A 72089-nucleotide genomic window follows, 5' to 3' on the forward strand; every position below is an offset into this window, starting at 1 on the left:
GCTCTCTGTCTCGTGGGGATCAGCCTCCCGCGTCTTCTCCAACATCGGCAGATCTTTGCCTACTTCTCCTTGGTCCATCATGAAACTGGCGAATACTAGGAGACCACTGAAAGGAAAAACAAATCGCAATGACAATGAAACAAAAAAGAGAGTGAGGATCGATTACTGCTTTGCAAAAGTTTTTTTTTCTGAACGAAAATATACCAACATCACGGATCCGCTTACCTTCCCTTGGTTGTGAGAGAAGAACAGTGGCAGACGCAAGTGTTGGCTTTCTTGAAGACGGTGAGGGGGAAGGGGATTCAGCGAGGAGTGAAATGATGGTTGCTTCGTCTATCAAACTTAGACTGCGGGGAGGTGGGGTTTTGTGATACGACGGCTCGTTACTGCCGTGCTATGACCGGGGTGACTCTCCGCCTGCATACTGCCTTCTAATTTGGTGGATGGCATTTGGGCCTGCGCGCTGCATGGCCTGCATGTTGCTGAACAAAAGTAAAACGACATTCAGTAGAGGGAGACGTTTCGATGACCTCGGAGGAGCCAGAAGCGGTAGTGTATCCATTGTACTAGTAGTAATTGTTTTTCTGGGTAGCTGTCGAGTGTCTCCACTGTACTGCTAGTAGTAATTGTTTCTCTGGGTCCAAGACAAAACAGCCCATTCACCCTAGTAAATAATAAAATCAATTCAAAAGCCCATATATTTACATAGTGAGAAGCGCTACCCACACCCAGCACACCCGCCCCGCCCCCCAAAAAACCTGGGTGCTCTTCTTCCTCCTCACTCCCACCCACCTCACATGATCTCGCTCCACTCATACCCCAAACTCCTCACCTCACTCCTACAGAAAACCCCAGCTCCCCTTCTTCTTCACTCGCACTACAACTAGGCTCGTCAATCGTTACTCTGCTCAAATCCGTGAGCTCTACGCGACGCCCTCGAGGAAAATGGAGTCGGTTGACCTCAGCCCCAAGAAGATGAGGCTCCCGCTAGTGGCGACACCGGTTGTAGATCCCGCACCTGGCAGCGCGGGGAGAAGCGGCGAGCCCGCCCTCACCGGATCCCAGGAACCCGTAGAATCTCAGGTGGACTGCATCAGCGATCTCCCGAATGCCATCCTTGGGGAGATCATCTCACTTCTCCCCACCAAGGATTGTTGCCGCACCCATGTCCTCTCAATTCGGTGGCGCCCACTATGGCGCGACGTGCCCCTTAATCTCGACTGTCGTCAGCTATCTCTCTTTAATGATTTTGAACTCCTAGAGCCATCATCTCCTCCCACCAGGGCTCCGTTCAAAGCCTCTGCATCCTGTCATGGTACCTGAGCAAGCATACCATGCCCTACATGATGGACGCCTAGCTGAAATCCTCTGAATTCACAGAACTACAACTGCTTGAGTTCTACTATTCCCTAGGAAATCACCTAACAGATACCGAACGCCATGTACAAGTGCCCTCAACACCGATGTCCATCTCGCGGTTTTCCTCCTCTCTCCACACCGCCGCCTTTGCGTTGTGCTACCTACCAGACAATCTGGTACTAAACCTTCAACTCCCATTTCTCAAAAATCTTTCACTTGTGCGGGTTCATATATCGGAGGCCTCATTGGACAGCATCATCCACTCGAGTTGTCCTGCCCTAGAGTGCTTGGTGCTTGTTTTCACAGTTAGAATCAGTTTTCTCCAAATAAAGTCACCTATGTAAGAATTGGAATTTCTTTTGTCGGAAGGCATCTCATCATCCAAGATGCCCCTTCACTTCAAAGGTTGATCCTTAATTCTAGTTATTCACCGTCGCAAATAACCGTCGTCTCTGCGCCTAAACTGGAGACCTTGAGTGTAATACATGATCTCTCTGCTCATTTCAAGATGGTGTTTGGCTCCACGGTTCTTCAGGTACTGTATATTATCATCTACACTTGTAACCATAAGCTGCATTTTAAATTTCTGCGCATAAGTTATATATCATCTTGGAGTACACATTTTGTACTAACATTATGTTCTATGCTCAATGAAGAGTTTCTCCATGGATAGCCTATCAATGGTCATGGATTCTGTCAAGATCTTATATATCCAATTGAATAGTTTTGATCTGAACAAGATTATTGGCTTGCTGCAATGCTTTCCATGTCTGGAGAAGTTGTATATAAAGGTGATAATTTCACGCACATTGGAAGCCCGCATATAGTGTACTAGAATTAACCGTTCAGCTATTGCTCTTTCGACACTCTTTTTTTAGACCTTAACTGTTTTCAATCTTCATGTCTATTTAGGCAACAGGACGGGGTAAGAAATTTATAACCAATCGGTGGATTCGTAAGCACCAAGATTTTCTCACTTCTCATGACATTCGATTGAAGACAATAACGCTGGAACGATATGTAGCCAACCATGCAAACACTAGATTTGTCACATTCTTCCTGCTGAATGCAAGGTTACTATTGTCCATCACGCTTAAGTTTATCAGCAACATGGTTTTGACGGATCGGTATGTCGAAGAGCAAAAAAAGGAGTTTCAGGTGGACAAAAGAGCTTCTGAACGTGTGGGGCTTCTATTTACAACATCTTGTGGCCATAATCCACTAAATTTTATGACCCAGTATGTTCATTATATGGACCTGACCGATCCATTTGACTGTGACAGCCGAAACAGTGCTCGAGTTAGATGTTGTTGCTCTTTTCAATCTGGGTTTTGTCTAAACTTGATGAACAATTAACTCTCGTGCTTTTGTACAGTTTGTAAGCTACAGTTAGATGTTGTTGCCCTTTTCAACTCGGCTGTGACTGTCATATTATCTTTGAAACAAGGAAAAATGGCTTGCCATTTGTTTAATTAAGAGTGAAATATTGTAAAAAATAACAACCAAGGGAACATCACTCTCGCCGGCTGCTTGAGCTCACTGTGCATTACAGAACCCAAGTGATTAGCCCCCACCAGCACCCACAAACTTATTTTGAACTAGCACACCAAATGGGCTGTAAATTTTCATAAGAAAGGCTGCATGACTGTGACAGATTTGGATTCGAAATTTGGGACCCACGAGGAAAAAGCCTATCGAAGGTGGTGTCGAGCTACTAGCTAGTCAACAAACGATTCTGCCTACCAGCCGTTCAATTGACATCCAACATCTGTCGTGTATCTTCTATATCTTGTCTTTGTCCTCCAGCCGCCCAAAGCAAACCACCCCATCGGTTCCGCCTGCTCCCACCTCCCACGGCTGGCTGCGCCTCCGCCACCCTACCGTACCGTCCAACGTTGGCCAGCCCATCCCTCTATTCCCCCACACATCCTGTTATTCTCCGTCGACGTCAAACCCAACACGCACGCGAACCAGTCAACCCTCGTACTACCCTCCGCCTGCGACTGGACCGGCGCATCTTCCACGGCTCCTGTTTGTTCCGTTCGAGGCCTCGCCGTCATCCTCTGCCTTGGTTCGCTCGCCGTGTGCGGTGCGCCGCCCTCTTGCATTATCAGCGTCGTCAACAACCGAGAGGAACAAGGAGATGACTGTACATGGGGAGGATGACAGTAGGGACCCACCAGGGTCATGGCAGTACACAAGCAAGTGCCTCGTTATTACAAGCCCAAAAAAGGTTCCTCCTAATGGTTGGACATTTGGGGCCCACGCCATTGTCAACGTAGTCAATAAACGAGAGAATTACACAACGAGCGGCTGACACCAGGGACTCAGTAGGTCGTGCAGTTGTTATTTACTTTTTTTAGGAACAAGCAGTTGTTATTTATACTAGTTTTAGAGACGAATCAGGGTAACAACAGGGCTGTGCGGGGGCTGTGGCCCGTCTAGTCAGGGTTTTATTTATGTTTACCACATCATGAGCCTAGTTGTGTTTTTTCCTTGCTGAAAATGGCTAGCCTAGTTCTATTTTTTAAGAAATACCGAACCGAGGCATACTTGCTTTGTCAGCCCTGCTGGGCTGCAAATCTATCAAGATGAGGAGAGTTTCATTCGGCTTGCCTAGAAAATGGGCTATCAATAATGAGAAATGGGATGTACATTTTTCAAACACATCAAACTGGGAATTAGTTTCATTTTTTTTCATTTCAAGATTTTAAATTCCATTGATTTTTATGCATGGAAAATTATTTGGATTTTATATTTATATAAATTTATTTTTCAAATTACTTTGAATGTGACTCTAAATTTTGGGATTAAAAATAGTTGACCGCACCAAAATATGCAAAATTTCATATAATTTTTAACCGTGGCCACAATATGGGCTGTAATGCTAACAATAAGAATATGGGCTCTGCTACATCTTGAGCATGTGTTAGTTTTCCCTTGAAGAGGAAAGGGTGATGCAACAAAGTAGCATAAGTATTTCCCTCAGTTTTTGAGAACCAAGGTATCAATCCAGTAGGAGACTACACACAAGTCACCTAGTACATACACAAACAATCAAGAACCTTGCAATCAACGTGATAAAGGGGTTGTCAATCCCTTCACGCCTACTTGCAAAAGTGAGATCTGATAAAGATAATAAGATAAATATTTTTGGTATTTTTGTTGTATAGATTGGAAAGTTAAGATTGCAAAATAAACAGTAAACTAGAATTGTAGATTGGAAACGTATATGATGTAAAGTAGACCCGGGGGCCATAGGTTTCACTAGTGGCTTCTCTCAAGATAGCTTATATTACGGTGGGTGAACAAATTACTGCCGAGCAATTGATAGAAAAGCGCATAGTTGTGAGAATATCTAGGCATGATCATGAACATATGCATCACGTTCGTGTCAAGTAGACCGAAACGATTCTGCATCTACTACTATTACTCCACACATCGACCGCTATCCAGCATGCATCTAAGTATTAAGTTCATAAGAACAGAGTAACGCATTAGGCAAGATGACATGATGTAGAGGGATAAACTCAAGCAATATGATATAAACCCCATCTTTTTATCCTCGATGGCAACAATACAGTACGTGCCTTGCTGCCCCTGCTGTCACTGGGAACGGACACCGCAAGATTGAACCCAAAGCTAAGCACTTCTCCCATTGGAAGAAAGATCAATCTAGTAGGCCAAACCAAACTGATAATTCGAAGAGACTTGCAAAGATATTAAATCATGCATATAAGAATTCAGAGAAGAATCAAATATTGTACATAGATAATCTTGATCATAAACCCACAATTCATCAGATCTCAACAAACACACCGCAAAAATAATTACATCGAATAGATCTCCAAGAAGATCGAGGAGAACTTTGTATTGAGATCCAAAGAGAGAAAAGAAGCCATCTAGCTAATAATATGGACCCTAAGGTCTATGGTAAACTACTCACACATCATCAGAGAGGCTATGGTGTTGATGTAGAAGCCCTTCGTGATCGAATCCCCCTCCGGCGGAGTGCCGGAAAAGGCCCCAAGATGGGATCTCACGGGTACAGAAGGTTGCGGTGGTGGAAAAGTGGTTTCATGGCTCCCTCCGATGTTTTCAGGGTATAAGAGTATATATAGGCGAAAGAAGTAGGTCGCTGGAGCTACGAGGGGCCCACGAGGGTGGGGGCGCGCCTACCCCCCCCGGCACGCCTTCCTACCTCGTGGCCGCCCTGTTGCTTCCTTGACGTCCACTCCAAGTCTCCTGGATTGTGTTTGTTCCAAAAAAGATCCTCGCGAAGGTTTCGTTCCGTTTGGACTCCGTTTGATATTCCTTTCTGTGAAACACTGAAATAGGCAAAAAAACAGCAATTTGCACTGGGCCTTCGGTTAATAGGTTAGTCCCAAAAATAATATAAAAAGGTATATTAAAGCCCATTAAACATCCAAAACAGATAATATAATAGCATGGAACAATAAAAAATTATCGATACGTTGGAGACGTATCAAGCATCCCCAAGCTTAATTCCTGCTCGTCCTCGAGTAAGTAAATGATAAAAATAGATTTTTTTGATGTGGAATGCTACCTAACATAATTTTCAATGTAATTTTCTTTATTGTGGCATGAATGTTCAGATCCGAAAGATTCAAGACAAAAGTTTAATATTGACATAAAAATAATAATACCTCAAGCATACTAACTAAGCAATTATGTCTTCTCAAAATAACATGGCCAAAGAAAGCTTATCCCTACAAAATCATATAGTTTGGCTATCCTTCATTGTCGTCACACAAAAATGCTCTCATCATGCACAACCCCGATGACAAGCCAAACAATTGTTTCATACTTTAGTATTCTCAAACTTTTTTCAACTTTCACGCAATACATGAGCGTGAGCCATGGACATAGCACTATGGGTGGAATAGAATATAATGATGGGGGTTGTGTGGAGAAGACAAAAAAGGAGAAAGTCTCACATTGACGCGGCTAATCAACGGGCTATGGAGATGCCCATCAATTGATGTCAATGCAAGGAGTAGGGATTTCCATGCAACGGATGCACTAGAGCTATAAATGTATGAAAGCTCAACAAAAGAAACTAAGTGGGTGTGCATCCAACTTGCTTGCTCACGAAGACCTAGGGCATTTGAGGAAGCCCATTGTTGGAATATACAAGCCAAGTTCTGTAATGAAAATTTTCCACTAGTATATGAAAGTGACAATATAAGAGACTCTCTATCATGAAGATCATGGTGCTACTTTGAAGCACAAGTGTGGAAAAAGGATAGCAGCATTATCCCTTTTATTTCTCTTTTTTTGGTCTTTCTTTTCTTTTTCTTTTTTTATTTGGCATTTTTCTCTCTTTTTTGGGACAATGCTCTATTAATCATGATCATCACACTTCTATTTATTTACAAGTCAAAGATTACAACTCGATACTAGAACAAAGTATGACTCTATATGAATGCCTCCGGCGGTGTACCTGGATGGGCAATGAAACAAGAGTGACATGTATTAAAATATGCATGGTGGCTTTGCCACAAATACGATGTCAACTACATGATCATGCAAGGCAATGTGACAATGATGAAGCGTGTCATAATAAACGGAACGGTGGAAAGTTGCATGGCAATATATCTCGGAATGGCTATGGAAATGCCATAATAGGTAGGTATGGTGGCTGTTTTGAGGAAGATATAAGGAGGTTTATGTGTGATAGAGAGTATCATATCACGGGGGTTGGATGCACTGGCGAAGTTTGCACCAACTCTCAAGGTGAGAAAGGGCAATGCACAGTACCGAAGAGGCTAGCAATGATGGAAAGGTGAGAGTGCGTATAATCCATGGACTCAACATTAGTCATAAAGAACTCACATACTTATTACAAAAATCTACAAGTCATCAAAAACCAAGCACTACGCACATGCTCCAAGGGGATGGATTGGTAGGAAAAGACCATCGCTCGTCCCCGACCGCCACTCATAAGGAGGACAGTCAAAGAAACACCACATGCTTCAAATTTGTCACACAACGTTTACCATACGTGCATGCTACGGGACTTGCAAACTCCAACACAAGTATTTCTCAAATTCACAATTACTCAACTAGCATGACTCTAATATTACCATATTCATATCTCAAAACAATCATCAAGTATCAAACTTCTCATAGTATTCAATGCACTCTATATGGAAGTTTTTATTATACCCATCTTGGATGACTATCATATTAAGACTAATTTTATAGCCAAAGAAAATTACCATGATGTTATAAGGGACTCTCAAAATAATATAAGTGAAGCATGAGAGATCAATAATTTCTATAAAATAAAACCACCACCGTGCTCTCAAAGATATAAGTGAAGCACTAGAGCAAAATTATCTAGCTCAAAAGATATAAGTGAAGCACATAGAGTATTCTAATAATCCCGATTCATGTGTGTCTCTCCAAAAGGTGTGTACAGCAAGGATGATTGTGGTAAACAAAAAATCTAAGACTCAAATCATACAAGACGCTCCAAGCAAAACACATATCATGTGGTGAATAAAAATATAGCCTCAAGTAAATTTACCGATAGACGAAGACGAAAGAGGGGATGCCTTCCGGGGCATCCCCAAGCTTAGGCTTTTGGTTGTCCTTAAATTTTACCTTGTGTTGCCTTGGGCATCCCCAAGCTTAGGCTCTTGCCAGTCCTTATTCCAAAGTCCATCAAATCTTTACCAAAAAACTTGAAAACTTCACAACACAAAATTCAACAGAAAATCTCATGAGCTCCGTTAGTATAAGAAAAAAAACCACAACTTTAAGATACTGTAATGAACTTATTATTTATTTATATTGGTGTTAAACCTACTGTATTCCAACTTCTCTATGGTTCATACCCCCCGATACTAGCCATAGATTCATTAAAATAAGCAAACAACACACGAAAAACAGAATCTGACAAAAACAGAACACTCTGTAGCAATATGATATGTTCGAATACTTCTGGAACTCCAAAAATTCTGAAAAACTAGGAAAACCTGGATAATTTGTATATTGATCTACTGCAAAAATAATTTGTATTTTATCACCTTCTGGTGAATTTTAACAATTATTTTCGTGAGCGCAAAGTTTCTGTCTTTTTCGGCAAGATCAAACAACTATCACCCAAGAAGATCCTATTGGTTCTACTTGGCACAAACACTAATTAAAACATAAAAACACATCTAAACAGAGGCTAGATGAATTATTTGTTACTAAAAAGGAACAAAAAGCAAGGGAAAAAATAAAATCGGGTTGCCTCCCAACAAGCGCTATCGTTTAACGCCCCTAGCTAGGCATAGAAACAAGAATAGATCTAGGTATTGTCATCTTTGGTATGCAATTCTTCAATTGAACACTTATAAGCCTTAGGATTTTCCTTGTTTTTATTAATGATCAAACTCCTAGGCAAGAAATCAAGAAATTCATTTGTAGCAAAAGGTTCCTTAATGATAGCGAAAAAGTTGGGGTGAACACTTATTGATTTGAGATCCGCATTTTCCTTACTAGAAGATTCACCTTTATTTTTAGGAACATACATAAATTTGGCAACTTTAGTAGTAGAAGGATTTGAAGTGTTTCTCACGGCAGAAAAGGCAGACCCTAAGTTGGTAATAATATCCTCAAGTTTATGCATTCTCGTGGAATCTTGATCTATCTTTTCATTAACTATGGGTTCTTTTTCTCGAAAAAAATTTAGAGTAACTCCTACTTTAGATCCATATTGGGTAATTTGGTTGTGGATCTTTTTATCCAAGTTCTCAATCAACTCTACAGTGGCAACTTTATTTTCGATAATTTCAAGCCTTTGCATCACATGTTCCAAAGTTAAGATAGTTCCATTAACCAAAAGAGGTGCCCGACCAAACAAATCTATCATAGCATTATAAGAATCAAAAGTATGGCTACCGAAGAAATTTCCTCCGGTAATGGTGTCAAGAATATATCTGTTCCAAGGAGTGATGCCTACCTAAAAATTGCAAAGAAGAACGGAAGTAGATTGCTTCCTAGTGGATCTATTCTGAGCATTGCAAATTCTATACCAAGCATCTTTTAGATTTTCTCCCTCCCTTTGTTTAAAATTAAGAACTTCATGATCGGGAGTACTAACAATGATAGAAGGAATGGCCATAACGGCAAAACAAACGAACTAACACACGGACACACAAGAAACAAGCGGATGGAAAAAGGGCAAATAAAACGGCAAGGGTGAAGTGGGGGAGAGGAAAACGAGAGGCAAATGGCAAATAGTGTAATGCGAGGGAGAAGAGTTTGTGATGGGTACTTGGTATGTCTTGACTTGTGCGTAGATCTCCCCGGCAACGGCGCTAGAAATGGCTAGTTGACGGGAGATCAAATCTTGACTTGACTTGGCGCAAATCTCCCCGGCAACGGCGCCAGAAATCCTTCTTGCTACCTCTTGAGCATGCGTTGGTTTTCCCTTGAAGAGGAAAGGGTGATGCAGCAAAGTAGCGTAAATATTTCCCTCAGTTTTTGAGAACCAAGGTATCAATCCAGTAGGAGACTACATGCAAGTCGCCTAGTACATGCACAAACAATCAAGAACCTAGCAACCAACGCGATAAAGGGGTTGTCAATCCCTTCATGGCCACTTGCAAAAGTGAGATCTGATAAAGATAATAAGATAAATATTTTGGTATTTTTTTGTATAGATTGGAAAGTAAAGATTGCAAAATAAATAGTAAACTAGAATTGTAGATTGGAAACTTATATGATGTAAAGAAGACCCGGGGCCATAGGTTTCACTAGTGGCTTCTCTCAAGATAGCGTATATTACGGTGGGTGAACAAATTACTACCGAGCAATTGATAGAAAAGCGCATAGTTATGAGAATATCTAGGCATGATCATGAACATAGGCATCACGTCTGTGTCAAGTAGACCGAAACGATTCTGCATCTACTACTATTACTCCACACATCGACTGCTATCCAGCATGCATCTAGAGTATTAAGTTCATAAGAACAGAGTAACGCATTAGGCAAGATGACATGATGTAGAGGGATAAAGTCAAGCAATATGATATAAACCCCAACTTTTTATCCTCGATGGCAACAATACAATACGTGTCGTTTCCCTTTCTGTCGCTGGGATCGAGCACCGCAAGATTGAACCCAAAGCTAAGCACTTCTCCCATTGCAAGAAAGATCAATCTAGTAGGCCAAACCAAACTGATAATTCGAAGAGACTTGCTAAGGTATTAAATCATGCATAGATAATCTTGATCATAAACCCACAATTCATCGGATCTCGACAAACACACCGCAAAAAGAATTACATCGAATAGATCTCCTAGAAGATCGAGGAGAACTTTGTATTGAGATCCAAAGAGAGAGAAGAAGCCATCTAGCTAATAACTATGGACCCGAAGGTCTGTGGTAAACTACTCACACATCATCGGACAGGCTATGGTGTTGATGTAGAAGCCCTCCGTGATCGAATCCCCCTCCGGCGGAGCGCCAGAAAAGGCCCCAAGATGGGATCTTACAAGTACAGAAGGTTGCGGTGGTGGAAAAGTGGTTTCATTGCTCCCTCTGATGTTTTCAGGGTATAAGAGTATATATATGCGAAAGAAGTAGGTCGGTGGAGCTGCGAGGGGCCCACGAGGGTGGGGGGCGCGCCTACCCCTTGGGCGCGCCCACCTACCTCATGGCCACATCGTTGCTTCCTTGACGTCCACTCCAAGTCTCCTAGATTGCGTTTGTTCCAAGAAAGATCCTCGCGAAGGTTTCATTCCGTTTGGACTCCGTTTGATATTCCTTTTCTGCGAAACACTGACATAGGCAAAAAATAGCAATTTGCACTGGGCCTTCGGTTAATAGGTTAGTCCCAAAAATAATATAAAAAGGTATATTAAAGCCCATTAAACATCCAAAACAGATAATATAATAGCATGGAACAATCAAAAATTATAGATACGTTGGAGACGTATCAGGATCCAAAACAATCCTTAAAAATTAACAAATGGGCTGTAAATTATTATTAATAATGGCAGATGAGTTGTATGCTGTTTTCCACACATTTGAGGTTGACTTGTGCGCCTACTATAGGTTGACGCCTATGCTTTCCTAAAAAAAGGTTGATGCAGACGGAACGCCGTGTCAACTTAGTCAGCACACGAGAGTAGTGATTGTTGGATGTCCATCCAATGGCCGTTATGCTTCTTCAATCTCTGCTCTTCCTGCTCCAGCCGCTCAAACAAGCGCCAGCGGGACTGCCTGCTCCCTCCTCCCGCGGCCAGCTGTGCTGCCACACAGGCCTCACCGCCCCACCGTACTCCCATTGCTGGCCTAGCCATCCCTCTACTCACCCACACTTGCTATTATTCTCCGGCGACGGCAGACTAACCAGTAAACCCTCGTACTCCCCTCCGCGTGGGAAACAACTGCCGAGTCTTCCCTGGCTCCGTGGCGTTCCCTTCCTAGGCCTCACCGTCCTCCACCGCCCTGGTGCTCTCAACACAGCGTGGTCAACGTGGTTAACGAACGACATCCATCAGAAGTGGACTGTATGTGGAGAGGCTGACAGCTGGGTCCACGGCCGCACGCAAGGAAATGCCTTCTTATTTACGCGCAAAATAATGATTTACCCACCTGACAGCTGGGACCCACCGGAAGGTCCTCTGTATTTCACGAAAAAATGTTCCCCCCGCTGACAGCTCAGACCCACCAGCTATACCTTCGCGCGCAAGGAAGTGCCTCCTTATTACGCACAAAAAAATGAATACTCCCCCGCTAGCTGCGACCCACCATAGTGCGAGGCTGACTTGTGGGCCTAATAAGTTGACGCGGACGAAGGGCTTTGTCAACTTAGTCAATATGAACGATTCTAGCTCTAGTGACCGTACGATGTCCATCCAACGACCGTAGTGCTTCTTCAACCTCTGGTCTTCTTGATCCAACCGCCCAAACCAGAGCCGGTCGTGCCGCCTGCTCCTGCCTCCCGTGGCCGGCTCTGCTGCCGTGCTGGCCTGACCGCCCTGCCCTAGTCCAACCTCTGGCCAGGCCATCCCTCTACTCACCCATAACCCATGTTATTCTGCGGCGACGGCAGCCTCACACCGCAGCCGAACCCGTCAACCCTCGTACTCCACTCTGCGTGGGTATCCACTGTCGCGTCTTCCCCGGCTCTGCGTCATCCCCTTCCTAGGCCTCGTCGTCGTCCACCGCCTTGTTGCTCTCGGTGCGGTGTCGTCAATGTGGTCAAGGAACGACTTCCATCGTAAGAGTACTGTACATGGAGAGGCTGACAGCTAGGTCCACGGCCGCAGCAAGGAAGTGTCTCCTTATTACGCGCAAAATAATGATTCCTCCACCTGACAGCAGGGACCCGCCAGACGGGCCACCGTATTTCGTGAAAAAACATTTCCCCCCTGACTGCTGGGACCCACCAGCTACATCTTTGCACGCAAGGAAGTGTGTCCATATTATGGGCAAAAAATATGATTCTCCCCCTGACAGCCGGGACCCACCAGCTATATCTTCACACGCAAGGAAGTGCCTCCTTACCTCCCTTATAGCTGGGACCCACCCGGTCGAATTGTACCTAGGGTTGTCTGTCTGGTCATGAACGTGTATGTACATACTGGTCGATTGGTCTGTCTGCAGGTTGCAGCGATGAACCATGGCCGAGTAAGGAAGGGCACACGTCGTAGTAGAGGCATGGACGTAGCATGTCACGCAGTCCCGTCTATATCGTGTACACGTACGTACAGCCAGGGTGCAAGAAAGTAAATACAGCCATGTACGTACATACGGGCGGGGTCTGGAATGCCTACTCGCACATACGTACGGCCAGGGCTCGTGTACATGGAGAGGCAGCGGAGAGCAGTGTCAGCGTCCTGTTCATAGGCAGCCAACCGGCTAGATCGGAATGAAGAAACTGCGTCGTGTTCATCGGGAGGCAACGGAATGTGTCATGTTCATCGGGAGCCAAACAGCTTGGATGGAACAGCCAAAACGAGGCCTGGCACACCGAAGAACGGAGGAAACGACCTTCTGTTCGACCCCCTATGGTCGAAACGGGATCCTGTTCACCCGGAGGGGTCTGGTGTACCGCAAAACGGTGGAAACGAACTTCTCTTTGACCTCCTACGGTCAAAACGGGGTCTTGTTGATCAGGAGGGGTGTGGCGTACCGCAAAATAGAAGAAACAGACTTCTCTTCAACCTCCTACGGTCGAAACGGGGTCCTGTTCATCGGGAGGGGTGTGGCGTACCGCAAAACAAGACTCCACGGGCTACTGTTCATCCACCGTCTACTGCCTCGCTCCAGCCTCCACAGGCTAATGTTCATCCACCGTTGACTTACTCCAGCCTCCACCTGCGACTGTTCATCCACGGAGTCCCCCTCCTGCCTCCACCTGCTACTATTCATCCAAGGGCTCATTTTCATCCAGCCTCCACCGGCTGCTGTTCAACCAGCCCTCCACGGGGTCCTATTCATCCAGCCTCCACTGGCTACTGTTCAACCAACCTTCCACGGGGTGCTGTTCATCCACCCCCAACCGGCTCGATCGTCATCCTATTCATCCAATGGCAACGACCTCTCCTACCACGGGGTCCTGTTCATCCAACCCCCACCGAGAACTGTTCATCCAACCCCCAACAATGTTCACTGTTCATCAAGAGGTAGCAGGTTCGATCGGCTTTAGTTAGCAGCAGTAGCGAAGGAATCGCTCGGGTTCAGTTAACAGCCAAGGGATCGATCGCTCGGGTTCAGTAACGTAGCTAGTGCAACCGCTCGAGTTCAGTAAGAGAACGCCTCGCTCGGGTTAAGTTAGAGCCCAACGCCTCGCACACATGCGCATACATGTACGAGAGAAACGCGGAAAACCTCTGTGCATCACTCGTCCCCGACCAGCCACCGTAACCGGGAACTCCCGATATTTTCCTACCCCTCGCTTCTACCATGCTTTTTTCCGTCATGGACGGCCCAAAGAATGTCATGCGATTGCTTCTCCGGCCCGCCTAGGACGAAAAGCGCTGTCATGATTTTTTGTCATAGAAGTAGGAGCCCACCACATCTATGATGATACTGGGTTTTGTCACAATTATCATCATAGAAGTGTGATAAGCATAACAGAAAAAAAATTGTTCGGCCCAAAATGTCACGGATGTGTCCTTTTTTGTAGTGCACATTATGGGCATTCCGCTTCTTCAACACCATCGGCAGTCAAAATGATTTACACTTGTATGTTCACCTTTACCGCCTCTAAATATTGTGGTTCATCATAGTTAATTGCTGTCTAATCCTATAATTACTGAACATATTGTACTGACAATTTTATTTATGGATTCACTGTTGAACCATTGTGCTGAGAATTTGAATTCTACGTTTCATATTTCAAAATTTCCAATTCGAATAATAAATTACAGGAAAAAATAAAATTATACAGGAGCGAATAAAATAATGTGCACACGGTTAGAAAGAAAACAACGTGTGCGATGAAAAATAGAGAACATATGGTTCTTTGACGTGAAATCTTTGCCATACCCGACGGACGCACACACAGTTTCATCTCATATACGGCAAACGTTCAAACCAGTGTGCGTGTGTGATAGGAATAGCAATCGCACATAGTTATGAAAACGGACACGTTGGCGTTAGTAGAGGCACCGCACACATTTTACTTTCTTGAAATATGTGCGATAACGTACCTATCGCAAACATATCAGTAGATTAAATGTTGATGTTCACCTTTTTCATACGACTATAGCGGCGTAATCGCTTGGGATGTCTCTCATATCAGAAATGTAACGTCAAGATGTAACATGTCAGACTGGGGCGGCTTCTCATACATTTATTCTATGGCGACCGTCAGTAGCCGCTCGCCTATACCCGACGGTTTCGAGGTCGTGCGGGGAGGAAAGGGGTTAAAAACCGTTTGTAGAGCACCTTACAGTACCAGTGCAGGCTTGTGGGCCTCGTGGCACCTCTTGACGTAATTCTAGCTCTATAAATTCCCAAATATTACCAATACATCAGAGAGCCACCCAAAATACTTTTCTGCCGCCGCAAGTTTCATTTCTTCGGAGATCCCATCTGGAGACCTTTTCCGGTGCTCTACCGGTGGGGGAATCAATCATGGAGGGCCTCTACATCAACCTTGCTGCCCTTCTGATGATGGGTGAGTAGTTTACCACAGACTTACAGGTCCATAGCTAGTAGCTAGATGGCTTCTTCTCTCTCTTTGATCTTCAATACAATGTTATCTTCGATGTTCCTGGAGATCTATTCGACGTAATCCTTTTTTGCAATGTGTTTGTTGGGATCCGATGAATTGTGGGTTTATGATCAAATTTTTCATCAATATTATTTGAGTTTTTTCTGAATTCTTATATGCATGATTGTTATAGCTTTGTATTCCTCTCCGATTGGTTTTTTTGGTTTGGCCAATTAGATTGATTTATCTTGCAATGGGAGAGGTGCTTTGTGATGGGTTCGATCTTGTGGTGCTCAATCCCAGTGACAAAAAGGGACATGACACATATTTGTATTGTTGCCATTAAGGATAAAAAGATGGGGTTTATTCATATTGATTGGGTTTACTTTGTCTACATCATGTCATGTTGCTTAAGGCGTTACTCCGTTCTTTATGAACTTAATATTATAGATGCATGCTGGATAGTGGTCGATGCGTGGAGTAATAGTAGTAGATATAGGCAGGAGTTGGTCTACTTGTCTCGGACGTGATGCCTATATACATGATCATTGCCTTGAATATTTTTATAACTATGCGCTTTTCTATCAATTGCCCAACAGTAATTTGTTCACCAACCATATGATATGTTCAGGAGAGAAGCATCTAGTGAAAACTTTGCCCCCGGGTCTATCTTTATCATATATTAAAATCCAAAAATACCTTGCTGCAATTTATCTACCGGTATCTTATTTTGTATTTTTGTATCTATCTGTCACTACGTGATTTGATCCTTACAAATTAACCTCCAGGGGATTGACAACCCGTTGTTTGTGTTGGGTGCAAGTATTTGTTTTTTTGTGTGTAGGTGTTATTCATGAGGTCTTGCGTGGTTCTCGTACTGGATTGATAACCTTTTTTCTTAATTGTGGGAAATACTTATCTCTATTGTACTGCATCATCCTCACCTCTTCGAGGAATTCCCAATGCAACTCACAAGTAGGAGGAAGAATTTTTGGCGCCGTTGCCAGGGAGACATCATCAAAACCTATCAAGTACCAACGCATAAACCTTCAGCTCCTTGCATTTACTTTCATTTTTCATTTGCCTTTTTGCTTGTCTACTTGCTTTGTCACAATGATTGAAGAAAATACAAAGTTGTGTGACTTTTCCAATACTAATAATAATGATTTTATTAGTACTCCAATTGCTCCGGCCGCCACTAGTGCGGAGTCGTGTGATATTAATGCCGCTTTGCTAAACCTTGTTATGAAAGAACAATTTTCTGGTAGTCTTAATGAAGATGTTGCATCCCATCTTAACACTTCCATTGAATTGTGTGATATGCAAAAGAAAAAAAAATGTGGATAATGATATTGCCAAATTGAAATTATTTCCGTTCTCACTACTAGATCATGCTAAAACTTGGTTTTCATCCTTGCCACGAAATGGTATTGATTCTTGGGATAAGTGTAAGGATGCTTTTATTGCCAAGTATTTTCCTCCCACGAAAATTATTTCTCCTAGAAATCAAATTATGAATTTTAAGCAACTTGAGCATGAATATGTTGCCCAATCTTGGAAGCAGATGAAATTAATGATCAGAAATTGCCCCACTCATGGTTTAAGTTTATGGATGATCATACAAAAGTTTTATGTGGGATTTAACTTTTTTCAGAGAAATCCTTTAGATTCCGATGGGGGTGGTACCTTATGGAAATCACAATAGGAGAAGTTACAAAATTGCTTGATAATATTATGGCAAAATTATTCACAATGGCATACTGAAAGAAATTCTACTACTAAAAAGGTCAATTCTGTTGAAGAAATTAATACTTTTAGTGATAAAGTGGACGCGCTTATGAAAATGGTTCCTAGTAAGACTGCTCATATTGATCCTAATGATGTGCCATTGTCTACTTTGATTGAGCTAAATAATGATCCCTTGGATGTGATTTTTGTCTCGCGAAACTAGTTCAATAGTAATGCTTATAGAGGTTATTTTAATCCTAGGAAAACTTCCTGGAAATTCCTCTAATAATTGTGGAAATTCATATGGTAATTCTGATGGAAATATGCCCTAGAGGCAATGATAAAATGGTTATTATTATATTTCCCTAATCATGATAAAGGTTTATTATTCATGCTAGAATTGTATTGATCGAAAACCTAAATACATGTGTGAATACATAAACAAATACCGTGTCCCTAGTAAGCCTCTACTAGACTAGCTCGTTGATCAAAGATGGTTAAGGTTTTCTAACCATAGACATGTGTTGTCATTTGATAACAGGATCGCATCATTATGGCAATTCCTATAGTTGTAGAAGCAATAGTTGGCGAGACGACCCCAACGCAACGATGGAGATCAAGGTATCGAGCCGGTGATGATGGAGATCATGACGATGCTTTGGAGATGGAGATCAAAAGCACAAGATGATGATGGCCATATCATGTCACATATTTTGATTGCATGTGATGTTTATCCTTTATGCATCTTATTTTGCTTAGAACGGTGGTAGCATTATAAGATGATCCCTTCGGTAAATTTCAACATAAAAGTGTTCTCCCCAAATGCACCGTTGCCAAAGTTCGTCGTTTCGAAGCACCACATGATGATCGGGTGTGATAGACGCTACATTCACATACAATGGGTGTAAGACAGTTTTGCACATGCAGAATACTTGGGTTAAACTTGACAAGACTAGCATGTACAGACATGGTCTCGGAACACTGGAGACCGAAAGGTCGAACGTGAGTCATATAGTAGATATGATCAACATAGAGATGTTCACCATTGATGACTACCCCATCTCACATGATGATCAGACATGGGTTAGTTGATTTGTATCATGTATCACTTACATAACTTGAGCGATGTTTATTTAAGTGGGAGTTCATTAGTCATTTGATTAATGAACTTAAATTTATCATGAACTCAGTCTTATAGCTTTGCATATCTATGTTGTAGATCAATAGCTCGTGATTTAGCTCCCCTATTTTTGATATTTTCCTAGACAAAACTAAGTTGAAATATGATAATAGCAATGGTGTGGATAGGCTCCGTGATCTGAGGATTATCCTCATTGCTGCACAGAAGAATTGTGTCCTTGATGCACCGCTATGTGACAGAGCTGCTGCAGGAGCTGATGCAGACTTTATGAACGTTTGGCAAAGCTCGATCTGATGACTACTTGATAGTTTAGTGTGCCATGCTTTACGGCTTTGAATCTGATGACTACTTGATAGTTTAGCTTGATCTGATGGGCTCCAAAGACGTTTTGAACGCCATGGAACATATGAGATGTTCCAAGAGCTGAAATTGGTATTTTAGGCTCATGCCTGTCTTGAGAGGTATGAGACCTCTGACAAGTACTTTGCCTCCAAGATGGAATAGAATAGCTCAGCAGTGAGCATGTGCTCAAAATGTCTGGGGTACTACAATCGCTTGAATCAAGTGGAAGTTAATCTTCTAGATAAGATAGTGATTGACATAGTTCTCCAGTCACTATCACCGAGCCGCTAGAGCTTCGTGATGAACTATAATATGTAAGGAATGACTCAAACAATTTCCGAGCTCTTCGCGATACTAAAATCGGCGGTGGTAGAAATCAAGAAAGAGCATCAAGTGTTGATGGTCAATAAGACCACTAGTTTCAAGAAAAAAGGCAAGGGAAAGAAAGGGAACTTCAAGAAGAATGGCAAGCAAGTTGCCACTCCCATGAAGAAGCCCAAAGCTGGACCCAAGCCTGAAACTGAGTGCTTCTACTACAAAGGAAATGGTCACTGGAAGCGAAACTGCCCCAAATACTTGGTGGATAAGAAGGATGGCAATGTGAACAAAAGGTATATTTGATATACATGTTATTGGTTTGTACCTTAGTAGTGTTCATAGTAGCCCCTTGCTATTTGATACCGGTTCAGTAGCTAAGATTAGTAACTCGAAATAGGAGTTGTAGAATGAACATAGACTAGTTAAAGGCAAGGTGACGATGTGTGTTGGAAGTAATTCCAAGGTTGATACGATCACCATCGCACACTCCCTTAACCTTCGGGATTAGTGTTGAACCTAAATAAATGTTATTCAGTGTTTGCGTTAAGCATGAATAAGATTAGATCATGTTTATTGCAAATACGGTTATTCATTTCAGTCAGTGAATAATTGTTGTTCAGCTTACATGAATAAAACCTTCTATGGTCATACACCCAATGTAAATGGTTTATTGAATCTCGATCGTGGTGATACACATATTCATAATATTGATGCTAAAAGATGCAAAGTTGATAATGATAGTGCAACATGCCTGTGGCACTGCCGTCTATGTCATATTGGTGTAAAGCGCTTGAAGAAACTCCATATGGATGGACTTTTGGAATCACTTGATTATGAATCATTTGATACTTGCGAACCATGCCTCATGGGCAAGATGACTAAAACTCGGAACAATTGAGCGAGCTAATGGCCTATTGGAAATAATACATACCGATGTATGTGGTCCGATGAGTGTTGAGGCACACGGCGAGTATCACTATTTTCTGACCTTCACAGATGATTTGAGTAGGTATGGGTATATCTAGTTGATGAAACACAAGTCTGAAACATTTCAAAAGTTCAAAGAATTTTAGAGTGAAGTGCAGAATCATCGTAACAAGAAAACAAAGTTTCTACGATCTGATCGCGGAGGTGAATATTTGAGTTACGAGTTTGGCCTTCATTTAAAACAATGTGGAATTGTTTCACAACTGACGCCACCTGCAACACCACAGCGTAATGGTGTGTCCGAACATCGTAACCATACTTTATTAGATATGGTGCGTTCTATGATGTCTCTTACCGATTTACCACTATCGTTTTGGGGTTATGCATTAGAGACACCCGCATTCACGTTAAATAGGGCACCATCTAAATACGTTGAGACGACGCCGTATGAACTATGGTTTGGTAAGAAACCTAAGCTATCATTTCTTAAAGTTTGGGGTTGCGACACTTATGTCAAAAGACTTCAGGCTGATAAGCTCGAACCCAAATCGGAGATGCGTCCTCATAGGATACCCTAAGGAAACAATTGGGTGCACCTTCTACCACAGATCCAAAGGCAAAATCTTTGTTGCCAAGAATGGAACCTTTCTAGAGAAGGAGTTTCTCTCGAAAGAAGTGAGTGGGAGGAAAGTAGAACTTGATGAGGTAATTATACCTTCTCTCAAATTGGAAAGAAGCACATCAGAGAAATCCGTTCCCGTGATGCCTACACCAACTAGAGAGGAAGCTAATGATGATGATCATGAAACTTCAGATCAAGTTACAAATTGACATCGTAGCTCGAACAGAGCATGTTACGCACCAGAGTGGTATGGTAATCCTATCCTGGAAGTATTAGACCATGGCGAACCTATGAACTATGAAGAAGCTATGATGAGCCCAGAGTCCGATAAATGGCTTGAGGCCATGAAATCTGAGATAGGGTCCATGTATGAGAACAAAGTGTGGACTTTGGTGGACTTGCTCGATGATCGACAAGCCATTGAGAATAAATGGATCTTCAAGAAGAAGACACACGCTGATGGTAATGTCACTATCTACAAGGCCCGACTTGTCGCGAAAGATTTTCGACAAGTTCAAGGGGTTGACTATGATGAGACTTTCTCACCCGTAGCGATGCTTAAGTCAGTTCGAATCATGTTAGCAATTGCCGCATTTTATAATTATGAAATCTGGCAAATGGACGTCAAAACTGCATTCCTTAATGGATTTCTTAAAGAAGAGTTGTATATGATCCAACCAGAAGGTTTTGTCGATCTTAAAGGTGCTAACAAAGTGTGCAAGCTCCAGCGATCCATCCATGGACTAGTGCAAGCATCTCGGAGTTGGAATATACGCTTTGATGAGGTGATCAAAGCATATGGTTTTATACATACTTACGGTGAAGCCTGTATTTACAAGAAAGTGAGTGGGAGCTCTGTAGCATTTCTGATATTATATGTGGATGACATATTGTTGATTGGAAATGATATAGAATTTCTGGATAGCATAAAAGGATACTTGAATAAGATTTTTTTTAATGAAAGACCTCGGTGAAGCTGCTTATATATTGGGCATCAAGATCTATAGGGACAGATCAAGACACTTTATAGGACTTTTGCAAAGCACATACCTTGACAAAGTTTTGAAGAAGTTCAAAATGGATCAGTCAAAGAAAGGGTTCTTGCCTGTGTTGCAAGGTGTGATGTTGAGTAAGATTCAAAACCCGACCATGTCAGAAGATAGAAAGAGAGTGAAAGTCATTCCCTATGCCTCAGCCATAGGTTCTATAAAGTATGATATGCTGTGAGCCAGACCTGTTGTGTGCCTTGCCATGTGTTTGGCAAGGGGATACAATAGTGATCCAAGAGTTGACCCCTGGACAGCAGTCAAAATTATCCTTAAGTGCCTTCAAGAGGACCAAGGAAATGTTTCTCGATTATGGAGGTGATAAAGAGTTCGTCGTAAAGGGTTACGTCGATGCATGCTTAGACACCGATCCAGATGATTTTGAGTCTCAATCTGGATACGTATTGAACGTGGGAGCAATTAGCTAGAGTAGCTCCATGCAGAGCATTGTAGACATAAAAATTTGCAAAATACGCACGGACCTGAATGTTACAGGCCCATTGACTAAAACTCTCTCACAAGAAAAACATGATCACACCTTAGTACTCTTTGGGTGTTAGTCACATGGCGATGTGAATTATGAGTGTTAATCACATGGCAATGTGAACTAGATTATTGAATCTAGTGCAAGTGCGAGACTGGTGGAAATATGCCCTAGAGGCAATAATAAAATGGTTATTATTATATTTCCCTAATCATGATAAAGGTTTATTATTCATGCTAGAATTGTATTGATCGGAAACTTAAATACATGTGTGAATACAACCAAATACCGTGTCCCTAGTAAGCCTCTACTAGACTAGCTCGTAGATCAAAGATGGTTAAGGTTTCCTAGCAATAGACATGTGTTGTCATTTGATAACAGGATCACATCATTAGGAGAATGATGTGATGGACAAGACCCATCCGTTAGCTTAGCATATTGATCGTTCAGTTCATTGCTATTTGCTTTCTTAATGTCAAACACATATTCCTTCGACTATGAGATTATGCAACTCCCAGATACCGGAGGAATACCTTGTGTGCTATCAAACATCACAACGTAACTGGGTGGTCATAAAGATTCTCTACAAGTATCTCCGAAGGTGTTTGTTGAGTTGGCATAGATCGAGATTAGGATTTGTCACCCCGAGTATCGAAGATGTATCTCTGGGCCCTCTCGGTAATACACATCATAAGAAGCCTTGCAAGCAAAGTGAGTAATGAGTTAGTTACAAGATGATGTATTATGGAACGAGTAAAGAGACTTGCCGGTAACGAGATTGAACTAGGTATGAAGATACCGACGATCGAATCTCGGGCAAGTAACATACCGATGGACAAAGGGAATTACGTATGTTGTCATAAGCTTCGGCCGATAAAGATCTTCGTAGAATATGTAGGAGCCAGTATGGGCATCGAGGTTCCGCTATTGGTTATTGAACGGAGAGGTGTCTCGATCATGTCTACATAGTTCTCGAACCCGTAGGGTCCGCACGCTTAACGTTCGTTGACGATAAAGTGTTATATGAGTAATATGATTTGGTGACCGAATGTTGTTTGAAGTCCCGGGTGAGATTACGGACATGATGAGGAGTCTCGAAATGGTCGATAGGTAAAGATTGATTTATAGGATGATGGTATTCGTGAAGGAACTATGCCCTAGAGGCAATAATAAAGTTGTTATTTATATTTCCTTATATCATGATAAATGTCTATTATTCATGCTAGAATTGTAATAACCAGAAACTTGATACATGTGTGAATACATAGACAAAACAAAGTGTCCCTAGTATGCCTCTACTAGACTAGCTCGTTAATCAAAGATGGTTAAGTTTCCTGACCATAGACATGTGTTGTCATTTGATGAACGGGATCACATCATTAGAGAATAATGTGATGGACAAGACCCATCTGTTAGCTTAGCATAATGATCGTATAGTTTTATTGCTAATGCTTTCATCATGACTTATACATGTTCCTCTGACTATGAGATTATGCAACTCCCGAATACCGGAGGAACACCTTGTGTGCTATCAAACGTCACAACGTAACTGGGTGATTATAAAGATGCTCTATAGGTGTCTCCTATGGTGTTTGTTGAGTTGGCATAGATCGAGATTAGGATTTGTCACTCCGGGTATCGGAGAGGTACTCTGGGCCCACTCGATAATGATCATCACTATAAGCCTTGCAAGCAATGTGACTAATGAGTTAGTTACGGGATGGTGCATTACAGAACGAGTAAAGAGACTTGCCGGTAACGAGATTGAACTAGGTATGATGATACCGACGATCGAATCTCGGCCCAGTAACATACCGATGACAAAGGGAACAACGTATGTTGTTATGCGGTTTGACCGATAAAGATCTTCGTAGAATATGTAGGAGCTAATATGAGCATCCAGGTTCCGCTATTGGTTATTGACTGGAGATATGTCTCGGTGATGTCTACATAGTTCTCGAACCCGTAGGGTCCACACGCTTAACGTTCGATGACGATTTGTATTATATGAGTTATGTGATTTGGTGACCGAATGTTGTTCGGAGTCCCAGATGAGATCATGGACATGACAAGGAGTCCCGAAATGGTCGAGAGGTGAAGATTCATATATAGGACAATAGTATTCGGACACCGGAAGTATTCTGCGGGTACCGGGTACGTATCGGGTCACTAGAAGGGGTTTCGGGCACCCCCCCCCCCCCCCCCGGCAAAGATATCGGCCTTATTGGGCCTAGGGTGGGACAGACCAGCCCCTTGTGGGCCGGGGCGCCCCCATATGGGCTGATCTAAGTGGAGAAAGGAAAAGGGGAGGAGGAAAGGAAATAGAGGGAATAGGATTCCCCCTTCCTTTCCCCTCTCCCCTCTTTTCTTCCCCCCTCCGAATAGGAATAGGAAAGGGGGAAGGCCGACTTGGGAGGCGCCCAAGTAGGATTCCTCCTACTTGGGGCGCCCCCTCGGCTGCCTCTCCTCCCCTCCAACCTATATATATGAAGGGGGGCACCGCTAGAACACACAACAAACATTAGCCGTGTGCGGCGCCCCCCTCCACAGTTTACGCCTATGGTCATATTCACGTAGTGCTTAGGCGAAGCCCCGCCCGGATCACTTCACCATCACCGCCACCATGCTGTCGTGCTGACGGAACTCTCCCTCGACACTTTGCTGGATCAAGAGTTCAAGGGACGTCATCGAGCTGAACGCGTGCAGAACTCGGAGGTGCCGTACGTTCGGTGCTTGATCGGGTGGATCGCGAAGACGTTCGACTACATCAACCGCGTTAAGCTAACGCTTCCGCTTTTGGTCTACGAGGGTACGTGGAGACACTCTCCCGTCTCGTTGCTATGCTTCTCCAAGATAGATCTTGCGTGATCGTAGGTAATTTTTTTGAAATACTACGTTCCCCTAGAGTGGCATCCGAGCCAGTTCTATGCGTAGATGTTATATGCATGAGTAGAACACAAAGAGTTGTGGGCGATAATAGTCATACTGCTTACCAGCATGCCATACTTTGATTCGGCGGTATTGTTGGATGAAGCGGCTCAGACCGACATTACATGTACGCTTACACGAGACTGGTTCTACCAACGTGCTTCACACACAGGTGGCTAGTGGGTGTCTGTTTCTCCAACTTTAGTTGAATCGAGTGTGACTACACCCGGTCCTTGTTGAAGGTTAAAACAGCAAACTTGACGAAAAATCGTTGTGGTTTTGATGCGTAGGTAAGAACGGTTCTTGCTAGAAGCCCATAGCAGCCACGTAAAACTTGCAACAACAAAGTAGAGGACGTCTAACTTGTTTTTGCAGGGCTTGCTGTGATGTGATATGGTCAAGACGTGATGTTATATAATTTGTTGTATGAGATGATCATGTTTTGTAACAGTTATCGGCAATTGGCAGGAGCCATATGGTTGTCGCTTTATTGTATGAAATGCAATCGCCATGTAATTGCTTTACTTTATCACTAAGCGATAGCGATAGTCATAGAAGCAATAGTTGGCGAGACGACAATGATGCTTCGATGGAGATCAAGGTGTCAAGCCGGTGACGATGGTGATCATGACGGTGCTTTGGAGATGAAGATCAAAGGCACAAGATGATGATGGCCATATCATATCACTTATTTGATTGCATGTGATGTTTATCTTTTATGCATCTTATTTTGCTTAGTTCGGCGGTAGCATTATAAGATGATCTCTCACTAAATTTCAAGGTACAAGTGTTCTCACTGAGTATGCACCGTTGCGACAGTTCGTCGTGCCGAGACACCAGGTGATGATCGGGTGTGATAAGCTCTACGTTCACATACAACGGGTGCAAGCCAGTTTTGCACACACAGAATACTCGGGTTAAACTTTACGAGCCTAGCATATGCAGATATGGCCTCAGAACACTGAGACCGAAAGGTCGAGCGTGAATCATATAGTAGATATGATCAACATAGTGATGTTCACCATTGAAAACTACTCCATCTTACGTGATGATCGGACATGGTTTGGTTGATATGGATCACGTGATCACTTAGATGATTAGAGGGATGTCTATCTAAGTGGGAGTTCTTAAGTAATATGATTAATTGAACTTTATGTTATCCTGAACTTAGTCCTGGTAGTATTAGCATATCTATGTTGTAGATCAATAGCTCGCGATGTAGCTCCCCGTTTATTTTTGATATGTTCCTAGAGAAAACTAAGTTGAAAGTTGATAGTAGCAATGATGCGGACTAGGTCCGTGATCTGAGGATTATCCTCATTGCTGCACAGATGAATTATGTCCTTGATGCACCGCTAAGTGACAGAACTATTGCAGGAGCAGATGCATACGTTATGAACGTTTGACAAGCTCGGTATGATGACTACTTCATAGTTTAGTGCACCATGCTTTACGGCTTAGAACTGGCACTTCAAAAACGTTTTGAACGCCACAAAGCATATAAGATGTTCTAAGAGCTGAAATTGGTATTTCAGACTCATGCCCAGGTCGGGAGGTATGAGACGTCTGACAAGTACTTTGCCTACAAGATGGAGGAGAATCGCTCAATCATTGAGCATGTGCTCAGATTGTCTGAGTACTACAATCGCTTGAATCAAGTGGGAGTTAATCTTCCAGATAAAATAGTGATTGATAGAGTTCTCTAGTCACTATCACCATGTTACTGGAACTTCGTGATGAACTATAATATGCATGGGATGACGTAAACGATTCCCGAGCTCTTCGTGATGCTGAAATCGAGGAAGGTAGAAATCAAGAAAAGCATCAAACGTTGATGGTTGACAAGACCACTAGTTTCAAGTAAAAGGGCAAGGGAAAGAAAGGGAACTTCAAGAAGAATGGAAAGCAAGTTGCCACTCCCATGAAGAAGCCCAAAGCTAGACCCAAGCCTGAAATTGAGGGCTTCTACTGCAAAGGAAATGCTCACTGGAAGTGGAACTGCCCTAGATACTTGGCGGATAAGAAGGATGGCAAAGTGAACAAAGGTATATTTGATATACATGTTATTGATGTGTACTTTACTAGTGTTTATAGCAACCCTTCGGTATTTGATACTGGTTCAGTTGCTAAGAGTAGTAACTCAAAATGGGAGTTGCAAAATAAACGGAGACTAGTTAAGGACGAGGTGACGATGTGTATTGGTAATTATTCCAAGGTTGATAAGATCACCATCGCACACTCCTTTTTTACCTTCGGGATTAGTGTTAAACCTAAAATAAATGTTATTTTGTGTGTGCATTGAGCATGAATATGATTGGATCATGTTTATTGCAATACGATTATTCATTTAAGTCAAATAATAATTGTTGTTCTGTTTACATGAATAAAACCTTCTATGGTCATACACTTAATATAAATGTTTTATTGAATCTCGATCATAATGATACACATATCCATAATATTGATGCCAAAAGATGCAAAGTTGATAATGATAGTGCAACATATTTGTGGCACTGCCGTTTAGGTCATATTGGTGTAAAGCGCATGAAGAAATTCCATGCTGATGGGCTTTTGGAATCACTTGATTACGAATCACTTGATGCTTGCGAACCATGCCTCATGGGCAAGATGACTAAGACTCCGTTCTCCGGAACAATGGAGCGAGCAACAGACTTGTTGGAAATAATACATACTGATGTATGTGGTCAGATGGGTGTTGAGGCTCGCGACGGGTATTGTTAATTTCTAACCTTCACAGATGATTCGAGCAGATATGGGTATATCTACTTGATGCAACATAAGTCTAAAACATTTGAAAAGTTCAAAGAATTTTAGAGTGAAGTGGAAAATCATCGTAACAAGAAAATAAAAGTTTCTACGATCTGATCGTGAAGGTGAATATTTGAGTTACGAGTTTGGTCTTCATTTGAAACAATGTGGAATAGTTTCGCAACTCATGCCACCTGGAACACCACAGCGTAATGGTGTGTTGGAACATCGTAACCGTACTTTATTGGATATGGTGCGATTTATGATGTCTCTTACCGGTTTACCACTATTGTTTTGGGGTTATGCATTAGAGACAGCTGCATTCATGTTAAATAGGGCATCATCTAAATCCGTTGAGACGACACCATATGAACTGTGGTTTAGCAAGAAACCTAAGCTGTCGTTTCTTAAAATTTGGGGCTGTGATGCTTATGTGAAAAAGTTTCAACCTGATAAGCTCGAACCCAAATCGGAGAAATGCGTCTTCATGGGATACCCAAAGGAAACTGTTGGGTATACCTTGTATACACATCCGAAGGCAAGATATTCGTTGCTAAGAATGGATCCTTTCTAGAGAAAAAGTTTCTCTCAAAAGAAGTGAGTGGGAGGAATGTAGAACTTGATGAGATAATTGTACCTTCTCCCCAATTGGAAAGTAGTTTATCACAGAAATCAGTTCCAGTGATTCCTACACCAATTAAGTGAGGAGCTAATGATGATGATCATGAAACTTCAGATCAAGTTACTACCGAACCTCGTAGGTCAACTAGAGTATGGTCCGCACCAGAGTGGTGCGGTAATCCTTTCTGGAAGTCATGTTACTAGACCATGACGAACCTACGAACTATGAGGAAGCGATGATGAGCCCGGATTCCATGAAATGGCTTGACGCCATGAAATCTGAGATGGGATCCATGTATGAGAACAAAGTATGGACTTTGATTGACTTGCACAATTATCGGCAAGCCATTGAGAATAAATGGATCTTCAAGACGAAGACGGACGCTGATAGTAGTGTTACTATCTACAAAACTCGAATTGTCGCAAAAAGGTTTTCTACAAGTTCAAGGTGTTGACTACGATAAGATTCTCACTCGTAGCGATGCTTAAGTCTGTCTGAATCATGTTAGCAATTGCCACATTTTATGAAATCTGGCAAATGGATGTCAAAACTGCATTCCTTAATGGATTTCTTGAAGAAGACTTGTATATGATACAACCAGAAGGTTTTGTCAATCCTAAAGGCGCTAACAAAATATGCAAGCTCTAGCGATCCATCTATGGACTGGTGCAAGCATCTCGGATTGGAAAATAGACTTTGATAAGTTGACCAAAGCATATAGTTTTATACAGACTAGCGGTGAAGCCTGTATTTACAAGAAAGTGAGTGCGAGCACTACAGCCTTTCTGATAAGTATATGTGAATTACATACTGTTGATCGGAAATGATGTAGAATTTTCTAGAAAGCATAAAGGAGTGTTTGAAAGGAGCTTTTCAAAGAAAGACCTCAGTGAAGCTGCTTACATATTGAGCATCAAGATCTACAGAGATAGATCAAGACGCTTGATAATTTTTTTCAATGAGTACATACCTTGACAAGTTTTTAAAGTAGTTCAAAATGGAACAGTCAAAGAAAGAATTCTTGCCTGTGTTGCAAGGTGTGAAGTTGAGTAAAGACTCAAAACCCGACCACGGCAGAAGATAGAAAGAGAATGAAAAGCCATTCCCTATGCCTCAGTCCTAGGTTCTATAAAGTATGCTATGCTGTGTACCATACCTATTGTGTACCTCACCATGAGTTTGGCAAGAGGGTACAATAGTAATCCAGGAGTGGATCACTGGACAGCGGTCAAAATTATCCTTAGTGTAATAAGGACATGTTTCTCGGTTATGGAGGTGACAAAAGGTTCGTCATAAAGGGTTACGTCGATGCAAGATTTGACACTGATCCGGATGATTCTAAGTCTCAATCTGGATACATATTTAAAGTCGGAGATATTAGCTAGAGTAGCTCCGTGCAGAGCTTTGTAGACATAGAAAATTTGCAAAATACATACGGCTCTGAATGTGGCAGACCCGATGACTAAACTTCTCTCACAAAGCAAAACATGATCAGTCTTTGGGTGTTAATCACACAGCGATGTGAACTAGATTATTGACTCTAGTGCAAGTGGGAGATTGAAGGAAATATGCCCTAGGGCAATAATAAAGTTGTTATTTATATTTCCTTATATCATGATAAATGTTTATTATTCATGCTAGAATTGTATTAACCGGAAACTTGATACATGTTTGAATACATAGACAAAACAAAGTGTCCCTAGTATGCCTCTACTAGACTAGCTCGTTAATCAAAGATGGTGAAGTTTCCTGACCATAGAAATGTGTTGTCATTTGATGAACGGGATCAGATGGATAAGACACATTCATTAGCTTAGCATAATGATTGTATAGTTTTATTGCTAATGCTTTCATCATGACTTATACATGTTCCTCTACCTATGAGATTATGCAACTCCCGAATACCGGAGGAACACCTTGTGTGCTATCAAACGTCACAACGTAACTGGGTGATTATAAAGATGCTCTATAGGTGTCTCCGATGGAGTTTGTTGAGTTGGCATAGATCGAGATTAGGATTTGTCACTCTGTGTATCGGAGAGGTATCTCTGGGCCCACTCGGTAATGATCATCACTATAAGCCTTGCAAGCAATGCGACTAATGAGTTAGTTACGAGATGATGCATTACGGAACGAGTAAAGAGACTTGCCGGTAACGAGATTGAACTAGGTATGATGATACCGATGATCGAATCTCGGGCAAGTAACATACCGATGACAAAGGGAACAACGTATGTTGTTATGCGGTTTGACCGATAAAGATCTTCGTAGAATATGTAGGAGCCAATATGAGCATCCAGGTTCCGCTATTGGTTATTTACCGGAGATATGTCTCGGTCATGTCTACATAGTTCCCGACCCCATAGGGTACGCACGCTTAACGTTCGATGACGATTTGTATTATATGAGTTATGTGATTTGGTGACCGAATGTTGTTTGGAGTCCCAGATGAGATCACGGACATGACGAGGAGTCACAAAATGGTCTAGAGGTAAAGATTCATATATAGGACGATAGTATTTGGACAACGGAAGTGTTCTGGGGGTACCGGGTACTTATCGGGTCACCGAAAGGGGTTCCGAGCACCCCCCCCCCCCCCCCGCCGCAAAGATATGGGCCTTATTGGGCCTAGGGCGGGACAGACCAGCCCCTTGTGGGCTGGTGCGCCCCCATATGGGCTGATCTAAGTGGAGAAAGGAAAAGGGGAGGAGGAAAGGAAATAGAGGGAATAGGATTCCCCCTTCCTTTCCCCTCTCCCCTCTTTCCTTCCCCCCTCCGAATAGGAATAGGAAAGGGTGGAGGCCGACTTGGGAGGCGCCCAAGTAGGATTCCTCCTACTTGGGGCGCCCCCTTGGCTGCCTCTCCTCCCCTCCAACCTATATATATGAAGGGGGCACCGCTAGAACACACAACAAACATTGTTAGCCGTGTGCGGCGCCCCCTCCACAGTTTACGGCTCCGGTCATATTCACGTAGTGCTTAGGCGAAGCCCTGCGCGGATCACTTCACCATCACCGTCACCACGCCGTCGTGCTGACGGAACTCTCCCTCGACACTTTGCTGGATCAAGAGTTTAAGGGACGTCATCGAGCTGAACGTGTGCAGAACTCGGAGGTGCCGTACGTTCGGTGCTTGATCGGTTGGATCGCGAAGACGTTCAACTACATCAACCGCGTTAAGCTAACGCTTCTGCTTTTGATCAATGAGGGTACCTGGACACACTCTGCCGTCTCATTGCTATGCTTCTCCTAGATAGATCTTGCGTGATCGTAGGTAAATTTTTTTGAAATACTACGTTCCCCTACAATTCGGACAATAGAAGAGTTTCGGAGTGCACCCGGTAGTCATCGGGTCACCGGAAGGGGTTCTAGACCCCCCCGGTAAGTGTATGGGCTTAATGGGCCAAAGGAGGGGACAAACCACCCCACTAGGGGGCTGGTGTGCCCCTCTACATGGCTGGCCATCCCTAGGGGAAGGAAATGGGAGGGGTGGCCCCTCCTGCCTTTCCCTCCTCGGGAGAGAAAGGAAGGGGGCGCCTCCTCCTGTTACCTTCCTTCGTCACTCATATATGGAAAGGGGGGCGCGGCTTGGGGAAGTCCCCAAGTAGGATTCGACCCTTATTGGGGCGCCCCTTGGCCTCTCCCCTCTCCCTCCCACCTATATATATGGGGGACGGGGGCGCCTAGCACAACTACGAGAATCACTTAGTGTGTGCGGCGCCCCCTCCACCGTTTACACCCCCAGTCATATTTTTCTAGTGCTTAGGCGAAGCCCTGCGGAGATAGCTTCACCACCACTATCACCACGCTGTTGTGCTGCCGGAACTCATCCACTACCTCGCCGTCTTGCTGGATCAACAAGGCGGAGAACGTCATCGAGCTGAAAGTGTGCTGAACACAGAGGTGCCATACGTTCGGTACTCGATCGGTTGGAACGCAAAGAAGTTCCACTACATCAACCGCATTGTAAAACGCTTTCGCTTACGGTCTACGAGGGTACGTAGACACACTCTCCCCTCTCGTTGCTGTGCATCTCCATGGATAGATCTTGCGTGTGCGTAGAATTTTTTTTTGTTTTACATAAAACGTTTCCCAACAAATTCATATAATAATAGGACGCCCTCTGATCTTGAAAGTAATATTAAAGAATTTATTAATTCTCAAAAGGTTTTCGATACTATGACAGAGGAAAAATTGAGTAACCTGATGATATGTGTAGGAACATGGATAGAGTTGTTCATGATGTGGAAAATCAAAACTAAAATTTTTGCACCCAAGGTTGATCTTAGTGAGTCTAAAGCCATCTATGTCTCCATTAAGTAAATTAAGGAAAGAATAACAAGATTGAGGGCTAACGAGAATTCTTAGAAAAAGCGACCCCGCCCGGTTTTTATAGAAATCATGATGAAGAGATTAAAATGAATGGTGTCTCAACCATTGAATATTTTTGTAGCAATATAAAACTTGATGCAAAAGGGACTGAAGATGAGTTAAATTTAGCTAGAAGGCATTCCCATTGTTCGGAGGGTGATAATCTTAACGAAAAAAAATGTTAAAAGTGGGTTTGGAGAGGTCGAAACTTTAAATAGTGATGTGCCCACTACTTTGCCTTTCAAGGATTTTAATTATGATAGTTGTTCTTTAATTGATTTTATTTCCTTGTTGCAATCCTTGCTAAATTCACCCAATGCTTATGAACAAAATAAGGCTTTTACTAAACATATTATAGAAGCTATGATGAAAGCTTTAGAAGAAAAGCAAGAATTGGTGGTTTTTATACCTAGGAAATTATATGATGAGTGATAACCTACTATTGAAGTTAAAATTAAAAATTATGAGTGCAATGCTTTCTGTGATTTGGGTGCTAGCGTTTACACTATACCAAAATCTTTATGTGTTGTGTTAGGTTTTACCAATATGGATGAATGTTCTCTTAATTTGCACTAAGCAGATTCCACTATTAAGAAACCTTTGGGTAGAATAAATGATGTTCTTATTCTTGCAAATAGGAATTATGTGCCCGTTGATTTCAGTGTGGTTAATATTGATTGCAATCCGTCTTGTCTCATAATACCTGGTAGACCTTTCCTACGAACCATAGGTGCTATTATTGATATGAAATAAGGCAACATAAGATTTCAATTTCCATTAAAGAAAGGAATGGAACAATTACCTACAAAGGGAATTAAGCCACCATATGAATCTATTATGAGGGCCACCTATGGAATTAATTTAAAGGATGGCAACACTTGAAACTAGGCATTACGCCTAGCTAGGGGCGTAAAACAATAGTGCTTGTTGGGAGGAAACCCAATAGTTATCTTTATTTTTCTTGTTTCTATTCTGGGTTTTTTTGCACACAATTATTCTACTGTTATGGTTGTGTTTTCGAGTTTAAATTAGTGTTTGTGCCAAGTAAGCCTTTGGGATGACTTGGTTGATAGTTGATTTGATTATGTGAGAAAACAGAAACTTTGGTGCCCAGTAGAAGAATTGTTTAAATTCACTGGAATGTAGTAAGATTCTGCATTTTTACACATGATTGATATACAAATTTCCCACGTTATCCTAATTTTTCAGAATTTTTGGAGTTAGGGAAGTATTGCGCTTAGCTAGATCATTACAGACTGTTCTGTTTTTGACAGATTCTGTGTTCGTTGCATTGTTTGCTTGTTTTAATGAATCTATGGATTGTATAGAGGGGTATAAGTCATGTTAAAGTTAGAATATAGTAGGTATTTTGCAATAATAAAATATGAATGGGTTTACAACAGTACCTAAAGTTTACGATTTGCTTGTTATACTAACAGATCTCACGAGTTTTCTGTTGAATTTTGTGTGCTGATTTCAAGTTTTGAGTGAGATCACGAAGGATGAAGGAATAAGGAGTGGCAAGACCCCGCCCAAGGGACCCCAAGGTAAAACTCAAGGACACCCAAGATTCTAAGCTTGGGGATGCCCTGGATGGCATCCTCTCTTTCTTCTACCAACCAACGGTAAATTACTTGGAGCGATATTTTTATTCATCACATGATATGAGTTTTGCTTGGAGCGTCGTGTATTATACGAGTCATTGCTTTGTTTGCTTTTTATTTTTCCACAATTATATTTGCTAGACACATCTTTTTGAGAGGGACACATTATTTGTAATTTGTTAGAATACTCTATGTGCTTCACTTATATCTTTTGATCTAGGCGGTTGCTCTAGTACTTAACTTGTATTTTTTAGAGCATGGCGGTGGTTATATTTTAGAGAAATAGTTGCACTCTCATGCTTCACTTATATCATTTTGAGAGTTTGATAAATAGTAATGGCAATATGCATGGCTTATGAAATTAGTCCTAATATGATAGGTATTGAAGGGGGATATAATAAAAAACTTTCATGTAGATCACTGCATATGATAGGTTTGATTCCTTGCAATAGTTTTGCGATATAAAGATGGTAATATGTGGAAGGTACTAGTGAATGATTGTGGTTGAGTAATAATATTGGTGTTAAGGTTTGGGATGCCTGAAGCATGCACATATAGTCTCCCGTCATGTTAAGAAGTTGGAGCACGATTTATTATTGAGTGTCTTCCTTTGCGTGAAGGTCAGGGGCGCACGATGGTTAACTCCTACCAACCTCCCCCCTAGGGGCAATGCACAATAGTACTTTACTCGAGGCCTAATAAACTTTCGCAATAAGTATGTGAGTTTTTTATGACTAATGTGAATCCATGGGTTATACACACTCTCACCTTTTTGCCATTTGCTAGCTTCTCCGGTACCGTGTACCGTCTTTTCTCACCTTGAGATGCGGTGCAAACTTCGCCAGTGCATCCAATCCCCGTGATATGATACAATCTATCACACATAAGCCTCCTTATATCTTCCTCATAACGGCCACCACACCTACCTATTATAGCATTTTCATAGCCATTCCATGATATATTGCCATGCAACTTCAATTGTTCCATTTTTATGACACACATCATCATTGTCATATTGCTTTGCATGATCATGTAGCTGACATAGTATTTGTGGCTCAGCCACCGTTCATCACTTTGATACATGTTACGCTAGATCATTGGAAATCCTGGTACACCACCAGAGGCATTCATATAGAGTCAAATTTTGTTCTAGTATCAAGTTGTAATTTTGAGTTGTAAGTACATAGAAGTGTGATGGGCATCCCTATTCATTATTAGAACATTGTCCCAAGTGAGGAAATAAAAAAGAGGCCAAAAAGAGCCCAGAAAAAGAGAGTCAAAAAGAGCCCAACAAAAAAAAGAAAAAGGAAAAAAATAAGAGAAAAAGAGAGAAGGGGCAACGTTACTATCCTTTTCCACACTTGTGCTTCAAACTAGCACCATGTTGTTAATATAGAGAGCCTCCTATGCTTTCATTTTCATATACTAGTGGGAACTTTTCATTATAGAACTTAGCTTGTATATTCCAATGATGGGCTTCCTCAAATGCCCGAGGTCTTCATGAGCAGGCAAGTTGGATGCACACCCGCTTAGTTTTCTTTTTAAGCTTTCACACAATTATAGCTCTTAGTGCATCCGCTGCATGGCAATCCCTACTACTTGCATTGACATCAATTGATAGGCATCCCCATAGCCCATTGATTAGCCTCGTTGATGTGAGACTTTCTCTTTTTTTTGTCTCCTCCATGTCATCTCTACCACCACTCTCTATTCCACCCATAGTGCTATCCATGGCTTGCGCTCATGTATCGCGTGGGGGTGAAAAAGCTGAAGCGCGTCAAAAAGTATGATCAATTGCTCGGCTGGCACCGGGGTAGTGCATGATTTATATTTTGTGTTAAGAAGTTGGAGCATGGCAAGGCTATATGATTTTGTAGGGATAACGTTCTTTAGCATTGATATTTTGATGACCAGATCCATGTCTCTCAAATTGGGGCAAGGAATTTGGGCATGGATCCCTCTCTTAATCACGTCTCTCTCTCTCTCTCAAACTCTCAAGTCTCTTCTCTCCTCACCTCAAATTGCAGCAAGGACTCTTCTATCCTCACCTCAAATTGCAGCAAAGACGTTGGGGGCATGGATCCGCAAAAAAAGCAAGGACGTTGGGGCGTGGATCTCTTGCGCTCAACGAGGTTATCACGTTAAAATTATTTTCCTCATGTGGGCCAGGTTCCTCTTCTCACATTGATTTTTTTGCTAGATTGGATTCAAAAAAGAATCTAGGGATTCAATTTCAAATCTAATCTTCTCACGTATGCTTCGTCACGGAGATCGGCTCCGAGCAGAACTAAGCCCATTAGGCTTTGCTTATAAATTAAGCCTGTAGCCTAACATAGACCATCTCAAATCAAGGTGGCTCTGTTCCTTGTCAGCATCGTCATTGGTCAAGCTTCTCCTGTTAGGTGCGACGGTTAACTCTGTTTAGTTTCTTTTCACCAAGTTTTCTAACGATTATTTTTTCGTTGGTTCAGTCACATTGTTAAGCTTTGCACTTCCTATGTCATACAAACTAATCTTTCTTTCCAATTATAAAGTCTTCGATTTGGCTGAGACTATAACAAGTTCTAATCTTCAAAACTGTGTTCGCTTATAGGTCAAATTTTTTGTTTTCCATTGAAACAATGGCATACGATATGCTCGACGCGATTAACAATGGGAAGGATTCCTAGAAAGTGAAGGTCAGAGTAATTAGTCTATGGGATGCCATTAACCTCAATAGAAATGAACTAATTAGCCTTGACATGATACTGCTTGATGAACATGCCAGTTTATTAGTAAAAGGATATATTTTTCCAACATAATTATGTCACTGTGATTTAAATACCAATGCATCTTCTCGCTGCATTATAATGTTTCAGGGCACTATGATACATGCCAAAGTCATGAAACATATGGTTAACAAGTTCAAGCAATTGATCCAAGAAGGTTTAGTCTACATGATAGCGAATTTTAAGGTTACATCTGCCATGAATTTCCGTCCAGTCGAAGGCGACAAGATTATTAACTTCTTGCACACAACAAAAATTCAAGAGATTAAGGGACTTAAAAATATCACAATAGCAGAACAAAGTTTCATGTTTTGTAGTGTTGAAGTTCTTTCCACAAGAGATGGCCAGAGGATGTACTTATCGGGTACGATTGTATTTGTTTAAATTATTAACTTGAATCTTCACCACATATTAACGCCACCTTACTTAGCAGATGTCATTGGGGTAGCAAGTTATATAGGGAATATTGAAGAAACGGAGACAACCCATAGGATTTCCAAGATTCGAGATATTGTACTTCGAATTGAGTAAGTACACTTAAATAAAATTGTAGGAATAAAATATCATGGCTGCTCATAGTCATGTCTGTTGGAATATACATGGATCAAAAAGTTAATATTAGACTTTGGTAATAAGGTCAACCAAATTGATGAAGATTCCTTGGGACGTGTTGTTATAGTAACATCAACAACTGTCAAAAAACTGAAAGGTTTGTATTTATATCAATCAAGGGTAAGTAGTGATATACATGCCTTTTTTGTATTCGAAATTTAATATCAAGTGCTTGTAGAGTACTCGCTATCATCTACAGGTGCGACCAAAGTCGATTTGGATATCCCTGAAACAGTTGAGCTCCAAACGAGGTGCAACCGTTTTTCCGCAATAATATGAAGGAAACCTATTCTGTCATGTACATGTATACTTACCTCATGCGAAAACAGGTATTCCTTGGAAGATGATATCATAGAGGAAACAGAGCCAGAAGCCCACTTGCAAGGAACAATTCAAGAACAAATGCTCTATAACAGAAAGACACTAAGAGAAATAATTAAAACTGCATATGAATCTGAAAAACAGGTATTTATTATTAAATTTTAAATTCCTTTTTCATATATTTTATGTGCTAATTTAACCTAAGATGGATAGTAAAAGTTCTATACTGCAGAAGCAACCATTAAGTCAATGAATACATCAGATGAGTGGTACTACATAGGATGAGGCAAATGTAACAAAAAACTACAAAAGGAAGGGAATCACTTCTACTGTCCAAATTGCGAGAAAGAACCTCAGAAGACATGTCCAAGGTAAATTTGATAATATCTCAGTTTTAGGTAGTAATTTATCCTCCACTAACCACATGTGTCATTTTGTTACTAGGTACAAACTTAAGCTAGAGATATGTGATCATACTGCAACAACAACTTGCACCATGTTTGAGACAGAAGCAAAAAAACTGATTAAGCAATCTGCAAGATTCTTGATAGATAGGGATGATTATGATATCCATGAGCAGGCAGAAAAAATTCAGAAAATATGTGGGCAGAGATTGATTTTTCAGTTCAGACTGAATGACTATAATTTCAAGTATGGTTACCAAGATTACACTGTTCATAGAATATTTTTTATAGATCCTGAAGAAGATTCAGCAGTACAACATGCTAATGTTGAACAGGTATCGTCTATTTGTACTATGATGCTCCATAATATTTTGTATACATGCATGCCATATTTTACAATGAATGTTTATGGAAACCAACTCAATTTGTCATGTTTTTGTAGAACCCTACGAAGGGCACTAAAAAGGCTAGGACTAGGAACACATGTCGCGTTGTACATTCTGATGAAGAATCAGAAGAGGATAGCCAGGAGAAAGATGAATGCAAATTCAAGGAATCTAGCCTCAAAATAAAGAGTACAATAAGCATTATTGAAGACGGAGATTTAGAAAAAGATGGAACTTTGAATTATTCAAAGACCAGCATAAGGCTTACTGCTGTTGATAAGGGATCTAAGAAGAAAGGAATTCAGAATGATAACCATGTAAGTTTCTTGGTGCATTTTCATGTTCTTTCATAGTTGTTGTACACCTCTCTAACTGGTATAAATGTTTCGCATGAGCAAGTGAAAAAATTATCACTTCCAAAAAATATAAAGCAAGAACCAGAGGATGATGAACTCACTATTGACCAGATTAAAAGGGGTAGGAGACGGAGCACAGTTTGTGTTGCACATCTTGACGATGAATCGAAAGCTAAAGCTAGTCAGGAAATAAACAAATCCAAATCTATAGAATCAAGCCCCAAGAGGAAGTGTGTCGTAACACGCAAATGCGTCGGTGTTGATAGCAAACCAGTAAACAATCACAATGAAGAAAAAACATAAAAGGAAGGTAATCAGGAGAACAATGATTCAAAGCCTAGGACAAGGCTTAGTTGTGTCGTGATGTGATGGTTATGGGCTACTCTCCGGCTGAAGCCCTTGACATCGCCAACCGCCTCAATTGCCGCCTCGGATCCTTTCCCACGACTTACTTGGGAACCCCCATCAGTGACTCTCGGCTCATTGTCGCGGACTTGCGCCCCATGGTCGCCAAGTTACAAACGCGCATGGAGCCTTGGCAAGGCCGATGGCTGTCAAAGGCGGCTCGGACGATCCTCATTAATTCCTCCCTCACTAGCATCCTCATGTTTCTTATGAGCTTCTACAGCCTCCATGAGACCCTTCACCATGAGATCACCAAAATTCAATCTCGTTTCTTCTGGGCGGGGGACAACAATAAGCAGAAATACCACATGGTTAGCTGGCCGGACATCTGCAAGCCCCGTGAACAGGGAGGCCTCGGTATCATGTGCTCTAAATGCATGAACATCACCCTCCTCACCCGCTGACTCTGGCGCATTTCGCAAGGACACGGTGGTCTCTGGCTTGACATTATCCGGAACAAGTACCTGCGTGGACAGCCCCTCGCCTTCTGCCAGAGGTCCGGCGGCTCCCGGTTTTGGCAATCGGTTGTCCAACTGCTTCCCGTCCTTCGCATCGGAACCTCCATCGCGGTTGGATCGGGTACATCGACGTTGTTCTGGTTCGACCGGTGGGTGGGAGACTCCCCCTTTGCGGCCCATTTCCCCGACCTCTTCTCCATTGCTGTCGCCCCCTTAATCTCCGTTGAGAGGGCCCTTATTGACCTAGGGCGCCTCGCCTTCCGGAGACCATTTGGGCCCCCGGAAGCCGCCGCGTAGCTTGAGCTGCTTGATTGCGTCGCTCTCCACGAGCCGGCGGTGGATGCGGGCCCGGACAAGATTCGGTGGCGTCTTGAGCCTTTGGGCCAATTCTCCACCAAGTCCCTCTACTCGGCCATTGCCCCCTCCTCCGCTCCTCCCCCCTCCCCGCGGTTTGGTCCGTCCGCTTGCCATTGAAAATTCGGATATTCATGTGGCAATGGATCCGCGGTAGGATTCCGTCTGGGGTGGAGGTCCGCAAACGCAATGGCCCTGGGTCCGGCATCTGCCCCCTGTGTGGTACCCCCGAAGATTCGAATCACATCTTCTTCTCCTGTGTCTCAGCTCAATTCATGTGGAGGTGCTTTAGGGAGGCAGTGGGAGGCGATTGGTGTCACACCAACTTCCCCGACCTCTTCGCCGAACTCCAGAACTCCCCTTCCCCCTCTCGCCACATTAGGTGGCTCGAGATCGGGGTTCTAGCGTGGAATCTTTGGACGGTTCGCAATAAGCTTGTGATCCAGCGTATTCCTCTTCAACGGGCTACTGACGCTCTCTTCAAACTGCCTGGTTACTTGCAGCTTTGGCAACCGCTTAGCCGCCCTCAGGACCGCGACGCCATCACCGCCTTCATCGCCGACCTTCGCTCGATGGCCGTCCGTCTGTCGCCGCCGCCCCCTCTGCCACCCCCGGAGCCGGATTAGACGCCTTGCCTCGGCCGCGTCCTTTTTGTTTAATTTGGGCTTGTTGAGCTGTGCCCTCAGCAGAACCTTTGTACTTCTCGTTTTGTGACTTGGGTGTGTGTGTTCTGAACTAGTCCGTGTATGTGTGCTCTTGGCGGTTTGTTTTATATGTAAAGCGGGGCGAAAGCCGTTTTCGGTAAAAAAATCACAGAAACAAAGGCATTCAGAAGTCTGGTGTATTAAGGACTCGACAGACAAGTCGCTAATTAGTGGAGATCCAAATAATTTAGGATGTAGTACAATAGATGGGAGCATCACATTTGTACTTTATATGAATTTTGTCATTGTTTAAGATATTTTTAATAAACATAAAGGCATGCCTTTGTGTTTGTAAAGTTATTATTCTCTCTATTATATCCAATTTCACAAATAATAGAAAATACTAGAACAAGTAATTTCGTAGCTGCATCTGCCAGTAATTTCCTTGATGGCTCCTCTACCATCGTCTCTCAAGTACACTTTACAGTAAGATGCAAACATGTGCTGCTTAAATTTATTTAATACAGAGAGGAGATGGTAAGGCAAAGGAAGATACACACCTGTTCGTGCAAATGCATAGTGAAGAGGAAAAGATGCATACTGAATGAATAAGGGGGTGTTTGGTTTAGGGACTTTTTAGTCCCAGAGACTAGAAAAAGTCCCTAAAAAGTCCCTAGAAACCAAACGGGAGGGACTTTTTCTACAGGGACTAGAAAAAGACTCTACTAGAGAGTCTTTTTTGATTAGTCCCTGGGACTAGAAAAAGTCCTAGGACTTCTGAACCAAACACTCCCTAAGATAATGCCAATTTCTTTGGTAGATAGATAGGAGTTGTCGGCACTGCTCCTGCATGAGGAAACTCCGCTCAGCAATGCGGGTGCCGGAGGAGAATGTAGCTTCGGCCGAGACGGCGTACCACACCGCAAAGGGGAACGGCCAGATGGCCGGCGCTCCGACCGGTGATGCGATGCGATTCGCCGCGGAGGACTATAGAAGGTTAATGATGCACGCACTGTCCATGAGAGACACCGGCGCAACCGCTCTCATGGTGCCGGTCAGAGGGGCACGCACTAGACACGACGGCAGCGCCGACCGGGCCGCCGAAACCCACCGCTCATGCTACCAAAAATCTGTGACTAATAAAAGTGCGCTCATCTAAGCAGCCACGGTGTAACTCACTACAGAAAATACAATTTCTATTTCAGCTGACTATATGGGACCAATTTTAGTAGTAACTAACAAAAAAAAGTACAAAAAATCGGAATAATTATTTATAAAGTACTGCCTAAATACATCCAGTTCAACGTCTAATTCCGAAAAGGGGAGTATATTACACAAAATGAAACTCATAAAAATTTACAGATGATAGCAAAATCTAATTGTTGAGTATACAATTGACCCAAGGAGTTTTTGAAAGAGTTCTAGAATTGATCAAGCAAAGTAGTAAGTTCAGGGATATATGATAATAATTTTAATTTTAATCTCAAGAAAAATATTTTTTTTAAAGATTGTGGTTTCTCAAAAGAACATACTTAGCAATATTTATATCCAACAGTACATCCATTAAGGCCACAAAAAATCATAGAAAAAAACACAAATCATAGCAAAATCTAATTGTGTACTATACAATTCACCAAACAAGTTTTGAAGAAGACCTAGAATTGATCGCTATCTAGCAAAGTTCTAAGTTAAGGAATATCCCAATTTTAAATTCAATCTCAAGGAACAAATTTATAAAATACATTGTAACTTCTCAAAAGAACAAGTTTAGCAATCTTTATATCCATGAGTACGTCTATTAAGGCCACACATGCATTGCCTTTCATGGAAGTTTATGTGTGCCCCTACAATAAATATGCTATCCCGTGCAAATGCATGGGTGAACGACTAGTAGTATTAATATTGGATGTTTATTATGCAATTAAATGCAATTATAAATCATTTTTCGGGACTAACCTATTAACCTAGTGCCTAGTGCCAGTTGCTATTTTTTTGCTTGTTTTTGAGTTTTCAGAAAATCAGTACCAAGCAAAGTCCAAACACTACGAAACTTTTTGACATTTTTTGGGACCAGAAGGGACCTTAGAGGTTTCGGAGAAGACCCGTGGAGCCACGAGGGAGCGACAAGCCCGTAGGGCGCTCCCCTGGAGGGCGTTCCCCTAGGCTTGTGGGCCCCTCGTGGCACCTCTTGACCTAATTCCAGCTCTATAAATTTCCAAATATTTCCAATACATCAGAGAACCACCCAAAATACTATAATAGCATGGAAATCAGTACCAAGCAAAGTCCAAACACTACGAAACTTTTTGACGATATTTTCTAGACTAGAAGGGACCCTAGAAGCTTCGGGAGAAGACCTGTGGAGAGCCACGAGGGAGCGACAAGCCCGCAGGGCGCGCCCCTGGGGGGGTGTTCCCCAGGTTTGTGGGCCCCTTGTGGCACCTCTTGACCTAATTCGAGCTCTATAAATTCCCAAATATTCCCAATACATCAAAGAGCCGCCCAAAATAATTTTTCCGCCGCCGCAAGTTTCTGTTCTATGGAGATCCCATCTGGAGACCTTTTCTGGTACTCTGCCGGAGGGGGAATGGATCATGGAGGGCCACTACATCAACCTTGCTTCCCTTCCAATGATGTGTGGGTAGTTTACCAAAGACCTACGGCTCCACAGCTAGTAGCTAGATGGTTTTTTTCTCTGTTTGATCTTCAATACGATGTTCTCCTCGATGTTCTTGGAGATCTACTCGATGTAATCCTTTCTTGCGGTGTGTTTGTTAGGATCCGAGGAATCGTGAGTTTATGATCAGATTATTCATGAATATTATTTGAATTTTTTTCTAAATTCTTATATGCATGATTGTTATAGTTTTGTATTTCTCTCCGATCTATCCGTTTGGTTTGGCCAACTAGATTGATTCAGAGATGCTTTGTGATGGGTTTGCTCTTGCGGCGTTTAATCCCAGTGACAAAAATGGAGATGACCCATATTTGTCTCATTGCCATTAAGGATAAAAAGATGGGTTTTATTCGCATTGAATGGGTTTACTTTGTCTACATCATGTCATCTTGCTTAAGGCGTTAATCCATTCTTTATGAACATAATACTCTAGATGCATGCTGGATAGCGGTCGATGTGTGGAGTAATAGTAGTAGATGCAGGCAGGAGTTGGTCTACTTGTCTCGGACGTGATGCCTATATACATGGTCATTGCCTTGAATATCATCATAACTATGCGCTTTTCTATCAATTGCCCAACAGTAATTTGTTTACCCACCGTAGGCTATGTTCAAGAGAGAAGTCTCTAGTGAATACTATGGCCTCTGGGTCTATCTTTATCATATAGTAAAATCCAAAAATACCTTGATGCAATTTATTTACCGTTATTATATTTTGTGTTTTTATCTATCTATCACTACGAGATTTGATCCTTGCAATTAACCGCCAAGGGATTGACAACCCCTTGTTTGCGTTGGGTCCAAGTATTTGTTATTTTGTGTGTAGGTGCTATTCACGAGGTGTTGCGTGGTTCTCCTACTAGATTGATAACCTTGGTTCTTAACTGAGGGAAATACTTATCTCTACTATACTGTAACTCCTCTTCGAGGAAATCCCAACGCGGCTCACAAGTAGTAGCCTGTTGTGTGCCCCGTCAAGCTTGCCGGATATGTCGTGGTTTTGTCACGACAGATTTTCCCGTGAAAGGATTTAGTTGTGAGGTCATCGCTGCTAGGTGATTGCTTGAACGGGGTTGATCGGAATCGAGAGACAAGGGTTTACCCAGGTTCGGCCCTTCACGGTGGAGGTAAAATCCTACTCCTTCTTGATTGATAATGATGTTGATGATCTCGATTACAAGGGTGTAACTTGGCTAACCTAGTATTCGAGAGCTTGTAACTTGATCTTTTCTGCCTCAGGGGCTCCCCTTTATATAGGTTGAGGCCCTGGGCTTACAACAGAGTTCGTTCGCATTGTAACCCGTATATTAATATGCTTCCTATTTATCTTATTCCCTAAGTAAGGAAAACTCTAGCTGGCGACTTAAACGTCTGGGCCGTTAAGCCGCCATCTTCAAGTGTTGGGCCTCAAGCGGGCCTACTTTGTGAGCTGTGTCGGTCTTGATATCTTGGGCGCCTTGGCTCGTCCAGAGCCTTGAGTGTAAGTCGCCACTTGAATGACCCGACCCATCATGGCGGGTCATATCATGGGGTTATATCCCCAACATTAGCCCCCAGATTGACTTGAATTTATTCACGTCAATCTCCAACCTGATGAACGTCTTGAGTCGCCTTCCGTACCTTGGAAATGCTTCTTTGCTGGGTTTAGGATTCCGGCTTATCATAATTCACACTTGTTGTTTCCCCTTTTTCAAATCATGACGTCATCTTCTGGATTTTCTGGAACTGTAGTATGACATCACAATGAATCTTTGAGTATATCCGTTGAGGCCAAAAATCTAGGCGTTCATTGCTCAAAAGTTACTTTGCTCGCTCTTTTTTCGCGATTGTCGCTTCTCCTTCTATTTTCCTTATAAATATGCCCATGGGGTCCTTTTTACCTTTTATTGTCTCAGCCCCGCTTCTTCTTGTTCCTCGCACCTTCGAGCTCATGACCACAGGTCTGCCGCCGCGTGACCTCGAGTGCTCCGGCGACGTGAACTGCTCCATCGACCCTGTGTGCGCCGCCGTCGACGCCATCCAGGGCCACCTCAGAGCTTTCGCCACATCCAGGTATGTAAAAACATATCTCTAGATCTATATTGACCTTGCGGTAGTTCATCGGAGTTCTTCACTGTTTATCAGTCCTTCAATGCTACTTTTGTTTAGATCTAGCTTTTAATGATTTCCTTATTGAAATAGAGCGGTGCTAGTCTCAACTCCATTTTTGCGTCTAGGAGTCTCATATCCCCTTCAGAATCTATAAATAGGACGACCATAGCTTTGAGGCCGTCACCTTAGGTTTAGCAATTCCTTTGCCTTTTAGACCATTTTGTAGATCCGTAATCGTAGATGTCTTGAGTGGAAACTTGTTTTTTCAACACTTAGTCGAAAATCAAAATTCTGTAGTATAGAATAAGGCGCCTTCTATCTTGCCGTCTCATGATTGTGTTTTGTGACTCGCCTGACTTTAAAGTCGTCTTTTCATCGCACTTAGCTCAGCATGACTCACCTATAGCAGAAGTTATTCCTCTCTTAGGCAGATTTATAATTTTGGGCGGTTCATTTGGATGTAGACCCGCCCTTTGTTCATAGCTATTTATTGGGTCTCCTTTTGTCGTATGCACCATTGGCGACTTGTTATCCTTAAACAACTCGCGGCTTAAACACGTCCGCAATTGTTTAACACTTCGGCGACTCATTGTCGAAAACTATGACTTGTTCATAACTATTTATTGGGTCGCCTTTTGTCGTATGCACCATTGGCGACTTGTTATCCTTAAACAACTCGCCGCTTAAACACGTCCGCAGTTGTTTAACACTTCGGCGACTCATTGTTGAAAACTATGACTTGCAACTGGGCAAGGTCTAAAGTCAACAAACTTGTACTTGATAACCTTGTGACTCAAGGTCTATTGCCATTTCAAAATTTCATTGACTGGCATATACCAGAAGGAGAAAACTCACCTAGCCGGGTCAAGGAGATGTCGTTGTCTTTGTGGATCATGTCTGGAGGGGTTTTACGCCACCCGGCTGAAAATTCCTTAAGGTTTTCCTTCACTTCTTCGACCTCCATCCTCAAGAAAATGGTCCCCATTCAATGACCTATTTGTGCCAGTTTCAAGTATTTTGCAAGGTCTATCTCCAGACAGAGCCAACTGTTGCTCTTTTCAGAGAGTTCTTCTATATTAATCACCAAATAGAATGTGCGGGCGGCCCTAGTGTCGAACTTGGTGGCGTATCGCTAAAGAGGCAGAGGAATTGCTCCTTTCCATAGGTGAAATTGGAAAGTAATCCAAAAGGATGGACCTCAACATGGTTCTACTACAAGAACACCGCCCGTGCCGTTGAGAACCACCTACGGGGTTACAGACCAGATCGTCTCAATGCAACCCATGTTTATTCGGATTGGGGCACTGATGAGCAATGCCAAGCCATTGCCCCTCTCCATAACAAGATAGGAGCTTTGAAAGAAAATGGTCTTACCGGAATTAGAGGTAGAACTTGACTCCCTCGGCCATCTTTTTATTGAACTTGCTAACGCCTATTATTCTCAGGATAACACCGAAACAAGCTGGGCTAGTGAAGCTGAGGTAATTTCAATTTCTTCCGGCTCAGAAAACTTGCCTTCAATGAAAATAAGGAGGGTCGTTCGAAATGTAAAGTATTCTCATCCTGATGCTTATTTGGATCCCAACTTTCTTTTGAAGAAAGCACAACGTGAAGGTGAATCAAGACGCCAAACCCGGAGCAGCTCTGGAGAGCTCGTTGCTGGCTTATCAAACATACCATCCGCCCGCAAGCGACGTACAGAGGTGCCTCATAGTCCGACTTTATCTCTTCCAAAAGCCGACCTATTTAGGCAGCTTCTTAACCCGTCTAATTCAAATTATCAGGAGTCGCCACCATCCTCTACAGATTCAATTGGTACTCAGCTGCCTCCATTTACCATCAACCAAGGGTAAGTGCCTTAAATGAGTCATGCTTCTCTTACAGCTATTACCCTGTACCTTTGAATATATTCCTTGTGATTGAAGTGTCCAAGCCAAGAACAGAAAAATCGTTGAGTCATCTGCCACCCCAACTGTCAATGAGAGCCAAGATCTTCAGCAAGGTAACCCAGAAATTCCAGTTACTAAAACAAACTTGGACGACCCGCAGCTGGCCAAGGAGCCAATTTTAACTGATAAGCCACCAATGGCTGAAGAAGACCTTATTTATGATCAAGCCCAGCCAGACGAGCCGGTTGACCATCTTCAGCCGCCAAGCCTGACTCATACTCCAAGCCCTCATCAAGAGCCTGAAAATGCTAACCAGATGATAGTTGATGCTGAAGTGGTTATTACTGGAACAGGTCACGGTGCTGCCAATACCTCAACTAGCTGGACCAAGATCCCAGCCAAGGATGAGCCGGCTTGTGAAGACAAGGGTAAAGCAAAATTGGAGCTTCCTGGCTTTGATAATATGACCAGTGAAGAGCTTCAGCATGAGTTCTTGACTCGGCTGTCTGAAAGCCGTGATATAGAAGCCAACATAGTCAATATGTTGAAGAAGAAACATGAGGTATGAACTTAACTCACCCTGGTCATACTTATATGCATGTATGCTTAGCCGCCAAGTGTTAGGCATAGTTATTCATTAGTATATTTAAGACTTGTATGTAAAATTTGAAAAACTTGGATGTGTAGCCCCCAAGGGACGGGTTATCACGCAAATGATAACCGGTTCTCCAAATATAAGCCCTTAGTGATGTAAAATAGAAGAAATATCAAGTAGTTCCCAAGGGCCGACTCACCTTCATTAGATGAGTCGGGTCTTCAAAATAGATGCTTTAAAATAGAGAGAAGTAGCCCCCAAGGGCTAGATCATCTTCATGAGATGAGTCGGGGCTGTGAATGTATCCATTGAAGAAAAAACGATACGCATTAGCCCCTAAGGGTCAAGCAGTTTGCTTGCCACTGCTTGCGACTTTGGAAAAATAGGTTAAATTGGCCTTTCTGTAGTCCCCAAGTGCCGGGTTGTGCATCCTTGACAGCTCGAGACTTAAATGTCTTGTATCTGAGTTACTTGTCTATTTTTCAGGAGACTTTGAATGTAGCTGAGTCACAATTGACCAGCTTGAGAATTTTTTTGATGTTGAGCGAACTTTGCAGATCAAAGCAGAGTCGAGCATGCAATCCACTGTTGAAGAGTTAGAGAAAGTGAAGGCGGCTTTTGATAAGGAAAGAGCCTCCTTTGAAACCCAAAAATCGGTGCTGAAGGACAATTGAAGCCAGTGACTGGAGAAATTGATGGATTAAAGCACCATATTGCACAGAAGACTCCAGCCATATTTGGTGAGTTACTGCTGAAAACAAGTCGCTGGATAATCCATATTTGTAAATAACTCGCCAAACGACCCCTATCTATGAATAACCCGGCTGACTGTTTGTTAAAATATTTGCAGGTATCAGAAGTCACAACCTCTGTTAGAATAACTTGTTGAAACTGAAGGCCATTTATCCTTTCTTGGAAAAACTATATGTTGCAAGTTTTTCTACCATCATGGCTGTGACGGGTGGAAAATACCAGCAATGATTCATAAGAGATGTATTGAAGATGCTATCAACTGTTCCAAAGAAAATCGAAGAACTGAAGAGATCAACCGCCTGAGCAGGAGCAGTGGAGTCGCTAAGCCGTGCCAAAGAGTACGTGTCAGATATGGAACTTTTAGAGATAGCTGTCGGGTTTCCTCAATACAAAGATGATGGAAATGAGTTTTCAGTGGCGGATTACGCTCATTGTATGAAGGAGACTGTCAGGGTACACAAACATGGGTGTATGTTTTCCCCTGACTTGTGCACGGACAGCAAACCTCCGGTCCGGCAACACTCAGCATCCAAGACCAGGCCAAGCATAAGAGATCAGCTCTTTGAGAAATCAAAGGGCGGATCAAGAAGAACAAGAGCAAGCTAAAGGAGCTAGGCACCCCTAAGGAAAAACCTCCCTTGTCGGGGAGGTGAGCCTGGCGAGGTCGAGGTTTCCCCGAAGACAAGTCTCAAGACTGTCCCGGCAGGCCTGCTGGGCATGATGATGGCGGATTACCCCGCCAAGTCTCCACCGATCCACCTCATAGCAACGCAAGTCACCAATCTGTGCGGTGTTGAGCACCCAAGTGACTAAGTGGTTGTTATTTGGCACGTGGCAGCCACTTCCAAAGGAAATCACCACCAAATGACACCCGTCCAGGGATGCATCATGTAGACAGGCGAGAAGGTGGCAGAACGGCCCGTCAAGACTTGCCGGGCTACACTATGATGTGACCCTAAGTGGTGCATTTAATGCGCCTTGTCCTGTCTGCAGAGTTATGTATGATTGCACTGTTTGCTATCTAATCATTACGCAATGACTGATTTGCCTTTGTGATGACCCCTTGATCTATAAAAGGAGGGTCGTGGCAACCTTAGAAAGGATACGGACCCTGGTACACTCATACGCGCGCAGCTGCTCTCCCCCCGAGGCAACCTTACTGGCCTAGAGTGCTGCATCTCCACTATGGTCCTCTCATCAATCCACCAAAGCAAGAGTAGGGTTTTACGCCTCGCGGCGGCCCGAACCTAGGTAAAAACTGCCCGTGTGATCGCTGACGCGCTGCTATGCACCCACCGCTCTTTGTGCAATGTGCTCTTCTCCCCTGCCAAACCACAAGGGGCTGATGGCCCCATAGGTGGCCACGTTTTCCCACGACTTCTTTGGCGTGCCAGGTAGGGGGAAGCGCTTGCGCGAACCCGAGAGTGTACGCAGCATGTCATCTTCATCATCGTTTTCTTCATCGATGGCTTCATCGTCCATGAACCCAAGAAAAGTGAAGGAAATATGCCCTAGAGGCAATAATAAAGTTGTTATTTATATTTCCTTATATCATGATAAATGTTTGTTATTCATGCTAGAATTGTATTAACCGGAAACTTGATACATGACAAAACAGAGTATCCCTAGTATGCCTCTACTTGACTAGCTTGTTTATGAAAGATGGTTATGTTTCCTAGCCATAGAAATGTGTTGTCATTTGATGAACGGGGTCACATCATTAGAGAATGATGTGATGGACAAGACCCATCCGTTAGCTTAGCATTATGATCGTTAAGTTTTATTGCTATTGCTTTCTTCATGACTTATACATGTTCCTCTGAGTATGAGATTATGCAACTCCCGAATACCGGAGGAACACTTAGTGTGCTATCAAACGTCACAACGTAACTGGGTGATTATAAAGATGCTCTACAGGTGTCTCCGATGGTGTTTGTTGAGTTGGCATAGATCAACATTATGATTTGTCACTCTGTGTATCAGAGAGGTATCTCTGGGCCCTCTCGGTAATGCTCATCACTATAAGCCTTGCAAGCAATGTGACTAATGAGTTAGTTGCGGGATGATGCATTACGGAACGAGTAAAGAGACTTGCCGGTAACGAGATTGAACTCGGTATGATGATACCGACGAGCAAATCTCGGGCAAGTAACATACCGATGACAAAGGGAACAACGTATGTTGTTATGCGGTTTGACCGATAAAGATCTTCGTAGAATATGTAGCAGCCAATATGAGCATATAGGTTCCGCTATTGGTTATTGACTGGAGATGTGTCTCGGTCATGTCTACATAGTTCTCAAACCCGTAGGGTCCGCACGCTTAACATTCGATGACGATTTGTATTATGAGTTATGTGATTTGATGACCGAAGTTTGTTCGGAGTCCCGGAGGGACGTGTGCAGATCGAGGGATGCTACCTCTTGAGCACTGCGTTGGTTTTCCCTTGAAGAGGAAAGGGTGATGCAGCAAAGTAGCATAAGTATTTCCCTCAGTTTTTGAGAACCAAGGTATCAATCCAGTAGGAGGCTACGCGCGAGTCCCTCGCACCTACACAAAACAAATAAATCCTCACAACCAACGCGATAAGGGGTTGTCAATCCCTACACTGTCACTTACGAGAGTGAGATCTGATAGATATGATAGGATAATATTTTTGTTATTTTTATGATAAAGATGCAAAGTAAAATAAAAGCAAAGTAAAAAAGCAACGGAAATAACTAAGTGTTGGAAGATTAATATGATGAAGATAGACCCGGGGGCCATATGTTTCACTAGTGGCTTCTCTCAAGAGCATAAGTATTTTATGGTGGGTGAACAAATTACTGTTGAGCAATTGACAGAATTGAGCATAGTTATGAGAATATCTAGGTATGATCATGTATATAGGCATCACGTCTGAGACAAGTAGACCGACTCCCGCCTGCATCTACTACTATTACTCCACACATTGACCGCTATCTAGCATGCATCTAGAGTATTAAGTTCATAAGAACAGAGTAACGCCTTAAGCAAGATGACATGATGTAGAGGGATAAATTCATGCAATATGATAAAAAAAACCCATCTTGTTATCCTCGATGGCAACAATACAATACGTTCCTTGCTGCCCCTACTGTCACTGGGAAAGGACACCACAAGATTGGACCAAAAGCTAAGCACTTCTCCCATTGCAAGAAAGATCAATCTAGTAGGCCAAACCAAACTGATAATTTGAAGAGACTTGCAAAGATAACCAATCATACATAAAAGAATTCAGAGGAGATTCAAATATTGTTCATAGATAAACTTGATCATAAACCCACAATTCATCGGTCTCAACAAACACACCGCAAAAGAAGATTACATCGAATAGATCTCCATGAGAGAGGGGGAGAACAATGTATTGAGATCCAAAAAGAGAGAAGAAGCCATCTAGCTACTAACTATGGACCCAAAGGTCTGAGGTAAACTACTCACACATCATTGGAGAGGCTATGGTGTTGATGTAGAAGCCCTCCGTGATCGATGCCCCCTCCAGCGGAGCTCCGGAACAGGCCCCAAGATGGGATCTCGTGGGTACAGAAGGTTGCGGCGGTGGAATTAGGTTTTTGGCTCCATATCTGATCGTTTGAGGGTACATAGGTATATATAGGAGGAAGAAGTACGTCGGTGGAGCAACAGGGGGCCCACGAGGGTGGAGGGCGCACCATGGGGGGGGGGGTAGGCGCCCCCCTACCTCGTGGCTTCCCTGTTGGTTGCTTGACGTAGGGTCCAAGTCTCCTGGATCATGTTCGTTCCGAAAATCACGTTCCCGAAGGTTTCATTCCGTTTGGACTCCGTTTGATATTCTTTTTCTGCGAAACTCTGAAATAGGCAAAAAATAGCAATACTGGGCTGGGCCTCCGGTTAATAGGTTAGTCCCAAAAATAATATAAAAGTGGATAATAAAGCCCAATGATGTCCAAAACAGAAGATAATATAGCATGGAGCAATCAAAAATTATAGATACGTTGGAGACGTATCAAGCATCCCCAAGCTTAATTCCTGCTCGTCCTCGAGTAGGTAAATGATAAAAACAGAATTTTTGATGCGGAGTGCTACTTGGCATAATTTCAATGTAATTCTTCTTAATTGTGGTATGAATATTCAGATCCGAAAGATTCAAGACAAAAGTTCATATTGACATAAAAATACTAATACTTCAAGCATACTAACTAAGCAATTACGTCTTCTCAAAATAACATGGCCAAAGAAAGTTATCCCTACAAAATCATATAGTCTGGCTATGCTCTATCTTCACCACACAAAGTATTTAAATCATGCACAACCCCGATGACAAGCCAAGCAATTGTTTCATACTTTGACGTTCTCAAACTTTTTCAATCTTCACGCAATACATGAGTGTGAGCCATGGACATAGCACTATATGTGGAATAGAATGGTGGTTGTGGAGAAGAAAAAAGGGGAAGATAGTCCGACATCAACTAGGCGTATCAACGGGCTATGGAGATGCCCATCAATAGATATCAATGTGAGTCAGTAGGGATTGCCATGCAACGGATGCACTAGAGCTATAAGTATATGAAAGCTCAACAAAAGAAACTAAGTGGGTGTGCATCCAACTCGATTGCTCACGAAGACCTAGGGCATTTTGAGGAAGCCCATCATTGGAATATACAAGCCAAGTTCTATAATGAAAAATTCCCACTAGTATATGAAAGTGATATCATAGGAGACTCTCTATCATGAAGATCATGGTGCTACTTTGAAGCACAAGTGTGGTAAAAGGATAGTAACATTGTCCCTTCTCTCTTTTTCTCTCATTTTTTTATTTGGGCCTTTTCTTCTTCTTTTTATGGCCTCTTTTTTTCGTCCGGAGTCTCATCCCGACTTGTGGGGGAATCATAGTCTCCATCATCTTTTCCTCACTTGGGACAATGCTCTAAAAATGATGATCATCACACTTTTATTTTCTTACAACTCGATACTTAGAACAAAATATGACTCTATATGAATGCCTCCGGCGGTGTACCGGGATATGCAATGAATCAAGAGTGACATGTATGAAAGAATTATGAACGGTGGCTTTGCCACAAATACAATGTCAACTACATGATCATGCAAAGCGATATGACAATGATGGAGCATGTCATACTAAACGGAACGGTGGTAAGTTGCATGGCAATATATCTCGAAATGGCTATGGAAATGCCATGATAGGTAGGTATGGTGGCTGTTTTGAGGAAGGTATATGGTGGGTGTATGATACCGGCGAAAAGTGCGCGGTATTAGAGAGGCTAGCAATGGTGGAAGGAGGAAAAGTGCGTATAATCCATGGACTCAACATTAGTCATAAAGAACTCATATACTTATTGCAAAAATCTACAAGTTGTCAAAGCAAAGTATTACGCGCATGCTCCTAGGGGGATAGATTGGTATGAAAAGACCATCGCTCGTCTCCGACCGCCACTCATAAGGAAGACAATCAATAAATAAATCATGCTCTGACTTCATCACATAACGGTTCACCATACGTGCATGCTACGGGAATCACAAACTTTAACACAAGTATTTCTCAAATTCACAACTACTCAACTAGCATGACTCTAATATCACCATCTTCATATCTCAAAACAATTATCAAGCATCAAACTTCTCATAGTATTCAACACACTCATAAGAATTTTTACTATTCTTGAATACCTAGCATATTAGGATTATTTAAGAAAATTACCATGCTATTTAAGACTCTCAAAATAATATAAGTGAAGCATGAGAGATCAATAGTTTCTATAAAACAAATCCACCACCGTGCTCTAAAAGATATAAGTGAAGTACTAGAGCAAAAACTATATAACTCAAAAGATATAAGTGAAGCACATAGAGTATTCTAATAATTTCCGAATCATGTGTGTATCTCTCAAAAGGTGTGTACAGTAAGGATGATTGTGGTAAAGTAAAAAGCAAAGACTCAAATCATACAAGACGCTCCAAGCAAAACACATATCATGTGGTGAATAAAAATATAGCTCCAAGCAAAGTTACCGATGGAAGTAGACGAAAGAGGGGATGCCTTCCGGGGCATCCCCAAGCTTTGGCTTTTTGGTGTCCTTAGATTATCTTGGGGGTGCCATGGGAATCCCCAAGCTTAGGCTCTTGCCACTCCTTGTTCCATAATCCATCAAATCTCTTACCCAAAACTTGAAAACTTCACAACACAAATCTCAGCAGAAAATCTCGTGAGCTCCGTTAGCGAAAGAAAACAAAAGACCGCTTCAATGTATTGTAATGAACTCACTCTTTATTTATATTGGTGTTAAACCTACTGTATTCCAACTTCTCTATGGTTTATAAACTCTTTTACTAGCCATAGATTCATCAAAATAAGCAAACAACACACGAAAAACAGAATCTGTCAAAAACAGAACAGTCTGTAGTAATCTGTAACTAACGCAAACTTCTGGAACTCCAAAAACAAAATAGGACAACCTAGACAATTTGTTTATTGATCAGCAGCAATTGGAATCAATATTTTATCACGTTCTGGTGATTTTTAACAATTTTTTTCGTGAACAGAAAGTTTCTGGAAATTTCTGCAAGATCAAATAACTACCATCCAAGAAGATCCTATAGGTTTAACTTGGCACAAACACTAATTAAAACATAAAAACACATCTGACCAGAGACTAGAACAAATATTTATTCCTAAACAGAAGCAAAAAGCAAAAAACTAAAAATAAAATTGGGTTGCCTCCCAACAAGCGCTATCGTTTAACGCCCCTAGCTAGGCATAAAAGCAAGGATAGATCTAGGTATTGTCATCTTTGGTAGGCAATCCATAAGTGGCTCTCATGATAGATTCATATGGTAATTTTATTTTCTTCCTAGGGAAGTGTTCCATGCCTTTCTTTAATGGAAATTGGAATCTAATATTCCCTTCCTTCATATCAATAATTGCACCAATCCTTCTAAGGAAAGGTCTACCAAGAATAATAGGACATGAAGGATTGCAATCTATGTCAAGAACGATAAAATCTATAGGCACATAGTTCCTATTTGCAACAATAAGAACATCATTAATTCTTCCCATAGGTTTCTTAATAGTGTAATCCGCAAGGTGCAAGTTTAAAGAGCAATCATCAAAATCACGGAAACCTAGCAAATCGCACACAGTTTTTGGAATCGTGGAAACACTAGCACCCAAATCACACAAAGCATAGCTTCATGATCTTTAATCTTAATTTTAATAGTAGGTTCCCACTCATCATAATGTTTTCTAGGGATAGAAACTTCCAACTCAAGCTTTTCTTCATAAGATTGCATCAAGGCATCAACGATATGTTTGGTAAAAGCTTTATTTTGACTATAAGCATGAGGAGAATTTAGCACGGATTGCAACAAGGAAATACAATCTATCAAAGAGAAATTATCATAATTAAATTCCTTGAAATCCAAAATAGTGGGTTTATTAATATCTAGGGTTTTGTTCTCTTCAATCCCACTTTTATCAATTTTAGCATCAAGATCTAAAAACTCCGAGTTTTTGGAACGCCTTCTAGGTAAAGGTGGATCATATTCAGTCCCATCATTATCAACATCTTTCTTCTTTTGCATATCACACAAACCAACGAAGCTATTTAGATGAGTAGTGGCATCTTCACTAGGAAGGCCGGTGAATTGATCTTTCATGACAAGATTCAACAAAGCAGCATTGATTTCACAAGATTCAGTATTGGTAAGAGGAGCAATCGGTGTGCTAAGGAAATCATTATTGTTGGTATTGGTAAAGTCACATAATTTGGTATTATCTTGAGCCATCATGACAAGCAAGAAATCCAACACACGAGCAAACAACAGATGGGCAAAAAGAGGCAAACGGAAAAGAGAGGGCGAATAAAACGGCAAGGGTGAAGTGGGGGAGAGAAAAACGAGAGGCAAATGGCAAATAATGTAATGCGGGAGATAAGGGTTTGTGATGGGTACTTGGTATGTTGACTTTTGCGTAGACCTCCCCGGCAACGGTGCCAGAAATCCTTCTTGCTACCTCTTGAGCACTGCGTTGGTTTTCCCTTGAAGAGGAAAGGGTGATGCAGCAAAGTAGCGTAAGTATATCCCTCAGTTTTTGAGAACCAAGGTATCAATCTAGTAGGAGGCTACGCGCGAGTCCCTCGCACCTACACAAAACAAATAAATCCTCGCAACCAACGCGATAAGGGGTTGTCAATCCCTACACGGTCACTTACGAGAGTGAGATCTGATAGATATGATAGGATAATATTTTTGGTATTTTTATGATAAAGATGCAAAGTAAAATAAAAGCAAAGTAAAAAGCAATGGAAATAACTAAGTGTTGGAAGATTAATATGATGAAGATAGACCCGGGGGCCATAGGTTTCACTAGTGGCTTCTCTCAAGAGCATAAGTATTTTACGATGGGTGAACAAATTATTGTTGAGCAATTGACATAATTGAGCATAGTTATGAGAATATCTAGGTATGATCATGTATATAGGCATCACGTCCGAGACAAGTAGACCGACTCCTGCCTGCATCTACTACTATTACTCCACACATCGACCGCTATCTAGCATGCATCTAGAGTATTAAGTTCATAAGAACAGAGTAATGCCTTAAGCAAGATGACATGATGTAGATGGATAAATTCATGCAATATGATAAAAAACCATCTTGTTATCCTCGATGGCAACAATACAATACGTGCCTTGCTACCCCTACTATCACTGGGAAAGGACACCACAAGATTAAACCCAAAGCTAAGCACTTCTCCCATTGCAAGAAAGATCAATCTAGTAGGCCAAACCAAACTGATAATTCGAAGAGACTTGCAAAGATAACCAATCATACATAAAAGAATTCAGAGGAGATTCAAATATTGTTCATAGATAAACTTGATCATAAACCCACAATTCATCGGTCTCAACAAACACACCGCAAAAGAAGATTACATCTAATAGATCTCCACGAGAGAGGGGGAGAATATTGTATTGAGATCCAAAAAGAGAGAAGAAGCCATCTAGCTACTAACTATGGACCCGAAGGTCTGAGGTAAACTACTCACACATCATCGGAGAGGGTATGGTGTTGATGTAGAAGCCCTCCATGATCGATGCCCCCTCCGGCGGAGCTCTGGAACAGGCCCCAAGATGGGTACAGAAGGTTGCGGCGGTGGAATTAGGTTTTTGGCTCCGTATCTGATCGTTTGGGGGTACGTAGGTATATATAGGAGGAAGAAGTACGTCGGTGGAGCAACAGGGGGCCCACGAGGGTGGAGGGCGCGCCCTGGGGGGTAGGCGCGCCCCCTACCTCGTGGCTTTCCTGTTGGTTGCTTGACGTAGTGTCCAAGTCTCCTGGATCATGTTCATTCCGAAAATCACGTTCCCGAAATTTTCATTCCGTTTGGACTCCGTTTGATATTCTTTTTCTGCGAAACTCTGAAATAGGCAAAAAAAGCAATTCTGGGCTGGGCCTCCGGTTAATAGGTTAGTCCCAAAAATAATATAAAAGTGGATAATAAAGCCCAATAATGTCCAAAACATAAGATAATATAGCATGGAGCAATCAAAAATTATAGATACGTTGGAGACGTATCAAGGGACGTCACCGAGCTGAACATGTGCAGATCGCGGAGGTGCCGTGCGTTTGGTACTTGGATCGGTTGGATTGCGAAGACGTTCGACTACATCAACCGCGTTAGTAAACGCTTCCGCTTTCGGTCTACGAGGGTACGTGGACACACTCTCCCCGCTCGTTGCTATGCTTCTCCTAGAAAGATCTTGCGTGATCATAGTAATTTTTTTGAAATACTACGTTCCCCAACAAAAAGGCGGGGCATAGCAGGATGGGAGGGGAGCGATATCGCTCCCCTGCCCATCCTGTCCAATCTCCGTTTCCTTTTCCTCCGCAGTTGTAGCGGCGATGGGAACAAGGAATGATGGTGACAAGACAACCCCGATCGGTTCAGGCAGCATGGACTATGCAGGCCCCGTTTAGGTAAGGGAACAAGGTGCCAGGGTACAAGGTTTCTCTCTCCGCCACTCTCACCCATCGACAATCGAGCTACTGTGGGTTTAGCATCATCAATGTCGATGAGCCCGTGCGATACTCGGTCCAACATTTACCCTGCCTAGGGAAATCCTAAGTAGAGCGTCGGTGCGAATCCGTCTATTGACGCCTCGGCAAGTACGCTCTGGCAAAGTCGTCCGCGTTAGCATGAATTTTATGCCAACTGCCGTCAGATTGTTTAAAAAAGTGTGGAGAGGAGGAGAGAGAAACTGGTCGTGCCTTGCATCGTGTCCGGCCGCTCAGAAGATACATATGGTTCTTGTCGGCACCTGCCGGGAGCCGAAAAGCAACACACACAGCGCCATCCTTCCCGAAGCATGCGAACGCGACAAGCGGCCACAACTAGAGAAAATGGAGGAAAGCAAGGACAAAAGCTATGTCCGCACAATCGTTGCTCCATCATACACCTAGGATTTGCAGTTGCTTATCCCTTGTATACCATGATGTTCGTATGAGGAAATCCTTCTCCTGATGGCAGCTTACTAGTTCTTTGTCTGCGCCCTCGTTCTATTCCGAGCCTGCTTGCAGAATGGGTGGCTGCGTCAAAAACTACCAAGGAAAAATCTGCCGGGACGTATCCTCGCCAAGATGAATGTTAAGGGCCCCGACCCTGTGACAATTGCGGCAATATGATACCGGCAGGCAACCAAAACACACAGAGACTAATCATACGAACACCGATGGATAAACTCAAAAGGGATAAACATGAAGTTAAGATTGAGTAAGGACATCAGTTCCACACAAATAAAAGAAGTACGGCATCTAAACACGGGACATGCATCATGTTTTGTTACAGGACAACACGATGGCAAGGAAAATTCAAGGTCGTGCCTGGCGGCCTCACGGAGCAGTGGGGACGGAAATGACCTTGTCAGCATAGGCTTTCTCCTCGGCAGCCGAAACATCTGCACCCTCTGACAGCATCCTGAAGTCGTCGGTAGGCGATGTTGCTGAGGACCATGAAGAGAGCGTTGCGGGCAAGCTACCGGGATTCACTCGTGAAACGGCCGGCCCTTCCCTCTTCGTGTGACTTTAGCTTTTAGACCAACTCGTCCAAGAAAAGCCCTAGCTTGACGCTGGGGACCTCATGCCTACTGGCAGAGAATACTGGCCCTTCCATGCGCATCGCTATAGTTTGGGCAGTGAGACACTCGGTGATGTCAATCAAGCTTTTAATCCAAAGGTTGACCTGCTCAGTGTAGTTCGCCAGCTTGTCCTCTGGATCTTTCCAAAGGAGCCTTGCGATATCCAAGTCCTTCACCAGTTGCTTCTACTGAACCCCGCTGGACTCGACCGAGCTCTCCGGAGTGCCAATCCTGGCTTTCAAATCTTCAATGGTGCCGTTGGCGGTCTCAAGGCCTTGGCTCTTGGAGGAGAGCTGCGATTGCACATCCTTCAGAAGGATCTCTACTTTCTGCGCCTCCTCCTTGAGGGTCACGACCTCCTTGGCGCTCCTCGCAAGCTCTTCAGTAAATTTGGCCACCTGTTGGTCGAGATCAGTCTTGGTAGTGGATGCAGCGGCAAGGTCATCAGCAAGCTTCTTCAGTTGGACGGCTGAGTCAGCAGTGAGGGCATCCAGGGCTGCCCTATGCCTGTCCTCCCGCTCCTTGGTACGCTGTTGTACGAGGGCTTCTAGTTCATCATCCTTGGCGTGGAGGGTAGCCTCAACGTTCCCTTCCCGGGAAGAGATATCCTTCTCCTTGGCATCCAAAAGCGTCGTGCGCTCCGCCAAGCGAGCCTCCTGGGCGATGACATCTTCCCTTGCCATGGAAATCACCTCCTGCTGCCTCATAAGGACCTGGAACTGCTTGTCGTGCTAGTCGCGCAGCTCGCTACCCTGTCCCTCAACTTCTGGTCCATCTTGTTGGCGGACTTGCGCTGCTCCTTGAGCACCTGCCATTTCTGGCTGTGCCGGCCCTGCATCTCCGTCGAGTTCCGCGCTCGTCACCGCTGACAAACCGGGGGCTCCGAGCCCAGGCTACGCAAGCACCAATGCCAATTGACTCGAAGAAGGCCGCGCCCCCCCCCCCCGCCACGGTACCAAATGAGGGGAGGGGGTCCATGGTTTGGAGGGGGATTTTCTCTTCAATCGTCGTCCCCGATCCTGGCGCGTTGTCGGGGGTTTGCTCCATTTCCATCATGAGCTCCTGAACACCCCCAGCAGCATGTTCCTGCCCCTCTACGATAGCAATCTTGGCGGCTTCCTCCGTGGCATCCTTCCCTATGCTGGTCACCTCTTCCAGCAGTTCAGTCTCTTCGATCAGAGGGGCTACAGGCAGTGTCAGCAATCGATGATAAGGAAGCAGAAGCATTAGAGACAGGGACTTGGAGCAAGATGGTGAAAGTAGTAGAATAAAAAAGAATAAATGGAATACCCGAAGATGCCTGCCGTGGAGAAGCTTCGGTTTCCCTGGCAACGTCAGTTGCCGGGCCACGATCACCATCCCCTCACTCGGTAACCATGGCCTCGTCCTACGTGCACCCTTCCGTGGAAACCCTTGTCGGGGATCCCTCAACTCAATCGGTGGGCGGGGTGGGCCCCTCCTAGAAGGACTAACCCTGAGTGGTCTCCTCCCCTCCTCTGGCTAGGGAGGTGGGGTGCTCTCCTCCGTCACTTCCGACAGGAGGAGCCAACCCTGCACTTTCAGGCCGGGGGCTGAGCTGGGGGCTTGGTGTCAGGTCGTTCACGCTGCTTCCCGCCAGGCCTGTGCCTTCCACAGTCTTCGGCGGCTGAGCCACTTGGTTTGGTGGATGAGGGCCTCACCTTCTTCCGCCTCCTCCCTGGCAAAGAAAGCAAGCAAAGATTAGTTAGCAAGCAAGAAAATATGTGAAAACTGCAGAAAAGGAAGGAGAGTGTTCTTTCTTACTCTTCGTCAATGAGCATGGAGCTCAGCTCGAACTCCACGGGCGGAGAGGGCACCCTGCTTCTCTTCTGGGGCGGAGGAACGGAGCTTCCCGGCAACTTCAAGCCTTTTTGAGGCACCCGGGACTCCGACGAGGACGAGCTATGCGAGGGGCTCTAGCCGAAATGGGAGCTGGAGTCGACTCCCGTAGCTGCCAATTGCTTGGCGGGAGGGGTCCTCGCCTCAGAAAGGCGAGAGGACTGCCGGCGCACCGCATCCGGCTTGCTACCCTTGGAGGTAGTCTTCTTTACCTTCTTGCAGGCAGGCGCAGGATTGGGAACCACTGCTCCCCGACGAGCCACCCGCCTGCGAGGGCATTGGTCCAAGACTGGCTCGAGGACTTGAGGGCCTGTGGCGAGCCACTCCTCCTCAGGCTGCTCCGCCTCCTCGGCCCCCTCTTCCTCCTGGGCCTTTGCTGCCGCGGCATATAAAACCTCAATCCCGGCAGGCTCGTCCCCGACAGGCTCGTCCCCGGCGGGCTCTTCCCTGGTAGGGTCATCCCCAGCAGCCTCCTCTTTGGCTTTTATGCCAGGTTTGCTTGGCAGTATGAAGAGGGACAGGTTCTGCCGTGGGAGGAGCCTTCGTCCTCAGCCTCCTCCTTTTCCTCCGCTACCTTCTCGGCCTTAGCCTTTGCGCCAGCTCGGAGTGCCTTGTCCTCCTCGATCAGCCTCTTGATGAATGCCACCTCCACCTTGGAGGTGCGCTTGAACATATTGGTCTCCACCCGGGTAGCCCTTTCCACCAGGCTAGAGGTCCACGCAAGCTCTTCGTTAAGATCGGGTAATTGGAAGTCACCCAAAACTCCATGAGCATTGCAATCTGGCATCCATTTTAGAATCTGGTCCCGAGCGGAGTTGATGTTCAATGGAATGACATTTGTCGGCAACCTGAACGGCCCAAGGCTGCCGAACAGTTGTTCGCACAACCAAGCATGGTCGTAAACTAACGGATTGTTGGTCAGGCTAGGGTGCAACCTCATCCTGTCTGCAGCATCTCCTTACTGCCAGACGAACCTGTCCCTCTTCTACAGTGGCGCAATGCAACGTCGGAGGAAGTCGGCCCCCTCGTGCCCGATGGTCAGCCCGACAGCCTTTAGGCGGGTGATCCTGTTTATTGTCGGGTGGAGCCTGTCGTCGGTAAGGCTGAATTCCCTCCATTCGCTGTCACGCACAATGCACTCTGTCCGCGCCTAGCAGAAATCCGGGGCCTCCTTGTCCTGGATCTAGCACCAATCCGCTCTCCACTCTTCCCATGTGCCGCGCTGCTGGCCAGGGAGGTAATCCCAGTTTTCCCTCGCCACCCGAGGCATCCAACTTATATTCCCGAAACTGTGGACCTTGCTCTCCACCCGCGGGACAAAATAGTGCCTGAACATATCCACATTGGGAGCAACCTCAACAAAGTTCTCGCACAAGTGGGCAAAAATTGCCATGCACTCCATTTCATTCGGCGTGAAGTCCAAGAGGTGGAATCCGTAGATTACCATCATCGCTTTGAAGAAATCTGAAAAGGGAGGACAGAGGCCACATATGAAGTATGCGCAAAAGAATCGATATGAATCCGGCGGATCCTTTTTCCCCTCGGCCAGAACCTTGGGTGTGCCATGCCCCTTCGAAACCTCCCCCCACAGATATCCGTACCTTGCTTTCAAAACGTTGCCGTCCAGATTCGACAGAAAGAAGACCACGTCCCCCTTCGCTTCTTGTGTAGCTCTGCCGCTCTCTTCTTGCTCCCCTCAGCGGCCACCTACTTCGCAATGTTCGCCTGTGTCCCCTTGGGGCGGCGGTTTTCTTCCCCATCTCTTCGAGCTGCGACAGGGATGGGGAAGGAAGCTGGGTGGGGATCGGTGGCGAGTGTGGGCGAGGAAGGAGAGCAGTTGCTTGGCTTGCGAAAGAAGATGGTGGAGGGATGAGGCGGACAATGAATGAGCAGTGCCCCTTCAGAAAGTAACCGTTTTACATAAGGGAAAAGACGTGGGGGAGGGCACGACTCTTCAGAAAGTAACAGTTTTACATAACTGGTGCAGTCCCATGACCCCACGACCCTTGGTAATTACGCGAAGTGGACGTTGGATTGAATGGTCATCATGACAAACCGCTGCACGCACCACATTCTCTCGCCACGTGTCCGTGCACTGTTTGGGGCCTAACCCAACGTGCCCGGCGACACGTATGGCTCAGGCCCGAGGGCTTCTATCGGGGTACACAAATAGGGGTGTATGTTTTCCCCTGACTTGTGCACGAACAACAAACCTCCGATTCAGTAACACTCAACATCCAAGACCAGGCCAAGCATAAGAGATTAGCTCTTTGAGAAATCAAACGGCATATCAAGAAGACCAAGCTAAAGGAGCTAGGAACCCCTAAGGAAAAACCTCCCTTGCCGGGCAGGTGAGCCTGGCGAGGTCGAGGTTGCCCCGAAGACAAGTCTCAAGACTATCCCGGCAGGCCTGCCGGGCACGATGATGGCGGATTACCCCGCCAAGACTCCACTGCTCCACCGCACAACAATGCAAGTCACCGATCGGTGCGGTGTCCAGCCCCCAAGTGACTAAGTGGCTGTTATTTGGCACGTGGCAGCCACTTCTGAAGGAAATCACCTCCAAATGACACCCGTCCAGGTACGTGTCATGCAGACAGGCGAGAAGGTGGCCGAATGGCCCGGCAAGCGCCCGGAAAGGCTTGCCGGGCTACGCTATGATGTGACAGTAAACGACGCATTTAATGTGCCTTGTCCTTTCTACAGAGTTATGTATGATTGCACTGTTTGCTATCTAATCAGTACGCAATGACTGATTTGCCATTGTGGTGACCCCTTAATCTATAAAAGGAGGGCCGTGCCAACCTTAGAAAGGATTCGGTCCCTAGTACAGTCATACGCGCGTAGCTGCTCGCCCCCCCGAGGCAACCTTGCCAGGCTAGAGCGTTGCATCTCCACTATGGTCCTCTCATCAATCTACCAAAGCAAGAGTAGGGTTTTATGCCTCACGGCGGCCCGAACCTGGGTAAAAAATGCCCGTGTGATCGCTGTCGCGCTGCTCTGCGCCCTCCGCTCTTTGCGCAATGTGCTCCTCTCCCCTGCCGAACCACAAGGGGCTGATGGCCCCATAGGTGGTCGTGTTGTCCCACGACAGAGACGCGTGTGTTGGCAAGTCAATTAGTTGAAAATCTTGATTTGAAGAAATACCAGCCGGCTTATGACAAAGACGACACACGCGTTCCACCTCCCACTTTTTATTCCTTTGATTTGACTCCTCAACGACGTAAGCATATCTTTGCCCATGATGTCGACCCATCTCTTATCCTAAATGATGATGCCATCTTTCAAGAGTTAACTTCTATCGAATGGAATCTAGACAACCTTCTTATCATAAACGTGGAAGAGTCAGCACAGGATAACCCAGAGTCGTCAAATGCTAGAGGTTGCCAAGACGTTAACACGGAAGGTACAGAAGCCGGCTTGTAGGAGTAATGACTCCAGAAAAAAAATTGATGACTTATTTGAGCCCCTCTGTGGCTATCTAATAGGATAGTAGAAACTATGGCGTCTGTAGTGCATTCGTGCACTTTGATACTTTGGAAGTATAATTGCTAATGCCTGGTGTGGTGCTTTTCTTGACCCGCCCATTATGCTATGAAATATCAACTTATCTGAAGTATGGCAAAGCAAAGTTATATGAGCTGCCAACTGCTATCCTTTGTCTTGATTGAAAACCACCATAACCCGGAGTGTTATCGACCCAGTGACTCATGGTCATTGTCACAGTCTATTGATAAAAAATGGTGTATTAATGACCCGGCGGCTCAAGGACAATTAATGAAAAAAGAGATCGGCCTGTAAAACAAATAAATGTGTAAAAATAAATAAGTTATATAAACACATAAATATTAAGTTGGCTTTTGAGGCTCGACAAAAGAGACTGGCTTTTGAGGATCGAGTCTTGCTTCAATGAAGCTGGCGTGATAGCCTATGGTTTGTCCTAGATTTCTGTAAGCCGGCTCTCACATGACTTAAGCCGCCGTTTTAATCTTGACAAGTTCAGGTTCATAATACATTGACTGTCAAGAGTACGCCAGGTCATCTTGGCGGATGAGCATCAAGCAAACAGGCAAGTTTAACCATGATGTATTTGGCATATGCCGGGTCAAGAGGGTTATTATGAGCTAAACCCGTTGAGTTGGAAGCCCGCAAGTGACCTATGATCAAAGAATAAAGACTCATACACAATATTTTGGATGAAATGACAGAGACCCCGAGTTTCGAGGGTGCCCGCTTTATTATCATTGATCATAAAATATATATACACATATGTTTGTACAAAGGTGGGAGTCAGTGGCTCTATGTGTAATAAGGACGGAGATGAGCAATGTTCCAAGGCGTGTTGGTCTCCTCCTTAGATGTACGTGATTTCTTGTGTTCATGTATGTCAATCAGATAGTATGACCAATTGTTGAGGTTTTTGCTGATGACAAAAGGCCCTTCCAAGGAGGTGAAAGCTTATGCATGACAGTTTGATCTTGAATCAACCGAAGCACTAAGTCGCCCTCCTAGAAAGTACGGCTGCGAACTCTATGGTTGTGATAGCGGTGTAGGTCTTGTTGATAGATTGCTGATCGTGATACTGCAAAGTCATGTTCCTCCTCCAAAGCATCAAGGGAATCTTGTCGAGCCATCTCATTGTCTGCTTGAAAATAAGCCGTCACTCTGGGAGAATCATGACGAATATCACTTGGGAGTACTGCTTCAGCACCATAAACCATGAAAAGGGCTGTATAACCCGTTGATCTATTGGGGGTGGTCCATATGCTCTAGAGTACAGAAGGAAGCTCCTGGACCCAACAACCCGGAGTACGCTCAATAGGAACTAGGAGTCGATGCTTGATACCTCGTAAAATCTCCTGGTTAGCAAGTTCTGCTTGGCCACTGGATTGAGGGTGTGCCACAGAGGCCACGTCAAGCCGGATATGCTCTTGCTGACAAAATTTCTTCATGGCTCATTTGGAAAAGTTAGTCCCATTATCAGTGATGATTTTGTGTGGATAACCAAAATGATATATCAACTTTTTCATGAACTTGACTATTGGTTCTGCTTCTACCCACTTGGTGAACTTATCAACAACCACGAGAAGATGGGTTTTCTTGTCTTCGGATCATCTAAATGGACCAACCATATCAAGCCCCCAGATGTTTGCTTAATTTACATTTTTGCATAGGAGACTTCAGTCTCATTAGTAGATCTACATGGGCTTCGACGAGTCGCTTGTATCACAGCTACAATCTTGTACCCTTGGGAGGGTCTTGTAGATAGTCAGGCTTCTCATCCTTTTTCTCTTTTAGATGTCTGTATTCAGACAGGTTTATGCTTCCGTTGCTTGTATGCTTTGTATGATGGGTCATGTGACCGCTGTGTTGTAATATCATGTTATGTAAGGCTCCTCGGAGCCTTCTAAATAAATACTTTGAGTCGTAGAGTTATGTTGTGATGCCATGTTGTATCTACAAATATCGAGCATATTGTGTGTATGTTATTGAAATGCTTTGGTATGTGTGGGATCCGACACCTAGTTATTTATTCTTGGTAGCCTTCCTTATGGGGAAATACCTCCTAGTGCTTCCATCCGGAACACATGGATTGACAGGCATGTGTCCTTGTTTGCTCCTCTGTCTATCCCTAAGGGGAAATGTCCGCGGTGTTTACTGGAGTCCTTTGTAGCCTGACCGACATGTGCATTGTTGGGTCACGTATGTCAGTTCCTGTAAGTTTGTGCCACCTTGGTTTATGACTAGCCATGTCGGCCCGGGTTCTCTGTTAATGGATGCTAGCAATACAATCATATACGTGAGCCAAAAGATGCAAACGGTCCCGGCCAAGGTAAGGCTGCAGCCGTGGGAATACCGTGCATGAGGCCACAAAGTGATATAAAGTGTTACATGCTAGATCGGTGTGACTCAGGATCGGGGTCCCGACATCGACCGCGTGTGATGTTTGTTGCCCCCGCTCCCGCATAAATCGCTCAAAAATACCTACCCTCCTGAAGGGGTTTTCTATGTGATATCACACAGTTATTACGTATGGACAATGTGCGACGTTGTTTGCTTCCTCTCCTGCCTGCATCCCTGAAAAATATCTAGCCACCTTGAGGTTTTTCCTGATTGATAACACACAGTTCTTATGTTTTGACCGCGTGTGATGTTCGTTTTTCCCGCTACCGCATGCATCCCTCGAAAATATCTACTCGGTTAGAGTGTTTTTCTGTTTGATAGCACACGGTTCTTATTTCCCTTCATCCATATTTTCAATAGACCCAATATTTTACTCCCGCCTATAAAAAAAATTTAGTAGCTGCGTCATTTCCTCAAACACCACCTTGGCCCCCCTCCACACACACACACCCCTCCAAATACTCCGCGGGCGCGTGCGTGCGTGCGCACACACACAAACACACACCACCACGACCACCCCTACCTCGCTCGCTGATACGTCCATTTTGCATCATGTTTTCCTACTGTTATTTATGATGTTTTTATCCATAATAATGCTTTTTGGAGTAATTCTAATGCCTTTTCTTTCATAATTTGCAAGGTACACACAAAGAGGGAGAATTCCGGCAGCTGGAAATCTGGACCTGAAAAAGCTACGTCAGGCTACCTATTCTGCACAACTCCAAACAAGATGAAACTTCATGGAGAATTTTTATGGAATATTTGAAGTGTATTGGAGCAAATAACTACCAGACTGGGCCCACCAGGTGGGCACAACCCACCTGGGCGCGCCAGGGAGCCCAGGCGCGCTCTGGTGCGTTGTGCTCACCCAGGTCCACCTCCGGTGCCATCTTCTGGTAGATAGGTCATTTTGAACTAGAAAAAATAAGGAGAGGACTTTTGAGACGGAGCGCCGCCGTCTCGATGCGGAACTTGGGCAGGAGCACTTTTGCCCTCTGGCGGAGCGATTCCGCCGGGGGAACCTCCCTCCCGGAGGGGGAAATCATCGTCATCATCACCACCAAAAACTCTCCCATCTTGGGGAGGGCAACCTCCATCAACATGTTCAACAACACCATCTCATCTCAAACCCTAGTTCATCTTTTGTTTTCAATCTTGTTACCCAAACTATAGACTGGTGCGTCTGGGTGACTTGTAGTGTTGATTACATCTTGTAGTTGATTACTATATGGTTTATTTGGTGGAAGATTATATGTTCAGATCCAATATGCTATTTAATACCCCTCCGACCTTGAGCATTATTATCATTTGTGAGTGGTTACTTTGTTCTTGAGGTCATGGGAGAAATCATGTTGCAAGTAATCATGTGAACTTGATATGTGTTCGATATTTTGATAGTATGTATGTTGTGATTCCCTTAGTGGTGTCATGTGAACGTAGACTACATGACACTTCACCATATTTGGGCCTAAGGGAATGCATTGTGGAGTAGCAATTAGATGATGGGTCGCAAGAGTGACAGAAGCTTAAACCCCAGTTTATACGCTATTCCGTAAGGGACCGATTGGATCCAAAAGTTTAATGCTATGGTTAGAATTTATTCTTAATACTTTTCTCGTAGTTGCGGGTGCTTGCGGGAGGGTTAAGCATAAGTAGGAGGTTTTTTCAAGTAAGAAAAACACGTAAGCACCGGTCCACCCACATATCAAATTACCAAAGTAGCGAACACAGATCGAACCAACATGATGAAAGTGACTAGATGAAATTCCCGTGTACCCTCAAGAACGATTTGCCTGTCATAAGAGACCATTTTGGCCTGTCCTTTGCCTCAAAAGGGTTGGGCTACCTTGCTGCACTTTTGTTACTATGATCGTTACTTGCTCGTTACAAATCATCTTGCTATCAAACTACTCTGCTACTTACAATTTCAGCACTTGCAGACATTACCTTGCTGAAAACCACTTGTCATTTCCTTCCGCTCCTCGTTGGGTTTGACACTCTTACTTACCGAAAATATCTACAATTGATCCCCTATACTTGTGGGTCATCAAGGCTATTTTATGGCACCGTTTCCGGGGAGTGAAGCGCCTTTGGTAAGTGGAATTTGGTAAGGAAACATTTATATAGTATGCTGAAATTTATTGTCACTTGTTACTCTGGAAAACTATCCTTTGAGGGGTTTGTTCAGGGTATCTTCACCTCGTCCGGAACCACAATTAGCTACACCTCAACCTACTGCACCTACTGAAAATATCGAATATGAAATCCCTTCGGGTATGATAGAACAACTGCTAGCTAATCCTTATACAGGAGATGGGACTGAACATCATGATATGCACTTGATATATGTGGAAAAAAATTGTTGATTGTTTAAGCTTGCAGGTTTACACGGAGATGAAGTTATGAAAAAGGTTTTCCCTTTATCTTTGAATGGAAAAGCATTGTCATGGTATAGGCTATGCGATGATATTGGATCTTGGAATTGGAATCGATTGAAATTGGAGTTCCACCAAAAAAATTATCCTATGCATCTAGTTCATCGTGATCGGAATTACATATATAATTTTTGGCCTCGTGAAGGAGAAAGTATCGCTCTAGCTTGGGGGAGGCTTCAGTCAATGTTATATTCATGCCGCAATCATGAGCTCTCAAGAGAAATTATTATCCAGAACTTTTATGCTCGGCTTTCTCGTGATGATCAATCCATGCTTGATACTTCATGTACTGGTTCATTTATGAAGAATACTATTGAATTCCGGTGGGATCTTTTGGAAAGAATTAAACGCAACTCTGAAGATTGGGAACTCGACGATGGTAAAGAGTCAGGTATTAAGCTTAAGTATGATTGTGTTAAATCTTTTGTGAATACCGATGCTTTTCAAAAGTTTAGCACTAAATATGGACTTGACTCTGAGATAGTAGCCTCCTTTTGTGAATCATTTGCTACTCATGTTGATCTCCCTAAAGATAAGTGGTTTAAATATCACCCACCTATTAAAGAAGAAATTAAAGAATCGGTACCAATTAAAGAAGAAACTATACTTTATAATGTTGATCCAATTGTTCCTACTGCTTATATTGAGAAACCACCTTTCCCTGTTAGGATAAAGGAACATGCTAAAGTTTCAACCGTGATTAACAAAAGTTATATTAGAACACCTAAAACTGATGAACAAATCAAAGTAGAACCTAGCGTTGCTATGGTTAGAGATCTCTTGGAAGAAGATATGGATGGGCATGTTATTTACTTCTGTAATGAAGCTACTAGAATTGCCAAACCTGATAAAGAGGATAAACATAGACCCGTTGTTTGCATGCCTGTTGTCTCAGTTAAGATAGGAGATCACTGCCATCATGGTTTATGTGACATAGGTGCTAGTGTAAGTGCTATTCCATTTACCTTATATCAAGAAATTATGGATGACATAGCACCCATTGAGATAGAAGAAACAGATGCCACTATTAAACTTGCTAACAGAGACACCATCACACCACTTGGTATTGTTAGAGATGTTGAAGTCTTGTGCAGGAAAATAAAATATCCTACTGATTTTGTTGTTCTTGGTTCCCCACAAGATTACTTTTGTCCCATTATCTTTGGTAGACCTTTCTTGAACACCGTTAATGCTAAGATAGATTGTGAGAAACAAACTGTCGGTGTTAGCTTTGGTGATGAATCTCATGAGTTTAATTTTTCCAAGTTTAGTAGAAAACTTCATGAAAAATAATTTCCTAGTAAGGATGAAATAATTGGTCTTGCTTCTATTGCTGTGCCTCCTACTGATCCTTTAGAACAATATTTGCTAGACCATGAAAATGATTTAAATATGCATGAGAGAAAGGAAATAGATAAGATTTTGTTTGAACAACATCCTCTGCTTAAACACAATTTGCCTATTGAAACTCTAGGAGGTCCTCCTCCACCTAAAGGTGATCCTATGTTTGAATAAAAACAATTGCCACACACTTTGAAATATGCTTATCTTGATGAAAAGAAGATATATCCTGTTATTATTA

General features: G+C 43.4%; 1 protein-coding gene and 1 pseudogene across 1 annotated transcript; both read left to right on the plus strand.

Moving 5' to 3' along the window:
- Window positions 1–37798: 37798 nt before the first annotated feature.
- Window positions 37799–41671, plus strand: LOC109769768 (uncharacterized; annotated as a pseudogene).
- A 3863-nt stretch (window positions 41672–45534) lies between these two features.
- LOC120973960 (uncharacterized) lies at window positions 45535–50946 on the plus strand. The gene is made up of 7 exons (XM_045232979.2): window positions 45535–45885; window positions 47370–47405; window positions 47523–47627; window positions 47709–47773; window positions 48167–48375; window positions 48966–49148; window positions 49259–50946. Exons 1-6 carry the CDS (start codon window positions 45692–45694, stop codon window positions 49080–49082), a joined length of 726 nt encoding a protein of 241 aa, XP_045088914.1. The 5' UTR covers window positions 45535–45691; the 3' UTR covers window positions 49083–49148; window positions 49259–50946.
- Window positions 50947–72089: the final 21143 nt, after the last annotated feature.

The sequence above is a fragment of the Aegilops tauschii genome, chromosome 2 (assembly GCF_002575655.3).
Source record: "Aegilops tauschii subsp. strangulata cultivar AL8/78 chromosome 2, Aet v6.0, whole genome shotgun sequence".
Classification (NCBI taxonomy): domain Eukaryota; kingdom Viridiplantae; phylum Streptophyta; class Magnoliopsida; order Poales; family Poaceae; genus Aegilops; species Aegilops tauschii.

Excerpts from the sequence above, each read along its gene's own strand:
- LOC120973960 (XM_045232979.2), top strand. The coding sequence starts at position 45,692 with ATGCCCATGGGGTCCTTTTTACCTTTTATTGTCTCAGCCCCGCTTCTT. Across the intron at positions 45,886-47,369 it reads AGAGCTTTCGCCACATCCAG|GATAACACCGAAACAAGCTG; the intron begins GTATGTAAAAAC and ends TATTATTCTCAG. Across the intron at positions 48,376-48,965 it reads TGTTGAAGAAGAAACATGAG|ATCAAAGCAGAGTCGAGCAT; the intron begins GTATGAACTTAA and ends CGAACTTTGCAG.